Below are 60,948 nucleotides of genomic sequence, written 5' to 3' on the forward strand. Positions count from 1 at the left end.
ACGGCGATACAAAATGTGTATAGGTTTTTTTTTTTTATGTTTTACTACTTTTACAAGGAAAAAAAATGATTGTTAAAAATCTAATTTGAGTTTTGTCGCCATATTCTGAGAGCCATAACTCCCACCCCCCATTCATTGACCGGTATGGGGGCTTATGTTTTGCGGGGCGACCTGTAAATTCTATTGGTACAATTTTGGGGTACATGAGACTTTTTGATCTCTTATTATTCAATTTTTTTGGGGAGATGAAGTGACCAAAAAAATGGCATTTTAATTTTTTACGGCGTTCGTCGCGCAGGCTAAATAATGATATACTGTTTTTTTTTACATTGTGCTTGGGGGAAATGGGAAATTTTTTTTTTTTTTTTTTACTAGTCCCCCTAGGGAACTTGAACCAGCGATCGTTGGATCGCTTGCATGATATACTGCAATACTAATGTATTGCAGTTTATTGTTATACTGAAATTCTCTTATGTAGCCTGCGGGGGGTTGCAACTTTACAGGGAGGCCGCCCCAGTTTCTAACCACTTAGATGCCGCAGTTGCTGTTGACCGTGGCATCTAAGGGGTTACACGAGCGGGATCGCGCTCGTTACACTGAAGTTTCGACTGTAAGATACAGCCAACACACTTGTTTCATGGAGCGGGCTCAGCATGACGTGTGCTCTATATATACATGGCGGATGTCGGAAAGGGGTTCATGCCTTGTCACTACCATCCTGCTTTACTAGTTTGAAGGTGTGTTTTTATTTTTTTATTATTAGTATCATCTATTGCCCCCCTTGCTGTTTTATTTAACCACATTGGTTTCATCCTGTTTCTGGCTTGTTTATTCCCATAAGGTCTATATATATTTTTCACAGGACTTGTTTAAGGGGATTTTTAAAAACGTTCCTATTTAGGCCTAATTCACACGAGCGTATTTCACGTCCGTGATATGCGCGTGAAAATAACGCAAGTCACACGGACCTATGCGGCCGCGAAACGCGGGACATACGCGCGTAAAAAAACCGCAGACATGCACCATACACTGATGTCACACAGAACTGCAATGCAGGAAAAACGCCGAGTTTTTTTACACGTGAAAAACGGACACGTTCGTGTGAATGAGCCCTTAGTTTGTGTGTTTTTATTTTTAAAAAGTTGCCCATGAAAATTGGCCTTTCTGAAGTTTGGGGTTTTTGTAGCTACTGTACCAAATATATTATTAAGGGATACATAAAAACTTATGTTGTGATCACTCTCACCTAGGAGACCCCCCAACCTGCACTTTTGATATCCTATTCGGTCTGTTGGTTAAAATTAGGTTTAGAAATGCCCCCCCCCCCTTGTTGGATCTTGCACCAGTTGTGAAAGGTAAAATTGTCCTTAATTATTGTCAAACCTGTTTCCTTTGTTGGACCTGCAGGTTTCTGCCTCCCAATTTATATCCGGGTAGTTCAAGTCCCCATAATAATGACTTCATTATGATTTGCTGCCTCATCTATTTGCTTTTTTAGTTGATTTTCTGCTTCTTCCATTATGCTTGGGGCCTTATAACAAACTCCTATCAGTATTTTATTATTCTTTCCTCCTCCCCTAATTTTCACCCATAAGGACTCCACATGATCATTTCCCTCATAGATATCATCACGCAGGATGGGTTCTAGGCAGGATTTTTCCTATAAGCAAACCCCTCCCCCTTCTTATTAGTACGATCATTGCTAAATAGACTGTAAGGGCTTATTCACACGAACGAGTGCAAACTCAGCCATTCATCCAACCTTCTACCCATCTTTTCCACTGACTGTAAACTTAGACCGGGCCACGTTTCATTTCGGCTTATTTTACAATAGAAGTTTGTGCCACATTTTTGGTGCATTTTAAGTGTTTAGTAAGGCGCAAACATGGTTTAAAGTGAAACACGCCAAATTGCACGCATTTTTATACACTTTCTAGACACAGTAGTAAATCTCCCCCATTTCTTTATTGGCCTAACTTTGTTTACTGGGGCAGTCATGCTGGACAGTAGCAGGTTAAACCACAACTGTTGCGGTTCTGCCAGAGTTACTGGAGGTGTTCCAGGATAGTTTCGCCAGAGGGCGCTTACCGCAGACGATGTACGAAGCTGCTATAGACGTAATTCCCAAAGATGGGAAGGACCGGAAGCAACCTGATTCTTACAGACCGATATCTCTGTTGACCGCGGACATTAAAATTTTAGCAAAAGTACTGGCTAATAGGTTGTCGCGAGTGGTGACTAAAGTTGTGGGGATGGATCAGTCGGGATTCATGCCATCGTGCTCTACAGCAGTTAACTTACGTAGACTTTTCTTGAATTTGCAGACAGATGCTCCGGATGCTCGGTGTACAGCAGTGCTGTCTTTGGACGCCGCCAAGGCGTTTGATAGTGTGGAATGGGGGTACTTGTGGGCTGTATTGGAGCGGATCGGCTTTGGAAGTAACTTTATAAAATGGGTACAATTACTATATAAGGAACCGGTAGCTAGGATCAGAGCAAATGGAAGGTTGTCGGACTCTTTCAGACTGGAGAGGGGGACGCGACAGGGTTGCCCATTTTCCCCGCTACTATTTGCACTGGCAATTGAACCCCTAGCAAATATGGTAAGACAACATCCAGGGATAGAAGGGTTTCGTTGTGGGGAGATGGAGGAGCGCATAGTACTATATGCGGATGATATCTTGTTGTTCCTGGGGGAGATAGATTATTCATTGCCAGTGATAATGACGGTATTGGAGCGGTTTGGCAGATTTTCAGGGTTAAAAATTAATTGGAACAAGTCAGTGTTGCTGCCACTTCAGCAGGTAGATACACCATTGATGATTGGAGGACTTGAGGTACCGTGTGTACGGAAGTTTAAGTATCCGGGAATTACGGTATGGGCAAGGGTGCAGGACTTTATTGAGTTGAATGTGATACCATTATTGAATAAATTAACAGATAAGACCAAAGTATGGCTTGGGCTACCACTGTCAGCGCTGGGACGAGCAAATCCCATCAAAATGATTCTGATGCCCCATGTTCTTTATGTGGTGCATAATGGCCAAGTGTGGTTGCCTAAATATTGGTTCAGGAGAATACATAATTTGTTTAGGGACTTAGTGTGGAAAAGGGAGATCCCCAGGATTAAAATGGAAAAGCTACAATTACCAGCAGAACAGGGAGGGTTAGCTATTCCGAATGCGTGGATATATTATCTAGCGGCTCAAATACAACACTTTAAAGGCTGGAAGAATAGGGAGGAGTGGAATTCTAGTGGGAAACTGGTGTATTATTTGGGCCAGAGAACAGATGTACTAGAGGCCATGTAGTCTCATAAATTAAGGAGGGAGGCGAGAGGGAAACCGACTTTGCTATTACTACATAGAGTTTGGTGGGAAAGTAAGAAAATATTGGGGGTTACAGGATGCTCCAATTATATGCCCTTATGGGATAATCCATATCTATGGGAATTTAATATTTTGGAAGGATTTCAGGATTGGGAACCAGCAGGGATCAGACATGTGCACCAGTTGTATGAAGGAGGTACTCTTAAGCTCTTTGCACAATTACAGGAGGAGTTTGGACTCCCACATCGGTTGTTCTACCAATATCTTCAGTTAAGGCATGCGGCGCAGGCTCAAGAGAGGCTGGTGGACTTGAGTTGCTTCACTATGGGAGGGATGGAAAGGGTGCTGGGGGCACAAGACACTAAAGGGATTATTTTGGTGCTATATAGTACGCTACTCTCCAAATTCCTAGGAAATCCGCTGGTGGAGATCAGACGTAAATGGGAAGAGGATGTAGGGACTATAGCAGATGAAGAATGGGAGGAAATACTTGGATCGTCCAAAATACTTTCTATTAGTGTAGCGCACAGGAGGTCACAACTCTTTCTATTACATAGGGTGTATAGGACGCCTAAGGCGCTATGGCAAATGCGAATTAGATCAACAAAGGAGTGTCCCAGGTGTTTGTTTGATGGGGCGGACATAAAACATGTTTTGGAGCTGTCCGATGCTAAATGTCTATTGGAAAGAAGTTAAAGGGGTTGTCCAGGAAAAAAAAAATTTCTAAAAAATGTCCTCCAGCCTTGATTTGCCTACCCTAATACCCCCTATTAAACTTCTAACCAGTTTCTGTTTGATTTCCATCGTCACTGCTGCTTTTTCTGTTTGTTTACATCCCTTGCTGTTTGTTTACATCCCTTACTAGCCGTTTCCTGTCTTGTAACCCACCATACCCATGATCACTTGCTGCATCTGAGACAGTTGCATCCTCCCCCTTCCTCCAAAGCACCTCAGCTATTTGCATACTGCCACGCCCCTCTATGGTCACATGGTCCTTCCCTGCTCTAATTACAGATTACAGGCAGACAGCTCCCTCCCTGCACACGGTCTGAGGCCGGATTACACAAGCGTGTGCCTTTTGCTTGCGCAAAAAACACGTCGTTTTGTGCGCGCAAAAGGTACATAACAGCTCCGTGTGTCAGCCCCGTATGACGCGTGGCTGCGTGATTTTCGTGCAGCTGCCATCATTATGACACTCCGTTTGTAAACAGAAAAGCACGTGGTGCTTTTCTGTTTTCATTCATACTTTTTACTGCTGTTGCGCGAATCACGCGCGTCCCACGGAAGTGCTTCCGTGTGCTGCGATTGATTTTCACGCACCCATTGACTTCAATGGGTGCGTGATGCGCGAACAACACACAAATATCGGACATGTCGTGAGTTTTACGCAGCGGACACACGCTGCATGAAACTCACAGACAGTCTGCACGGCCCCATAGACTAATATAGGTCCGTGTGAGGCGCGTGAAAATCACGCGCGTTGCACGGACGTATTACACGTTCGTCTGACTAAGCCCTTACACAGTAATAATCATCATTATCCTTTGTGCCTCCATCTATCCCTGATCTAAGTCCAGGCACCCGTCTCCCTCCCCCGCCCCTTCCACAGCCTGATAAATGTCAGGGTATGTTCACAGGCAAAGACGTCTCAAAATACGGAGCCGTTTTCAAGAGAAAACTGCTCCTGATTTTCAGAAGTTTTTTGTGCAAATCGCGATTTTCACTGCGTTTTTTACGCCCGTTTTTGGAGCTTTTTTCACTACAGTCTATGGAAAACGGCTCCAAAGACGTCTCAAGAGGCTTCCTGCACTTCTTTTTCACAGTCGTTTTTTTATGTGTAAAAAAACACATAAAAAAACGCTTGTTTGGAACAGAACGCCGTTTTCCCATTGAAATCAATGGGCAGATGTTTGGAGGCGTTCTGCTTCTGATTTTTCGGGAGTTTACGGCCCGAAAAACGGACGAAAATAGGCCGTGTGAACATGCCTTAAGTCTGCCCACTCCACCTAAGTCCGACATCTTGGTACACACAATCCAGTCAGCACATTTACCTCACCTGCTGCTGGATCTGTTCCAATAGATCCTGTATTAGGCCCTGTTCACACTGAGTTTTTTTGCTGGCAGAAAATTCTGCATCAAGATTCTGTCTTGAATTTGGAGGCAGATTTTGACCTGCCTGCACGCCGTTTGCCACGTTTTTTTGCCCGCGGCCATTGAGGGAAAAAGAAGCGACATGCCCTATCTTCGGGCGTTTACTCCTCTGACATCTATGGGAGGCAGAGAAAGCGTTTTTCACAGCGTTTTTGCCCGTTGCGCTAAATACCCGCGGGCGAAAATCGTGGCAAACAGCGTGGAGGCAGATCAAAATCTGGCTGAAAATTCAAGCGAAACTTTGAGGCAGAATTTTCTGCCTGCAAATAACTGTGTGAACAGGGCCTTACAGTGAAGCAAACGCCAAACACTACTCCAAACAATGGTAAAACGTTTCTTTTTTTTTTTACATAATTTACTATAAATGTATGTAAGGCCCCATACACACTAACGTGCTTTTGTGGGCGCAATTCCCCCGAAAATCCACAAGAGAATTGCGGCCCCATTAACTACCTTCTATAGATACTGCCACAGCCCCCCTGTAGGTAATGCCACACAGCCCCCCTGTAGGTAATGCCACACAGCCCCCCTGTAGGTAATGCCACACAGCCCCCCTGTACGTAATGCCACACAGCCCCCCTGTACGTAATGCCACACAGCCCCGCTGTAGGTAATGCCACACAGCCCCCTGTAGGTAATGCCACACAGCCCCGCTGTAGGTAATGCCACACAGCCCCGCTGTAGGTAACGCCACACAGCCCCACCTGTAGGTAACGCCACACAGCCCCACCTGTAGGTAACGCCACACAGCCCCACCTGTAGGTAATGCCACACAGCCCCCCCCTGTAGGTAATGCAACATAGCCCCCCCGTAGGTAATGCCACACAGCCCCCTGTAGGTAATGCCACACAGCCCCCCTGTAGGTAATGCCACACAGCCCCCCTGTAGGTAATGCCACACAGCCCCCCTGTAGGTAATGCCACACAGCCCCCCCTGTAGGTAACGTCACACAGCCCCCCCTGTAGGTAACGTCACATAGCCCCCCCTGTAGGGAACGTCACATAGCCCCCCCTGTAGGTAACGTCACATAGCCCCCCCCTGTAGGTAACGCCACATAGCCCCCCCCTGTAGGTAACGCCACATAGCCCCCCCCCCCTGTAGGTAATGCCACATAGCCCCCCCTGTAGGCAATGCCACCCTCCGTACTTTCCTGTAGGGGACGGCTCTGGAGAAATTCCTCACTTCACTGTCCATATATGAACAGTGAAGTGAGGTACTTCTCCTGGAGCGGAATCCCCGGCCACATCGGCGGGGATTCCGTTTCATTAGTCCCTGACGTCACTGTCCATATATGGACACAGTGAAGTCTGTGACTTCTCCTGGAGCGGAATCCCCAATCCCGGGTTTGGGGAATCCGATCCTACGGTGAGCAAATAAAAACCCTCCTCCTCCTCCTCCTCACATGCGCTTCGGACTGTGAGAAGGAGAGAGCGAGCTACGGCAGACACGGCCGTCACAGTGCACACCGACACCACATATTAAGACTTGCGCATGCGCAATGAAACACTGCTGCTGAAGACGCAGCCATATCATTTAACAGAGCATGCGTGGTAGTGTCAACCACGCATGCTCTAAGCAGATGGGGAAAACACGTGGTACAGTTACGTCATTTATGACGTAACCGTACACTGTGAAAACCGGAAGTTAGGCGCGAATGGACGGGTATGCACAGGAAGTGCAAATTTTACATGGATAAGCGGTCACGTGACGGAAGAGGGGATACAACGATACAGCCAGCTAATCAAACGTAAGTACATTACAAAGTTAAATGTTTTTTATTGTTTAGTTTAATTAAAAGTAATTCTTTACTTCCGGAAAACCCCTTTAAAGGAATGGTATCTAGAGTATATGGTAGAGATTTCCCACTGGAACCTAAGATCTTTTTATTGGGCTGTATGGGGGAGGAAGGAGGGGATGGAGTGGAATTACTGGCTATTAAAAAGGTTCTGTATCACGCTAGGAAACTAATTGCAAAATATTGGCTGCAGGCGGATCCCCCGGAAGTGTCTGAGCTGGTTGGATATGTGAACCACACGGTATCACTGGAACATCGGATATATCTGAAAAGAGGGGCAATTCATAAGCATGAGAAACAATGGGGTAAATGGGTACACGCCTATGGTAATGCAGTACACTAGATGAGATTTGGAGGTGGGCTGACACTTATATTGTCAAGGTATGGTGGGATCTCCGTTTGATATGCAGGAAGGATGAAGGAGGGGGAGTGGCTTGATGAATCAGGAGACAGAGGAGGTACTGCGAGGGGGGGGGGGGGTGTTAGGTTGACAGGGGTAGGGACGGGGACGCATGCGAAGATACAACCAAAGATGATGGATACATATTATAATGTAACTGCAGGGATTTTGCATTAATCACGAGATGTTATGTTGTTCGTTTTTTTCCTGTTATTTATTGTCGGAAATGCAAAAGCTGTATAACGAATGTTGTATTCTCAATAAAAACTTGTTTGATTTAAAAAAAAAAAACAAAAACACAACTGTTGCCAAAGTTGGAAGCTGCAATTCTGTAAAATGTCTTTGTACGTTTTAGTATTAACATTACACCTTCACACGAAACAAGGGGCCCAACCCTGAAAAACACCGGACCATTCTCCCTCTTCCACCAAATGTTACCATGAGGGTATGTTCACACGCTCAACCAAAAACACCTGTAAAATACAGAGAGGTTTTCAAGAGAAAACAGCCTCTGATTTTCAGCCGTTTTCTATCGACACAATGAAAAACGGCTCAAGTAGTGACATGCACTTCTTTACGGGGTTTTTTTTACACGCCGTTTTCAAAAATGGCCACGTAAAAAACACCCCGTGGGAACGGAATGCCGTTTTTCCCATTGAAAACAATGGGCAGATGTTTGGAAGAGTTCAGCCCCCGTATTTTCAGCCATTTACAGTCTAAAAAAAAAAAAGGTGAAACTAGGCCGTGTGAACATACCCTTAACATTCTCCTGGCGTTCCCTCAAACCCAGACCATCAGAATGCCAGATAGAGAAGCGTGATTCATCACCCCACAGAACACGTGTCTACTGCTCCAGAGTCCAGTGGCGGCGGCTTTACACCAGTCCATTCAACACCTGGCATGGTGCTTGGCGATGTTCGGCTTGTGCGCCGCTGCTCGGCCATGAAAACTGTTTTCATGAAGCTCCACTTCATATTTCTTGTGGATCTCTGGAGTCAGTGATGCAACAGGATAAGGGATTTTTATGCACTCGACGGCCTCGCTCTGTGAGTTTCTGTGGTCCTCTGCTTTGTGGCTAAGCTGTTATTACTTCTAAACGCTTCTACTTCAATATGATAGTCCCCATCCATATATCCGTGCGCCAGGCGCAAACGAGCACCAATGTCTTGTTGATAGGCACTCGCTGCACCGGCTCATTATTGGCCGGTGTAAAAGAGCCTTAAGGGTACAGGAACACGTTGCATATTTAGCGGAGCAAAACCGCAAGAAATTCTCAGTAAAAAAACGCACCTGATGGTGCGTTTTTTGCTGCATAAAATCGCTCCGTTTACATGCTGGCGGTTTTGCTGCGTATTTCTGTAGAACTACAGGAATAGAATTTGCAAGTGAAATCGCAGGATAAATGGATATGCTGCGGTTTAGAAAATATGCACCGCGGGTCAATTGTCTCGAAAAATACCGGACATGGGATTCCCTGGAATCTCGTCTATGCTGGTACTGTATTGCGCTGCGGATTTGCCGCACGCAAATACGCGTGGCAAAACCGCACGTAATACGCATCGTGTGAATTGACCCTAAGGGTATGTTGACACGCACAATTAAAACCAGCTGAAAATTACGGCGCTGTTTGAGGGTAAACAGACTGATTTTCAGCAGAAAGCTTTTGTTGTTTTTTGGTAGACGTTTTTGCAGCTGTTTTTCAATTGACCCTATGAAAAACAGCTCCAAAAATGGCTCAAGAAGTGACATGTTTCTACTTTCTAAAACTGTCTGTCGGCGTCTCACTGGCGTTTTTCAAGGTGTATTTCGTGGTGTTTATGCCTAAAAATACAGCTGAAAACACTGTGTGTGAACATACCTTAAAGGACCAGTGTCACGAAAAAAAAATGTTTTAGATCAATTTGACTTTAGTGTGTTATTAAACGTTTTTTTTATTTATTTGTGTGTTTGTGTTTTACTTTTTTTTATTTTTACACTTTTTCTTCCCTATGGGGGCTGCCATTTTTTTTTCCATTTCTGTATGTGTCGATTAACGACACATACACACATGGAATACGGCACATACAGTCCCATAGTGAATGCGAACGGGACCCGTTCCATCCACTATGCTGTACGCCGTCTGTGTGGGCATGCGCCGCTCCCACACAGTCCAAGTTGAACTGTGCGACGTCCGGCGCCATTTTCCTGTGGACCGGAAGTCGCTGCCGGACAGCAAGATTACTACTTCCGGTCGCGGCTTCCGGACTTGTGCACTTGGAGCGGCGGTAGCGGACGGACCGGAGGGAGCGGCGGCGGCAGGAGCAGGTAAGTTATGCCTGTGTATGTACGTGTTTTACTGTGTGATTACTACTGTATGTAAACCTACTACACTGTGTGTTAGCTCAAAAAATGGCGACACACAGTGTAGGAGGTTTGACCGTTCAACCCCCTCGTTTCTCCCGGCACTAGCCAGGATAAGGGAGGGGGGGATTCTGTGAGGACACTAGAGCGAGTGAGTTTTCTCAAATTTTGCAGCATAAAGCATTGTGGTTGCTTTACCACATGCAATGCTGCAATTTTGGGAATTGCTCCATCTAGTGACCAGCGCTGGGAAATATTATAAATTAGAATCTAGTTTATAATATTTCCTGACTCGTTAAAAAAATAAAAAATTTAGAACAATGTCTAAACACCTATGCATTAATTGTTTAACTAAAAAAAAAAAAAAAAGTTTTTCTAGCGACACATTCCCTTTAAGCCTCGTGGAGATCTGTAGGGCGAAGAAGTGACATTAGTATATTATACCCAAGAAGGAGCATGGATTTTACATCTACAAGCGTTTGTATACAGACCGGCTGTTTGGGATCCATAAACTGCGTCAGAACACATGTATTTAGTACGTTGCATTTATTATAAACTGGACAAACACTTTAGGACCTACTTGCCTGATCCCAGTCCACATTACAGCAGTGTCAGCCTTGGGGTGAAGATCTCTTACTGGAGACTTTCTGCCGGTTGTGGCAGTGGATTCCTGCCAAGAAGATTAAACTGAACACAAAGCTGGAATGAGAAAACCAGCCCTGTGACAATCAAACCATTTTTAAGCAGAGATATTGATCAGATATATCTAAAAAGAACAGTGAAAACTTTACTTATATCACACTGGGCAGAATGGATCAAGTCCACCTTAAAAAGGTTTTTCCAGGAAAACAGATTAGGATGTGTGACCAGTGGGGTTGGGGGGGGGGGGGGGGTTAGCCCCAATACCCATAACAATCAGAACCAAGTGGCCCCTTTAATGCACCTATGCTTGGTACTATAGCTCCGCCGGTTTAGTTTTGCTCATTGCTAGTGGTCCTGGGGATCGGACCCCCACTAAGCACACATTGATGGCCTATCCTTAGAATAGGCCATTAATGTGGATCTCTGGAAAACCTCTAACGTAGCCTTGATCAAGTACAGCATGCAAGTGAACTCACACAAAATACAAGTTTTGTAGAATAGTTTGAGTTGTCCCGCTAAGCTTGGCAAGGACTTTCCATGAGTATGTATGAGGCACCTAGAAAGTCACTGCTCATTGTGGCCCAGTACGTTGGATCATTATCACAAGAGAAGAAGGAGATTTACCCAAACCTATTAGCAGACTTGTGTTTTTTAATAAAAAGATATCAAAACAGAACTGCCAGGCCATATAAAAGAACACAGGCTGAAAGCGGAATAATGCAACAAAAATATCTCAGATTTACAAAAGGTCATATACTTTTTCCAAGTATTGAATATTTACAGCAATACAAGTGCTTTAACATCATATTATAAAATAACAAAGACCGGAACCTCGCAGGTCTCTTATTTACATACAGATTTGTACAGCTTTACATAGAACAATACTTGCTCTAAAGTACATTGTGCACTTCTATGCCAAATTCACGTTATTCATCATAATGAAGGGACATTAAAAATTTATCCACGTCCATTCCAGCCGGGAAACTGTCCACGCTTCTCTTCCGATGTTTCTAGAAGAGAAAAGAAAAAGAAACTAAAGCTGAAGTAGTTACAGCTCAAATGGAGCGAATAAGTTGGACTTGGTTGTAAACCTTCCCGCACCATTCAGTAGTGAGTAGCGTTGCTGCAAATTGGCTGGACGCAGAATTATATGTTGCTGCCACGAGACACCCATGCTGCCTTTATTCATTTTCTCAGAGAACCCCCAATTTAGACCATATTCATACAGCTGTAGAACACGTTTTCATGCAATAAAAAAAACAAAAAACACAAACCACAGGATCGCAACGCAATTGCGTGTGGGAATTTCGCAGAATTTACAGTAGCAGCAAAGGGGATGAGATGAAAATCTCACGCCCACGCTGCGGAAAAAAACCGCAGCGTAAAAGTTAATAAATTGATCGGCGGTGCGGAATTTAATTCCGCAGCACGTCAATTTATGCTACGTTTTTGTTGCGGGTTTTCCCCATTGAATTCAATGGGGATGCAAAACCCGCGAAAGAAAGCCAATTGTTGCGACTTTTGCGGCAGAATCGCAGTGATTTCGCCACAGAAAAAAAAACAAAAACACAACTTAGGAAAAACAAAATCAATCAATCATACTTCCCCAAAACGCCGCCCTCCTTCCTGCAGTCCGGCCTCCTGGTATAACGTTTCATCCCATGTGACCCCTGCAGCCAATCACAGGCTGCAGAGTCACATGGCCTGCAACGTCATCTTGGGTGGCCGGACTATGCGCAGAAAAGATGGAGGCGGTAATAACACCTAGTGTCCCACAATAAGAAGTGAAAGATGGCAGTTTTTATTCTATTTTATAACAGTGTAAACGTCATAAATTTGTTATTACGGTCGCGACGATACCGAATATGTATATTTTATGTATTGAGACTTATTTTAATGCCTATTGTAAAAAATGGGTGTATTTTTTTAAATTTAATATTACTTTGTTATAACTTTTTTTTATTTTTAAACTTTAATGTACTGGCATATATCTATATGCCAGTACATTAGCCTGTGTACTGATAGTACACAGGCAGTTGTTAGGATATACCCAAGTATGTCCCAACAACAGGAAATATGGTCAGACAGCCCTGGGGTCCTCTAATGGTACGTCCCTTGATCGAGTCAGTCATTCCCGGTGACGCGATCCAAAGGGAATCCCCCTTCATATTTTCCACTTTAATACTGCGCTCAGCTTCGATCGCAGCATTCAAGGGAATAGTGACGGAGATTAGGTTTCTCTGAACTCCGCCGTTAGAGCGGGGCTGCGGCTGTGTAATACAGCCATTGCCCCGCTCCTGACAATAAGGGTATGTTCACACGCACTAATTACGGACGTTTTTGCCCCGAATTACGTCCGAAAATAGCGCCTCAATAGCGCTGACAAACATCTGCCCATTGAAAGCAATGGGCAGACGTTTGTCTGTTCACACGAGGCGTAATGTACGCGCCGCTGTCAAAAGACGGCGCGTAAATAGACGCCCGCGTCAAAGAAGTGATCTGTCACTTCTTTGGCCGTAATTGGAGCCGTTATTCATTGACTCCAATGAATAGCAGCGCTAATTACGCCCGTAATGGACGCGGCGTTCAAGCGCCTGCACATGCCGTTACGGCTGAAATTACGGGGATGTTTTCAGGCTGAAACATCCCCGTAAATTCAGCCGTAACGGACGCCCTCGTGTGAACATACCTTAAGGGTATGTTCACATGCAGTGAGCAAAAACTTCTGAAAATACGGAGCGGTGTTCAAGGGAAAACAGCTCCTGATTTTCAGAAGGTTTTTTTTTTTTTTTTAACAACTCACGTTTTTTGCGGCCGTTTTTGGAGCTGTTTTTCAATGGAGTCAATGAAAAACGCCTCCAAAAATGTCCCAAGAAGTGTTCTGCACTTCTTTTGACGAGCCGTCGTTTTACGCGCCGTATTTTGACAGCGACGTGCAAAATAAAGGCTCGTGGGAACAGAACACCGTAAAACCCATTGCAAGCAATGGTCAGATGTTTGTAGGCGTATTAGGGGCGTTTTTTTCAGGCGTAAAACGCCCGAATTACCTCTGAAAACAATGCGTGCGAACATACCTCAAGTGTGCACGCACGATCAGCATCGAGGCGATGCAGCCAACCCTGTAGAACATGGGGGTGTTTTGTAGCGTGCCCGCCATGTTCTGTCGTCAGTGTCGGCGCTCATTAGTGCATCACATCATGCTGACCACACGCACGGCAATGGCTGTATTACACAGCCGCGGCCCCGCTCTAACAACATCCATGAGAACGGCTTTCTGCAGCTTCCAAGTACTATGATACATGCTGAAGTGAAACTAATTTTTTCAATAAAAGTCAAAATTACAAAAAGTGGCTTCTATCCCTAAATAAATGCATGTCATTGTCATTCAGTATCCCAGGACCCTGATTCGGCGGGGCTGTACAGCGGCTGCACCTCCAGCCAACTGGTTTGACCCTTCAGGGAGTATCTTGTAAAATTGTGACACTGTAGCAGATACTGGATGTTTCACTGTTAAATAGAAAACTAATGAATTTTTTTTTTTTTTTTTTAGACAGACACTTCTACTAATCTAGTATTATACCTGATATATACTAACATTCTAATTTACTTAAAGGAACAGTGTCACCACAATTTTTTTTTTAATATGTTAAAGATGTTAGTGCTTTATTAAAAACATTTGGATTAATTTGTGTGTTTGTGTGTTACTTTTTCTTATTTTTACACTTTTTCTTCCCTATGGGGGCTGCCATTTTTATTTCCATTTCTGTATGTGTCGATTAACGACACATACAGACATGGAATACGGCAGCTCCAGTCCCATAGGGACTGCGAACGGGGCCCGTTCCATCCACTTCAATGTACGCAGTCTGTGTGGAAACGGCGCATGCGCCGCTCCCACACAGTCCAATTTGAAATGCGCGCCGTCCGGCGCCATTTTCTTGTGGACCGGAAGTCGCGGCCGGACAGTAAGATTACTACTTCCGGTCGCGGCTTCCAGACTTGTGCACTTGGACCAGCGGCAGCAGACGGAGCGGACGGGCCGGAGGGAGGCGCGGCGGCAGGAGCAGGTAAGTGATTTCTATGTATGTTCGTGTGTGTTTACTACTGTATGTAAACCTACTACACTGTGTGTTAGCTCAAAAAATGGCGACACACAGTGTAGGAGGTTAGACTGTTCAATCCCCTCGTTTATCCCGGCACTAGCCAGGATAAAGGAGGGGGGGGATGCTGAGAGCTCACTAGAGCGAGGGCTTTTTACCCAATTTTGCAGCATAAAGCAATGTGGTTGCTTTACCACATGCAATGCTGCAATTTTGGGAATGGCTCCATCTAGTGACCAGAAATGGTAAATATTATAAATTTGAATCCAATTGAATCCAATTATGAATATTTCCTGACTCGTGAAAAAAAAATAAAAAATTTGAACAATGTTTAATCACCCACACACTAATTGTTTAAATAAAAAATAAAAAATATTTTTTGCTAACACATTCCCTTTAAAGAGAACCTTTCACCTGCCCATATGTGTGCAGCTGAGTGCAGCATGTAATGGGCAGGGCTGCACAAACCCTGGGGCACTTTAAAAAAAAAAAAAATCTACCCGCCTCCGTTATTTAGATATCGGTGCCGTTATATTTGGCGCCCGATATTTAAATAATCCCCTGAACGGTCAATGGGGCGTGTAATGGTAAGGCGGCGTGTTACTGTGGCTGTAACACTGTCCAATCAGCTACGGACAGTGTCACAAGAGCTGGAGAGCGTGCGCACGCTCTCACTCTTCAGCTGTCAGCAGACAAGACTGATCTCTCGCGAGAGATCAGTCTTGTACTTGTCTGCCGAACTGGAAAGGGGGCGTGTCTCTGCTACGGACAGTGCAAGAGCATGCGCGCGCTCTCCTCTCTCCAGCTCTTAACACTGTCCGTAGCAGAGTCACGCCCCCTCGCCAGTTCGGCAGACAAGTACAAGACTGTGTGATCTCTAGCAAGAGATCAGTCTTGTCCTTGTCTGCCGACAGCTGAAGAGAGCATGTGCGCGCACACGCTCCCCTCTCTCCAGCTCTTCCTGTAACACTGTCCGTAGCGGATTGATCAGTGTCACAGCCATAGTAACACGCCCCCTTGCCATTACACGCCCCATTGATAGTTTAGGGGGATAATCAAATATAACAGCACCGATATCTAAATACCGGAGGGCAGAACACTTTTTTAAAGTGCCCCAGGGTTTGTGCAGCCCTGTCCATTACATGCTGCACATGTATGGGCAGTTGAAAGGTTCTCTATAATGTTAAAATTTAGTTTTATACAAGGAAATTCTGTGACGTGTGACGTTACTGCCACTAGGTGTCTCCCTTCCTATAATCCCCTGTTGTCAAGCAAAATCCATCCCTAGTTACAGAGCAGAGATGGATTGCAGGACAGGAAGTGGGGGGTGGGGTCTCTATACTGCCTGCCTATAGAAGTCTATGGACAGGGAAGGGGAGAGCAGAGAGAAAGACACAGATGTTACCCATAGAAGTCTATGGAGAGGGGAGCAGAGACACAGACGTTGTTGCACATAGAAGTCTATGGAAAGGGGAGAGAAACTGACACGCTGCCAATAGAAGTCTATAGAGAGGGGATGGGGAAGCAGGAGCAGAGTGAAAGAGAGAGACTTGCAACAGCTTCTGGTAAGTGTTACTGTCTCACCCAGGTGCTGGATTCTCCGCTAAACTGTGCCTTACTGCTGTATTATATCCTCCATGCTGCTGCGATCTACCAGAGATCGGAGAGCAGGATTCTCCCCTTATGTGTGTGCTGTGTATAGAAGACATGATAGCAGTTAGGCTCCGCCCACTAGCTCAGAGAAAACCGAGCATTAGATATAGAGCCTGCAGAGGGGAAAACTGCTAAAAATACATGCAGAATACAAGTCATATAATGGCCAGAAATAGTGTCAATCCTCATGTACACACACGAGAGCTTATTCTGAAAAGTCACCTGAAAATTTAGGTAAGCTTTAAGAACGCTTTTATCAGCACACGCACAAACATTTCCGTCACATGGCCTAATAAACAAAATAAAAGATTTATCAAACATGGTGCACAGGAAAAGTGGAGGCGTTGACCATAGCAACCAGATTCTAGCACTCATTTTAGAGGTCCTTAAAAAAATTTAAAAAAAAGTTGTAAGCAGATTGGTTGTTACAGGCAATTGCTCCATTATTCCTATGCACCAGTGTTGATGAATCTCTCCCAATAAATTCAATGTGTTCAATATCTTTATTCACCCTTTTTAAACCCTCAGCCATTCAGCAAGCCGATAAGTAACATGTGTCAGGAAGACCCCTATTGCACCAACTAGATAATCTTTGATAGGGCATCATCATACGGAGGCCTATGAGGTCATAAGAACTGCACTTACAGAAATTACCTTAAGAAAAAAATAAATAAGTAGACAATACCTTTGTTTTCTTTTTTTTGGGCAAAACTGACAGGTTTAGATGGTCCTTATGTGATTGTCTCTCAAAGTCCTCAGTTTCTTCAAGCTTTCTCTTGGAAGATTTTACTTGTTGGGTGTTATCCTTCAGAGGAGTATTACCACTAGGCTTTGCAAGAGAAGCTTGTGATAGTATCATTAGGGTGTGAGCAGCCATATTGACACTGTTCTCACTACCAGCTTCACTGGCCGGGCTACAAGTGGGCAGATCTGGAGTTGCAGGTGGAAACATTGGTTTTGGAGTTCCGCCATCTTCATTAGAACGCTTGCATGTTGGTGTCCGTATCTGGTCTACATGATTATCCAATGGCTTGTCATCCAATCCAGAACCTGGGGTAGGTGGCAGAGACAAATCTTCTAAAGAGGACTGCTTTGAAATTGGACTCTGAAACTGTATGTCCTGTAATAACTGGCTGGCCTGTTTTACCAAAGGACTAGTGGTGTAGACTCTTTTTGATTGCACCTTTTGCGGTGTCCTCCTAAGGATGTTTGGCAGAGAGGTTGGTTTCTTGCTGGCTTCCTGGGGTTGTTGGACAAACTTTTCGCCTTCCTGAGTATTGCTTCTTTTATCTGCTTGTGCTGCTCCCTGATTTCCAGTCTCTACCTGTAAAACATTCTCCTTGTTGCCAAGAGTGCCGCCACTTGGAGCTCCAGGTCTGTTCTCTCCAGCCTGATCCTTTGTAGCAGCAGAAGTCGCACTGGATGCTTTTGGATTCTTGACTACAGAAGTAGCAAGGCTTTCAGTTTTTTTATTTTCTTTTGACACGTTTGATCTGGATGAAGAAACATTTCCTGAAGTGGATCCCACACTCTGGACAGAGTCCTTTTTATCAGATTTTTTACTTTTGGAATTTGTTACCGATGGAGAACCTAATTTTGCAGTTGTTGAAGTTGTTCCGTCAAAGCAGAGCACCCTCCTGTGTGTTTCACACTGTTTGGCAGCAGCATTGGTGATGTTTGGGAGCGCAGTGTCATCTGGTTTAGTATTCAGTGGCTCAGAGTCAGACCTTTTAACTTCATTTCCTAGTCTGTAAAAAAAAAAAAAAATGTATTTAAAAAAAAACGCCGTTAAGAAACGCAAACCTGTCACGGTCATAATCAATCAATGTCATTACCCAAGTACTGCCCTTTGCACAACTGAACTGGGCGAACCACTTGAAGAGCCAGCTGCAGAGTTGGATAATGATTTGCCTAGAGTGGGAGAAAAACAATGTATTTTAGACATTAATTAGTAATACCTGTACTTCCATTTGTTTCTAAAAATGTATTTAAAGTGAAGACCTATGGTATACCTACGGTATATGGCATACACATCTGATGGATGCGGGTCCCAGCTCTGAACACCACCGTATAACAGCCTCATGAACAGCCCTGTATTTACAGTTAGTTGATGTACAAATGCAAAATGCGACACGCAGAGAAGAAAAATAATTGTGGCTGCACCAGCGTGTGCTTTTTTACAGGCGTATGGGAGTTTTGCTTCTAGGGGAGAATAAGCTGCACCATTGGGAGCACATAGCATTAGTACAAATTCGGGATATCGACCTATAGGGACCTGTGTGTTGTTGTACAAGGTCTGTGCACAAGGCTTTGTTCTGTCTACACCCGTCCTCATAAAAGAGATACCCTCCTAGCCTTTAAAGAGTCAGTATGATATCTCATGGGTTATCATTTTGAAAAAGTTACTATACAATGGAGGTGCCACGTAATCAGAATTGGCATAAGACTAACAATGACAAGTCATGTGCCAACATAATCTGGACACATCTACTTGGCAAGTTTTCCATAAGCAGAAATGATATTTCATGGAAGTTGATTATGTAGATACTAAGACTTAGACGTCAGGCCATGTGAGATATCACCTACGGCATGAAAATCCTAAGTAAGCCATAGAATAAGCCAAACAAGCCAAATAAATACCTGTGTTCACACTAGGTTTCAGTGGAGCATGTTTCTGAATCCTTGGAGGTTTCGGGACTACAGGCTTGGAAACCGGAACTTGCAAGATCTACATTAAAAAAACACAACAACATTACAGAAGTTCCAAATCCTGAATTTGACCTACAATACAAGGACAGGCGGCTGTTGTGAAGAGTATGTGTAACACTGCCTGCCAGGGAAGTCACACATGGCTAGCTACAAGCCATTTAAACCAATTTTCTCACTTTCTGGTAGCAGCTTCATTAAAGTTGCAATAACCTGGACATTATTCTTACAGACATCCAGGCCTATTGGTAGAACTGAAACAGAGGACCCTTGGGATTTACTAGACCCGAGAGGCTCGCCTTTGTAAAGTAAACACTGGGTACAACAAAGAACATCCCAGCCGGACACAAACATCATCGCTAATCATGATCGCTAAGTCTAAACCTTGGGGAAAAAGGGTCCATATCATAGATCTAACAGATATTAACATACAAAATTTTAACATTCTAGTCATATTACCTGATGAGATGGTGCTGTGAAAGTGTTACCACTTTGGCCAACGAGAGAGACAGGGAACATGCCTACAACTCCCTGCAAGACAGGCTGGACAGGAGCAGCAAGTAGAATGGTGGAGCCTGAAGGTATATAATAAAGAATAATAATAATAATTAAAAAAAAAATATTTAAGTAGAATTATCCTGACTCCTGATACTTTTATGTAATAGTGAATTATGATACAGGTATTTACATTATATACAAAAGGGGTTGTCTCATCTATATGCATTGTTAGGGCAATATGGAGGACATGTCCTGGTCAGCAGATCCCAAACTTTTTGCTGTGTTGGGAAGTGAAATGAAAGCAAATCTACAGGGAAATAAACGGAGCACAGAGGGGATGCCATCTGCTCATAAGTGCCAGAGATCCAATGCACAGGGGCACACAATATACAGATCCTCTTCCAGCAAATGAGAAATTATGCAAATAAAAGCGGATATCTACTCCTCAATAACCCTCTTGAATAAAGTGCACTAAGAGAACCCATTATACAGACTCAGCTGAGTGGACCTAATGGGGAAAACAATGTGAGAAAAGTTCAGTCTGTGACTCTTGGTAAAATAAGCTCGACATGATCAGGTGTCCTCCGAATGACCAGCGAACAGTCATCATGGTGAGTTTACAAACTTACAGGTGCACCTTTCTCCTGACATACAGAGGGGTTGTCAGAGTTACAAAATAAAAGTAGAATCCGCAAATGTACACACACGTACAAACGCACGCACGCACGCACGCACACTGAAACGTAGGGGGCAGAATTGAAGCCTTTCACTGCCAAGGACATATTCAAAACATCAGAAAGGGCAAGTGACAGCAGGAATAAAGACCGAAGCCTGTTATGTTCATCTCTCCCCCTGTAAAGTCTCCAGTGACCCAGTGAGTTTACACTTTAATGCAAAATTGCAGGAGGCGCCCATGATTTTAAAGTGCTGCAGGCATTTTCACAGTTTAGATCACAAAACCCCCATCTTCGCCGATTTATTTTTATCACTGAAAATCTGACTCAATACTCCAAAGGTAGCATTACATGGGCCGTGAAAACGAGCGCCGATCAACGAGGCAGCCATTTGATTGGCGGTCGTCTGCTCCTTTCACAAAAAGCAATGCTTGGTTATGTATGGGGATGAGCGATTGTTACTACCGTGTTTCCCCGAAAGTAAGACAGTGTCTTACTTTCTTTTTATCCCCAAAAGCCCCACTATGTCTTACTTTCGGGGTATGTCTTATATTGGAAAAAAATTGTCGAATTATTATTATTTTTTTTTTTCACAAACTTTATTTAACTGTTTTACATTTTTTTTTTTAGTCCCACCAGGGGACTTCACTATGCGATGTGCCGATCGCATATATAATGCTTTGGTATACTTAGTATACCGAAGCATTATTGCCTGTCAGTGTAAAACTGACAGGCAATCTATTAGGCCATGCCTCCGGCATCGCCTAACAGGCAGATGCTGAAGGCAGACCTGGGGGTCTTTGTTAGACCCCCGGCTGTCATGGAAACCCGACGGCGACCCGCGATTTGTTTGCGGGGGCGCCGATCGGGTGACAGAGGGAGCTCCTTCCCTCTGTCAAACACATTAAATGCCGCTGTCACTATTGACAGCGGCATTTAATGGGTTAAACTGCCGGAATCGGCGCGCGCTTCGATTCCGGCAGTTGCAGCAGGAGCCAGGCTGTGTATAACAGCCGTGCTCCTGCCGCTGATCGCGTGGGTACAGTCTCAGTACCCGCGCCATCACAGGACGGATATATCCGTCCTCCTGCGCGAACTAGCAGCTGCTGAGGACGGATATATCCGGCGCGGTGACGTATGGAGAGGGGGGCGGCGCGGAAGTGGGCAGGAGGCGGCAATACCCCCGTGTTTCCCCGAAAGTAAGACATATGTCTTACTTTCGGGGTACGGCTTATATTAGCCGACTCCCCTGAAACCCCCGATACGTCTTACAATCGGGGGTGTCTTACTATCGGGGAAACACGGTACGATCGTTCGTCCCCATACATTTCCATCGGCAGCCCATCTCATAGTTTACACAGGGGGATGTGATGCCGACAACAATATCTAATGCTGCATAAACAAGAAGATCAGCCAATGAATGCGTGTTTGCTCATTCATTGGCTGATCGCTGTTTACACATATGAACGCTCGTTTGTCCGATCATTGACTTGTGTAAAAGGGCCTTAAGCAAATAGCCGTTCAATGATACTCTGATATCTCCATCAATAGAAACCTGTGATTAGTGTCAAAGGGGAAGAACGGCCTCGTGCTAGCAATCGAAGTACTTTACAGAGAAGATCCTCTGACAAGGAGACATTCTTAAAGTTTTTATGTATTCAACAGAAAAACGGAACATGACATTAAGGAAAATTCCAACTACATTTGGTGGCACACGTTGGCTAAACGAGAAAACCCCAAACTACAAGATAGAGATGAACGAGTCTGTCTCATGAATAGTGGAGGGGGTTATAAATTGTAGGTGCAGAGAGTGTAGCCAACTCTACCAACACAACATATAATGCACTCAATGTAGAACAGACAATTTGCATTCATACACTCAGACAAAACCCAATCACACTATAGAGAATCGCACTGCGCTGCTTGACCGACCCCAACACAAAACCCTACCGTGGTAAAGTTGAGACACATTTAGCCATCTAGACCAAATTCTGTCACATTTGTATGGGCAATTCCTAAGAACATATGAAACTTTTGATATAGAGGAACATATTTATTAATAAGTTGGAGGCAAAGTACAACGCTCAAAACCTCAGACGTCTTCCATGACATAACTACTACTTTCCTGGGCCAAAATTAAAAAAATTATTATCATAGTAACCTGGTATAACAACATTCAGGATCCCTAGTAAGCATATCTGGGGGGTCAGGAGTTGCAGAAACAGGAAATGGTCGTGAAGGAATTCAATGAGTGACGACCAGTGGGCTGAGACTTTAAATGAATTGGATAAATGTGCCTACCTCAGATAGACATCTAAAGCAAGTATCTGAATCAGCGATACCAATCGGCTTAAGGCGGGAAGGGGTGTAGTAAAACCAGTGCAAGTATCTGATCCGGATTAGAAAATCTCTGACATTTCTACATTTTAACACGATCTTCCCAATTAATATCATTCAATTTTACCATTTAAGAATAGAACTTAAAGGGGTTGTCCACTTTCCACTGGATATGTCATCAGTATATGATCGATGCGTGTCCGACACCCGGACTCCGCACCGATCCGCCACTCCGGCTGCCAGACGATGTTGCAGGAAGCAAATGGCACGTCATAGAATAGCGGCTGTTCGGCGGTATTGCAGCTCTGCTCCTATTCAACTGAATAGGAGCAGAGCTGCAGTTCCGCCGAACAGCCACTATGCAGTGGTCGGAGCCACCTGCTTCCAGCTCCAACTACTGCATCCTGTTCCAAACATCCGGTGCATTGAGGCAGCCAGAGTTGCGAATCGGTGCGGGTCCAGTTGTCGGGCACGCACCGATCATATACTGATTACCTATCCGGTGGATAGGTCATCAATTTTCATCAAGTGGACAACCCCTTTAAAAAACTACAAATTCTACAGAACTAACATGCCGGCGTTTTCAAGATTGATGTTAAAATGTGTATTAAGTAGCACCACACACCTTGAGAAAGCTTTGGCGACAAAGTCTGCCCAATCGTGTAAACGCTGCCAGGCCTGGGAGGAGTTTGAAAAACACTCGGCTGCTTTTGGCTCGAAGCAGAACTATTGGACCACATCACAATATTCGAATTTGTGTTTGGTCCACTGTTTGCCGTACAACTATTGATATAAATGTTACCAGTTGGTGCAAATGTAGAGGTTGTCACTGGAATTAGCTGCACGACGCTGCTTTCTCCGGTGATATTAGAAGTCTCAGAAATAGAATAAATAGTACAGTCTCCACTTAAGGTGTTAACGCTGATGGAGCCATCATTCGATTGAGTCACCAGTTGAGCTTGCTCTCCTACAAGGGACGCGTCTGTAAGATTTAAGATAGAATTTTCCTGGGTTGGAATTGCTCTCTTAATATCTTGACTTTTCACTAGAGGGGATAATATAATAGTGGCATAATTGTCTTCATTTATATTTTTTATAGCATTATGTAATTCTGTATCTTCTTGCAAAACTTCGGTAATTATGTTGAGAGTTACAATACTTGAGTCGTCTAAAACGGTTTGACTGCCACTTGGCACAGAACTACAGATGGTTGGAGTCTCTGGTGCCAAGCTGATCTGTCCAGGACATGCTATCAGTTCAATATTTGCAGCTGCATTTAGCGCCGTTCGTTCCTCTGCAGCAGACGTTACAGTTACGGTTGCATTTTCTTGCTGTTTAGTAGCAACAGAACAGGGTTTATTCAAAGGACCGGGTTTTGTGGTCTCAGTCACATAAATATCCTTTTCCGGAGTCCCCGGCACATTTGGCACTGGTGGAATAACTGGGTCATTCTTATTGGTATCTTGCCAAGTTTCATCTGAAGGGGTTCCAGTGATGGCCACCACCTCTGTGCTCGGTAAGTCTTTTGGCTCCTCATTAACTGTCCTTAAAGACTCAGTACCTACTGATATCGATGTATCAACAACCACTGTGTTTGGCTGTAAAATATCCTCAGCTATGTGGAAACCATATACTTCTCCTACCTTTGAAAGAGATATGTTCTTGATTTCAATATCTTGCATTTGTGAAGAAACCACTACTTCATCACCTGGTATATCCATGCTAGCGTCCATTACTGGGTCACCAATTGTGCTCTCTATTACTATTACAGCAGGATTCTGGTTGTCACAACTTGAAGTTTGATTCTCTGAATTGGACTTTTCATTTGCACATGCTTGTTGGGTAGTCTTTGTAAGTTGGGAAGTCTGGTCCACCAAGGATTTCCCATTATATTGACCAGGTAAGTTGGCATCTGAATTCCCCTTTAAACAGATATCAATTTTCTTAGCACACTCTGTAGAGCCTGGTGTAAAAAAAACAACATTTCAGTTCTCGTTAGATACAGATGAAAAATGCAAGCAACAAAATGCACGTCTGGATTTGCAATCATGTGACAGATGTGGAATTCTATTAGACAGTATCCCCTTTGCAATTCAGACAAATGTAAAAAAAAAAAAAATGACAGTAGTTTTCAACAATGAAAAAAGGGGCTGTTTCAGGAGACATTGGGGAGGAGGTCACCACTAGCAGCACGAATAGTCCTGTCAACTGATATAATTTGCATCACAGCCTCTGTATGAACCGAGTTTTAGGCCTCATGCACACTTTCGTTGGCCGTCGTACGGCCATTAATGACGGATCCGTGAAACACGGACCGCACACGGATGGCTTCCGTGTGAAGTCCGTTGTTTCACGGACCAAATCAATGAAAAAGCCGAGGCTGTTCCGTCAAAAACGGACAGGAGTTGGACATGTCCTATTTTTGACAGAACGGCCACACGGTTCCGTTAAAACAACAGAAGTGTGCATGGCCCCACTGAAATGAATGTGTCAGGGTGCCATCAGTTAAAAAACGGATAGCACCCTGAAGAAAATAGCTGAAGTGGGCATGAGGCCCTACGTTTAATACATATAAATATTTTGCATAACAGTACATTAATACTGTTAGGCCTCATGCACACTTCTATTACCGTTTTCACGCCCGTTCTTGAAGGATCCGTGTGCCAGTTTTAGCGGCCGTGTGATTTCCGTGTGCACTCCGTGTTTCCGTTTTCGAGCATGGTACTGTCTAGGGTGCTCAAAGAGCATGGTTGTTCAGCGATAGTCACTGTACAGGGTGCTGAAAGAGTTAATGGGCTGCACTGATCTGCGGTAACTCTTTCAGCACCCTGGACAGTGACTAGCGCTGAAGAAGGACCATGCTCGGCGCTCGCAAAATACAATTTTAATGAAATAAAAAAATCAGTTCATACTTACTTTCCTCCTGGGATGACGTTTCATCCCATGTCACCCCTTCAGCCAATCACAGGCTGTAGTGGCGGTCACGCAAGTCTGGATGACGTCAGAAGGCCGGCCTCCAGGGATGACGCTTCATCCCACGTGACCGCCTCTGCAGCCAATCACAGGCTACAGCGGCCACATGGACTGCCGCGTCATACAGAAAGGTCGGACTGGAGGAAGAAGAGGGACTCGTCACCAAGACAACGACCGGGGTACTTATGTACTGCTTTTTATTTTGCTTTTATCAGCAGCCTCTTCTATCAGTGATGGATAGAGAAGTGGCTGCCAATCAGTGTAATATTTCTGTAATGTATTTCTGCCCGCCCGGCCGTTGCTAGGCAACGGCTCCGTCACACACGGATGCCTTCAGTTTTTTTGACGGCCCCATTGACTTGCATGGGCCTCACGGTCACGGAATCTCGGACCAAAGTAGGACATGCTCTACTTTTGCTCGGAAAGGAGCAACGGGACAGTCAAAAAAACTGAAGTGTGCATGGCCCCAATTAAATGAATGGGTCAGGGTGCTAGCCGTCAGAAAAACAGCTAGCACCCTGAAGAAAAAGACTGAAGTGGGCATGAGGCCTTAGCATTTTGGTAAGGTGATAAACATACTGCACAGGCACATCAAAAGAAAAAAAACAAACACTGCAGATTTACTTCTCCCATTATCGGCCATGTGTTGCACCTTACATATAGTTACACTTGATTTGGTAACCAGTTATTGGCATTTCTTTTTTCAATGGCTTGGAAGGATCATGAGCATAGGTTAGTTGGCTTGTTTTTAAATGTTCATTCTTATAAACAAAAAAAAAAAAACTGATCCTGAAACCGAATGGATAGTCATTGGTGGGAAATCCTCCAGCGGCACTAAATGAACGATAGCGATCAGATGAGGGGTAGCTAAGGACCCAAAGGGTACCTTGCGGTAATTTGCTGCTATGACGAAAGGTATAATACAAACACAGAGAGTAGGCCAGGGCAGTGAGCTTTTATTAAATTGATTCATTTCACCGTTCCTAAATGATTTTTAAGTTAAAATGTGTGTTATTAGTAGACGGCATTCGACTGGCTGCGAATTCGAAGGACAATTTAAACATAATGGGAGGTTGAAAATATTGAATATTGCTACAAGTTATATGCGCTTATTATTCAAGTGCCTCCTTAGAACACAAAATGTTCCTTTTTTTCTGTGTGACTGAAGTGCAGATGTTGCCATTGTACACTTACAGATAAACTCTTGTATGCACACTTTGTTCGGACGGGGGTTATTTAATATTATTGTAAAATAAAAAAAATACATATAAATGAAAACAATTTAAAAAAAGAAATAGTCAAACCATAATGGAAAAAAAACGAAAACATGCAGATTTGCAGTGGATTTCACCCACGGCATTGCAGCGGGTGAAATAGATGGTTGAAATCTGTTGTATTTCCCTCATAGCATGGGCATGCTACGGATTTAAAAATCTGCAGTGTCCCGGTTCCCGGTGGTGTTTCCAATACATCCACGGCAAAATACGCATGCAATATGTGGATTTTGCTGCAGAATCGCAGTGAAATAAACGGCAGAAAAAATGAAATCATGTGTGGTCTTGGCCTAACTCATGAGTGATTGGCTGGTATAAGAAATTATATTCTTGCACTCCATGATAAACATATGACTGGCAACAGTATCTACAAAACGAAAAAAAAAACCGATACTAAGCGATTCATGCTGCCCAAATTGTGCAAAACAAAGACTCACTGCTTTCCACGTCCAGCAATCTTTCCACAACTTGTCTTTTTACTTCTTCAGTCAGTCTTTTAGGTTCATGATTACTGGTTAAAGCGTCTCGAGGCGTCATCTTTGGAGCTTTGGCTGAAACTAGAAAGCATTTATTAGACAAACTATTCAGTGTTCGATGACAATTGAAAAGATAGAACAATTTTTTCCATAAGTAAAAAAAAAAAAGCTGTATAGTCGCCACAACACGCTGAAAATATGCCATTGTTATGAATGTAAACTATTAAAACTTACCACATGAAAACAAATCATACATCTCCTGAAAGTCGGGGTCCAATTCGGTTTGTGTTAAGATATCATGGATGGCCTCCTCAGACATGTGCATCTCTCCTCCCTGTAAGGAACAGACGCACAGATTAGTAAATCTTCCTATTAAATGGTCATATAGGTTATTGGCAAGGCTTCATACTAGGGGATATCCCTCTATATTTTTTTTTTTTAAACTCATTTTATTGAAAATACATAGTACAAAAGTTATGATAAACATAACATTTTGGGTGACATGCAAGAAACCCATTTTTTCCTATGTAATATATACATACAAACAACAACATCGATCTCCGTTACACAATGAGAATGAGATTTGGTACATCCTTTTCCGGTATGTTACTGAGTATAACCATTACATTTATAGGAACAAAAAACAATGCAAATATATACATCCTTATTATATATAGCTGTACAATCTAAGACTGATCTCGTCCAGCACCCAAACGAAACACCCACCCCAGTTAGGACCCGCTGCCACGTCCCTGCAACTCAATTAAACCCCCAGACTGTTTAGGGAGGACCTGAGGTCACCTACATTAAACGATGCAAGAGGCGATGAGCACCAACTACCCCAAACCTCCAGAAATTTATACAGACATGCCCGATGTTTGTATACTAGATTAGCATAAGGTATTACTGAGTTGAGCAGTGATTTCCATTGTGGAACCGTTGGGTGAAGATCTCCCATCCAACGAAGTGCAATAGCCTTCCTGGCCATGAACAGGGTCTCCCGTAGAAATATACCTTCATATTGTGACCAGGAGTCTGATGGGAGCAGACCCAACAAACACAACCCAGGCTCACAGGGGACTCGTTTGCCTGTTACTGATGAGAGGAAGTCCGTGACCCCTCTCCAGAACTTAGCAATTACCGGACAGTGCCACACCATATGGTCAAAGTCTGCCCGACCATGCTGGCATCTTTTACATCTAGCCGAGGAAGATCTGCCCATATGCAATAGCCTGGTAGGAGTTATATAACATCTATGAATGATATAAAGCTGCGTCATTTTATTATTAGCTGCTGGTAAAGCCGCAAGGTGTGAAGACATTGCATCGAGCCAATCCCCCTCAGTCAGGTTCGGAATCAGCCCCTTCCATCTGATTTCCACCGCACATCCCGCATGTGCTAACCTTTGAGACAGCAGGAACGTGTAGACTACTGATATCAGGCCCCGTGGGCCTTGTGTTCGAAGTACCCCTATAAGGGGTAGGGAAGATATCAAAGTCTGCGCGTGTCTGAATTGGGCCCTGAGAACATGGTGCAGTTGTACACATCTAAATGTATCCCTCTCTGGCACCTGGAATGTATCTTGTATCTCCCTTGCTGACAAAGCGTGTCCATCTTCAGTACTCAAATGTTTCATTTGTGTCACCTCTAACCCCTCCCAGTATGCGTGATCCTGAAATCCCAAAAAGTGAGGTAGCCCATGGTTGGACCACAGCGGCAATTCCGCTACCGTATCTTTAAATTTCAACAGTGACTTTGCATGAGCCCACACCTGCTTCGCTAGTTTAATCAACGGTAACGTATGCTTAAGACTAAAATCATGTGGTTCTAAAACGGGCCATAAATTAGGGACTCTGAGGAAATGTGCTAGATGATGTTCGGCATTGGGTCATCCAACAGCCACAGCCTAATATATCCAAGTTGACCTGCCAAATAGTATAAAAACACATCCGGTAGGGACGCACCCGCCCTCTGTTTAGGCCTCTGCAGAGTGTCTAGTTTGAGCTTATGTCTATCCTTACCCCAGATAAAAGGAGTGAATATAGAGTTAACCAAATTGAAGAACTTTTTAGGAACCAGTGTGTCCGCGTGTTCCAAGACATAACAATTTAGGTAGCACTACCATTTTAATTAGGTTAATTCTACCCGCCACTGATAAGGGGAGTGATTTCCAGACTGCAAATTTATCTTTCAAATATGAAAGTAAGGGGTACACATTTATATCGTATGAGTGTGAACTATCCCTAGATATCCAAACTTCCAGGTATTTAAAACTATGCACCACTTGTAGACCCTCAAAATGTGAGCCCCACCCACAATTGTTAGAATGGAAAGGCATGAGATAGGACTTACTCCAGTTAACATGCAGGCCCGAAAAACTGCTAAACACCTCCATTAATCTCATAGCCCTAGGTAATGAGGCATTCGGGTTGGCCAGGAACAGCAGCATATCGTCAGCGTAAAGTCCTATGCGGTCTTCTCGCGGTCCGATCCGAATGCCCTGAAAGGCCATATCTCCTCGAATCCCTATAGCCAGAGGCTCTATGGCAAGTGCGAACAACAGGGGGGACAATGGGCACCCCTGTCTCGTACCTCTATGAAGCAGAAAGGAGGGGGACAACATCCCATTAACAACTACCGAGGCTCGAGGCTCTTTATATAGGATTGTAATCCATTTGATAAAGGTAGTCCCGAACTCAAATCTCCTGAGCACCTCACACAGGTATGTCCACTCTACAGAGTCAAATGCCTTGGCTGCGTCCAAGGATGCCAGCGCCCAATCCTGCTGCTCCCACCACCCCATCTGAGTAACCACCTGAGCTCTACGAATACTATCCGAGGTAGATTTCCCTGGTATAAATCCGGTCTGATCTGAGTGTATGACCTCTTTGATGACCCGAGCTAGTCTATTGGCCATTAATTTAGTCAGTATCTTATAGTCTATGTTAAGCAGTGATATGGGGCGGTAAGAACCACAATCCTCTGGGTTCTTGCCTGGTTTTAGAATAACTACTATGGTAGCATCTTTCAGAGTCCGCGAGGTCACCCGCCGATAAGCACGCCTCGAATAGAGACAAGAGTAGGGCCGACATGACATCAATGTATTGAATATATACTTTCAGAGGGATCCCATCTGGGCCCGAGGCCTTACCCTTAGTCATATCCAGTATACAGAAATCTCCTCCACTGTGAAGGGGGACTCGAGTAACTCACAACCCTCATCCGACAACTGCGGACACTGCATGCCATCTAAATATTTCACCAAATCTTCCATTGAGTGCCCAGCCCTAGACGTATATAAGTCCCTATAGAAGTCTGCAAATTGAGCCACTATCTCCTGGGAGGTATGAACCAGAACGTTCTGAGTATTTCGAATGTTCAACACTGGAGGAGACATGGTATTCTGTCTCACCACATGAGCCAAGAGTTTGCTGGATTGGTTACCCAATCAAAAAAGGATTGGCCAGTGAAGAAGATTCTACGTTCTGCCTTCTCCTGTAGTACCAGAAGATAATCTCTCCCCACCGAGAGCCAAGCCTCCCTGTTTTGTGGGGAGGGATCACCCACAAACGCGGCCTCCAATTCTCCACACCTTCCCGCCAAATCCCTTTCCCTTTGAGCCGAGGAGCGCTTCACAAATGATATTGATGATTTCAGGCAGCCTCTCAAATACGCTTTCAGCGTATCCCATCGTAGTAACCCATTCTGCTCCTGCCTTTGTGCTTTGAGAAAGACATCTAGCTGATCTGGGATCCTATCGTTTGGCTTGATTAATTGGAGCCAAAACGGGTGGATTTTAATGGCCCCCCTCCTGCCCACCTCCGGCAGTGACAGTTGGAGTATCGGACTGTGATCAGAAATTGCTCTGGGGAGATGTTCAATGCTCTCCATAGAGTTATATACCGAGGGCGTGCCAAAAATATAATCTATACGAGACAATGCATCAAATTGTGGTGTGTGGCATGTGAATTCACGAAGTCCCATATGACTAACTCTCCATAAGTCTATCCAACCTATCTCCTCCATTAGTGAAGCCAACGGGGAGGCACCTTGTCTCGCGTCGCCCTCTACCCTCAACAGGAACCGATCAATAGACTGATCCATTATAAGGTTCAGGTCTCCTAGAAGGAGCACTCTGGCTTCTTGATATGCAGAGGCAAAGGAAACCGCTTCCCTAAGTAGCGCTAGAGACCCTGGCGGTGGGTATATAGATTCTCATTACGACATAAGGTGTGGAATTAATGTTGGCGTGGACGAATACGTATCTCCCCTCAGGATCGATTCTGGTATGCAACACTTCCCACCTAAGAGTTCTATGTATTAGTAGAGATACCCCTCTAGAGGCAGAAGTTCTAACAGAGTGTCTACTCCACTGAATCCAGGGCTTACATAAAAACTGTACTGTGTCTGCTGTCAAATGCGTCTCCTGAAGACAAATTATATGCGGGTTCACTTTCTTAAGCACAGAGAAAATCATATTCCGTTTCCTTGGAGTCCCCATGCCCCTCACATTCCAGGATAAAAACTTAAGTGACGCCATACTTAGGAAACTCTCTATATATCGATATCAGCCCTTTCCTCTTCCCCCTCCCCCTCCCCCCAGGTAGTGCCAGTCCCGGATATGCAGCTCTCAAAATGTAAGGTACTCGTAGTCTGACATATTGTAAAACAGAGATCAAAAACGTAAACCACATAAAAACCCAGTTTGCCATCAGGAGCTCACGAGCAATATACTATATATGAAAGGGGTAGCTTCCACCGCTAAGGAATGTACACAGTGGATTCACAAATCAGCCTGCGTACGCCAGCAGATTCCCCCCCCCTATAATGTGCTTTACTGTGCCACAGAATTAGAGGAACACCACCACGTTGGTCAGAATCCCCCCAATAAAACTTCGGTATCCTATTACAATCACATATCCTTACACGGGTAATATATAATCTGGAACCATTTTAAACTCCGGAAACCACTTATAAGTATATGTCAGCACCAGGAAGATAAAGCATTATGAAAGGAAGCCTTAAGCCTGGTCTCCCCCATGTATAACATCCCCCCACATGTAAAACAGCAAATGTCCGTTCAGGATACATATTCACCATTCCTGTGCTTAAGACCAAGAAAATCTTCATCTTCTAGGCGACCTCTTATTCCTCAGCAACCATTCATCCGCCTCCTCAGGGTTGGCGAAAAATACCGCTCGATCTCCATCGACGACTCTCAGGCGGGCCGGATACGCCATGGAATATGGAATTTGTCGGTCTCGCAGCTTTCGTTTAACCATCACAAACGATGCGCGTTGACGTTGTAGCTCCGGAGAGAAATCCGGGAAAATCGACACCGTGACGTTATCCACTTTAATCGCTCCCTTGCGTCTGGCAGCCTGCAGGACCAGATCCCGGTCCTTACAATTTAACAATCTCGCCAGGAATGGTCGAGGGTTCGCTCCTGGGGGTGGCGGCCTCGCCGGAACCCTATGCGCTCGTTCCACCGCAAAAGCCTGCGAAAACACGGTGTCTGGAAACATATCTCTCAGCCATTTCTCTGTAAACTGGTCTGGGCGATCTCCTTCTGCTCGTTCTGGTAGGCCTATGATGCGAAGGTTGTTCCTCCTCAGCCTGTTCTCCAAATCATCCGCTTTCTGGCGCCATAAATCCACCTTGCCAGAGAGGTATCGAAGTGTGCGGGGTATATTAGCTGTACGGTCCTCCAGATCCGACAACCTGGTTTCAGCATGTGCGACTCGGTCCCTCAAGTTGTGCAAATCCTGCCTCAGAAGACCCACATCGACCTTAACCTCCTCTATTTTTGTTGTGACCGAGGTCTTGGTCTCTAATATCGCCGCCAGCAGCGTCTCCGATACTTGCTGCAATGTCAGTCCAGGCTGAGCTGTTACCTCAGCCGCAAGGAGTGACTCCGCCTGCCCTCCAGAAACTTTTGCCGGCCCCTCTGCTCCATGCTGTGAGGACTCACTGCGGGCGCCATCTTGGACCGCACCCCGGGCAAACTCCTTCAACTTCTCCGCGGCCCCTGTCGCTTTTGACGGTCCCATTTTGCTCCTCGTGAGTCTCTTACCCTTCCTCCGCAAGTGGTAAGGAATGGTGGCCACAGTAATTCTGCCGCAGGATGAATACTAGGGGTCTCTAGTCAGAGCCGAAGTTCCGTGCGACAGCTCACATCAGTGCCTGGCCTGGCCTCGCCCCCCCCCCATATCCCTCTATATTTGGGCAAGATGCCTTTAGCTTTGGTAGATTATCAGTTACCTAACTTGTGCGGCCTCTTTTTATAATCTCCGACTACTTAAAGGAACAGTGTCACCACAATTTTTTTTTTAATATGTTAAAGATGTTAGTGCTTTATTAAAAACGTTTGGATTAATTTGTGTGTTTGTGTGTTACTTTTTTTTATTTTTACACTTTTTCTTCCCTATGGGGGCTGCCATTTTTTTTTCCATTTCTGTATGTGTCGATTAACGACACATACAGACATGGAATACGGCAGCTCCAGTCCCATAGGGACTGCGAACGGGGCCCGTTCCATCCACTATCGTGTACGCCGCTGTGTGGGAACGGCGCATGCGCCGCTCCCACACAGTTCAATTTGAAATGCGCGCCATCCGGCGCCATTTTACTGTGGACCGGAAGTCGCGGCCAGACAGTAAGATTACTACTTCCGGTCGCGGCTTCCGGACTTGTGCACATGGAGCAGCGGCAGCAGACGGAGCGGACGGACCGGAGGGAGCGGCGGCGACTGGAGCAGGTAAGTTATTACTATGTATGTTTGTGTTTCAGTGTGTTTACTACTGTATGTAAACCTTCTACACTGTGTGTTAGATCAAAAAATGGCGACACACAGTATAGGAGGTTAGACCGTTCAAACCCCTCGTTTCTCCCGGCACTAGCCAGGATAAAGGAGGGGGGGATTCTGAGAGCTCACTAGAGCGAGGGATTTTTACCCAATTTTGCAGCATAAAGCAATGTGGTTGCTTTACCACATCCAATGCTGCAATTTTGGGAATGGCTCCATCTAGTGACCAGTGCTGGGAAATATTATAAATTGAATCCAATTTATAATATTTCCTGACTCGTGAAAAAAAATAAAAAAATTAGAACAATGTTTAATCACCTACACACTAACTGTTTAACGAAAAAAAAAAAAAACATGTTTTGCTGACAACACATTCCCTTTAACTGTACGTGTTCATTATTTAACAATGTACTGGATGTTATACTTGATGGTTTATTCTGGTTAGAACACTTAAATCTTATTAAAACTTTTGAAAAATTATTTAAAAACCACAAATCATAGGCAATTTTTTGCAATAGACGGGGACTGACAAGGATAGGTTAATGTTTTGAGGGGAAGAAAACTAATGCATTTCGCTTCAGTCACAACAGTTTCCCAAAGGAAAATCTGAAGTTTGTTTGATTGAATACACACATTTATTTGATTGGATTGAAAACTCTAAAGTGAAGGGTGACTTTTAGGCAGCTCCTGACATGTCAGAAGAGGTCATCAACGGAAGTCAGTATATGATCGGTGGGGGTCAGATACCTGAGCCCCGCACTGATCAGGATGTCCGTGCCAGAAGCAGATGGTTCCTGTCACAGAATAGCTCTGCTCCTATTCAAGTGAACAGGCACAACACAGCCGCTATGCAATGTACAGAGTCTTCTGCTTCCAACCCCGGTTACTGCATAACGTCTGGTGCCTGGAGGCAGCCTGAACAGCTGACCGGTGGGGGGTCCGTGTGACCCCCAACGATCATATATAGATGACCTAACCTGTGGATAGGTCAGCTGTATGAAAAACCGCCCCAAGTCCAGACAACCCCTTTAATTGTCAGGAAACTAAGTGAAGCCGCACTATGATGCGTGCATGGCTCCTGCTTCTTAGTGATCGATGGAGGCACAGAGACCCATTGATGACATCTTTTGACATGTTTATGGTCAGGTTTCCAAAAATGTTCCACGGTATAGTGGTCCTGAAATCCATGGGAAAATGTGCAGGTATTACATGCGGATTTTGTAGTGTATTTGTGATGCTAATTTTGCAGACCTTGCAATGCAATGGGTGAAAACTGCAACAAAATCACCAGAAATCTGCAAGAGATTTGAAAATCCACAGTAGTATGCCCTTGAATTCACACAATCTTGTAAAACCCCATTCAAATACATCGTACTGTACTTTGTTGCAGATATTCGACATAGAATTCACAATAAATGCACTACGTGTAAACGTAGCCTTAAGGTGGGCTTTTGCTAAGTTCAGGTCTACCTTAAAGGCAATGTGTTGCCAGAAAAACTTGTTTGTTTTTTTTAAATTAAACATTTAGTGTGTAGGTGATTAAACATTGTTCAAATTTTTTTTCTTTTTTTCACGAGTCAGGAAATATTATAAATTAGATTCTAATTTATAATATTTCCCATTGCTGGTCACTAGATGGAGCTATTCCCAAAATTGCAGCATTGCATGTGGTAAAGCAACCACATTGCTTTATGCTGCAAAATTGGGTATAAAGCCCTCGCTCTAGTGAGCTCTCAGCATCCCCCCCTCCTTTATCCTGGCTAGTGCCGGGATAAACGAGGGGTTTGAACGGTCTAACCTCCTACACTGTGTGTCGCCATTTTTTGAGCTAACACACAGTGTAGAAGGTTTACATACAGTAGTAAACGTACACAAACACGAACATACATTGAAATCTCTTACCTGCTCCTGCCGCCGCGGCTCCCTCCGGCCCGTCCGCTCCGTCTGCTGCCGCTGGTCCAAGTGCACAAGTCCGGAAGCCGCGACCGGAAGTAGTAATCTTACTGTCCGGCCGCGACTTCCGGTCCACAGGAAAATGGCGCCGGACGGCGCCAATTTCAAATTGGACTGTGTGGGAGCGGCGCATGCGCAGTTCCCACACAGACGGCGTACACAGAAGTGGATGGGACGGGAGCCGTTCGCAGTCCCTATGGGACTGTGGCTGCCGTATTCCATGTCTGTATGTGTCGTTAATCGACACATACAGAAATGGAAAAAAAAATGGCAGCCCCCATAGGGAAGAAAAAGTGTAAAAATAAGAAAAAGTAAAACACAAACACACAAATGAATATAAACGTTTTTAATAAAGCACTAACATCTTTAACATATGAAAAAAAAATTTGTGATGACACTGTTCCTTTAAATCAACAAATGAATTGCAAAAGGGAAAATTAAATAATAATGAAAATCGTTAAAGAGCTGAGACAGTTGTTACAAAGTTACCTGAAGGCCAAGGATCTCGTCAATAGAGGTGTCTTGCTCAGGAGTCGTTCCATCTGCCTGTTTGGAACAGTGTGCAGCCGAGTCACTTTGGAAAGGGAATAAGTGCGAATTACAGGCAACAACAGATGTTTTTATTATATATTTATATTATACTAACCTTTCAGACAATGATTGTATAAGATTTATAAATGCAAAGAAATAAGGACTTTTCCGAGAAACAGTCTCCATAAAGCTTGTTCTAAAAGGTACCCCTTTAAAAGGGAACCTGTCAGCAATATTGAGTCCTCAGACCTGCTGACAGCGCTATATACAGGGAGGGTAGTGCAGCGTAAAGATACCCAAGTTGTTAATCATGTAAGTTGCACGGCCAAGAAATATGTTTTGATGTCCCCAACAATGCTCTTAGTGATAGACCTACCAGTCTCCTGACCGGTCGCTAGAACAGTTACTCAGAGCAGAGGGGAGGGTCTGGCCACATTCAGTGCAGAGACCCCCGGAGTACTGGACATGAAGATATCTACTCGGTGGTACCTGCAATCTCAGCGCCAGAGACATCAAAATAAAGATTGTTTTCAGTCATGCAACTTGCATGAACGACAATATAAGGTATCATTACACTGAACTCCCCACCCTGTATGTAGCGCTGTCAGCACTTTTGAGGACTCGTACTGCTGACAGGTTGACTAACTTTTTCTGACAAAAAAAACACCAAACATTATTAAGCCCAGTTTCAATAAATAAGAGGTCTAGGGGAACACTGCCAAAAAAATTGTTCTTCCCTTACCTTCCAAGAAACTTGTTGATATTCTCTGCCAGCTTCTCTTGAAGACTCTTATTGCTTAAGATCTTTTCCCTGGCATTTTCAATCACCATTTGCTGAAAGGTAAAAAAAGAAATAAAAAAAAGCAGTGTAACACCAATTGTTACATAAAAATGTATGTTTTTGTAGTAACTTTAGTATGTGTCTGTAGGAAGGGTTTGGCCTTAATAAATTAGCTGCATTTTATTACTACTACTGTGGGCTTCATACATAAAACACCAGTCTACGTAAATCTGCCTCACTGTGTCTGGTTCAAAAACGTCAGGGGCCGATTTCCATAAACTAAAGACGCTACCACGATTGAAAATACACAATGCCAAAAGTTGGCATTGCTTCAGATACCTGCTTTCCCACATAGGAGGAAGCAGTAGTCTAAAACCACCATCAGAGACTATGCTGATGTCTAATATCAGACATCAGCACAGCCTCTATGTAGCGGGTGGGTAGGCAGAGAGCTGGGACTTTGCTAGGTTAAGTATAGAAATGTTTTTCTGCATATTTTATAGTAAGTGAAAATGCAAAAATATAGACATTTTGATGAACATTAACCTATTTAAATGTACTTACAGGAAAGTCCTTATCAATAATAGCTTGAAGGGAATCGGCCTCTCTACCCATGTCTCCATCTGATGCTCCGGTAGTGGACTTCAATGGAGCTGCACGTCGTCTCCTCTGAATCTCTCTGCAAAAATAAATTTCAATTACATAGTATTTTAAGCATCTAAGCATATGATATTTTTTTTAAGGGGTCTCCTACTGGGCACTAATGCCACCAGACCGACCACCTGCTCTATGTTTACTAGGTTTGCACTCTCACATTCCAAATTAGTGCACATGGCGCAAATCATTCCTGCAGCATGCTTATTGTTTACAAAAACAAACTGGAAACGTATCACTAATTTACATTACATGAGAGTACCATTCGATACTACTAGACTATGGAACATTCATTTATCTTGCAACACTCCATCCTTAAAGGGAAGGGGGTCATGATTTTTTTTTTTTATCATATTGATTTTAGTATATTAAAAAAATAAAAATTTATTTATTTGTGTTTGTGTGTTCTACTTTTTTTTATTTTTACTTCTCTATGGGGGCTGCCATTTTATTTTCCATCTCTGCATGTGTTGATTAACGACACATACGGAGATGGAATACGGCACATACATCCCCATAGAGAATGCTAACGGGAGCCGTTCCATTCAGTGCAGCGTACGCCGTCTGTGTGGGAACGGCGCATGCACCGCTCCCACACAGACCAAAACTAAGCTAGTTAGCAGAGCGAAATCCGGCGCCATTTTCATGTGGAACGGAAGCTGCTGGCGGACAGTCAGATGACTACTTCCGGCCGAGGCTTCCGGCCATATGTTCAAGGAAGCGAAGACGCAAGGAATAGGAGCGGAAGAGGCAGCGGCGGCAGGAGCAGGTAAGTTTTGTTTGTGTATGTGATGTGTGTATTATCTTTGTGTATGTTCGGGTTATACAGTCTGATTACCACTGTATCTAATCCTCCTACCCTGTGCATTCGCTCAGAAAATGGCGGTACACCGTGTAGGAGGTTTGAAGATTCAACCCCCTCCTTCTCCTGGCACTAGCCAGAATAAGGGAGGGGGGATTGTGTGAGGACACTAGAGCGAGTGTTTAACCCAACCCCAAATTTGCAGCATAAAGCAATGATGTTGCTTTACCACATTGACCATGCTGCAATTCTGGGAACTGCTCCCTCTAGTGACCAGCACATGGAAAGGTTATAAATTAGAATCTAATTTATAATATTTCCTGACTTGTGAAAAAATAAAATTAAAACAAATGTGTAATCACTTAAATAACAATTGTTTAACTAAAGAAAAAAAAAGAAAAAATTCTTGCGACACATTCCATTTAAGGTTTCTTGCAGACTGGTCTCCTTTCTTGCATTTCTGAGTCTATATAGCCCTTTGTATTATTTGCTTACTACGTTTATACAATCTCATTACAGCCATTAAACAGCCTAGTTAGTCTCATACTGACCGCTGCATAAACATTTGTATTTTGCTTCCACTAACAGCTGTATAAGTAATATTGTAACGCACATTTATTGAGCATCTGGCTGACTCCACACTTATACCCCCTATTCTGAATTTTTTTCTGGATGGATAACTGCATATCATTTTTATTTTACCCTAAGGGTATGTTCACACAGAGTTTTTGGACCCGGAAACCGCTCCGAAAAACTCGCCAAAAAAGCCTTGCATTGATTTCAATGGGAGGCGGGGGCGGTTTTCTCCCGCGAGCGGTAAAACCGGCTCGCGGGAGAAAGAAGGGACATGCCTTATCTTTGTGCGATTACGCCTCTGACCTCCCATTGACATCAATAGGAGGCAGAAAAAGCGTATTTCGCGGCTTTTTATGCCCACGGCACTCAATGGCTGGGGGCGAAAAACGCCGCGAAAATCAGCATGCAGCTAGAGGAAAATCTGCCTCAAACTTCCAAACTGAATTTTGAGGCAGATTTTCCGCCTGCAAAAAACTCAGTGTGAACTCGGCCTTAATGCGGTTTCTAATTTTCTTATCTTTTCCTGATTTGTTATTTAAAAATTGTTCAAAGAAAATAAGAGTTTAAATAAACGTAAAAGGTATAATATACAAAAGCAAGATGGTTTAAAACTCACGGTTTACGTCTCATAGGAGCTGCGGTGGCTGCAGGTGGCGGTTTTCTTGGAGTACAGACCGCAGATCTGCCTTGTGCAGGTTCCACAACTAGGCCAGAATGAACAACAGATTACCAATAGGCACTTAATTTACTATTACTACTTTGAGTTCTGTACCTTTATCAATTTGCTAACAGTTTGTACTTTTATCACTGCTAAGCTTGCTAAAAGTTCATCACGTGCTTGTTATACAAATTCAGTACCCAAGTCAAAATCTCAGGGAACGTATCTGTACAGAGGTGCTGCGTCCGCTTACAACAATGTACGTCTATGGATGCACTGGGAATATAACCTCTAATGCAGGGGTCTCAAACTCGGTGGGGGAAGTGGGCCGCACATAGAAAAAATGGGAAGTTGACGGGCCGCATTACTTTCAAATTTGATACATTACAAAATTATTGTTAATCAATTCGTTATTTGAACTATTATAACACTATATTACTATAATACTAACACTACATTACTATAATAATAGCGCTAGGTTTAAAATTTTAGATATTTCTCCACGTGCTTATTTCAACAATCCAGTTTAAGTGTCGCTAAAAGCAGTTTGGTGGCTCAGTTAGCAGCGTTTGGCAGACACACGTCAAGATTGGGCAGCGCCCTGTGGATGCTGCCACAGCGCCCTCTGTGGATGCTGCCACAGCGCCCTCTGTGGATGCTGCCACAGCGCCCTCTGTGGATGCTGCCACAGCGCCCTCTGTGGATGCTGCCACAGCGCCCTCTGTGGATGCTGCCACAGCGCCCTCTGTGGATGCTGCCACAGCGCCCTCTGTGGATGCTGCCACAGCGCCCTCTGTGGATGCTGCCACAGCGCCCTCTGTGGATGCTGCCACAGCGCCCTCTGTGGATGCTGCCACAGCGCCCTCTGTGGATGCTGCCACAGCGCCCTCTGTGGATGCTGCCACAGCGCCCTCTGTGGATGCTGCCACAGCGCCCTCTGTGGATGCTGCCACAGCGCCCTCTGTGGATGCTGCCACAGCGCCCTCTGTGGATGCTGCCACAGCGCCCTCTGTGGATGCTGCCACAGCGCCCTCTGTGGATGCTGCCACAGTGATGTCAGGGGCTTGCCCAGAGCTGGAGTCCCGGAGCCGAGCCGCTTCTAGCACTCTGCCTGGGATTCCAGCTCTGCTCCTGACATCACTGTCCATATACGGACAGAGATGTCAGGGGCAACCCCAGAGCTGGAGTCCCGGGCAGAGTGCTAGTAGGCTCTTCCTGGGACTCCAGCTGTGCTCCTGACATCACTGGGACTCATGCTCTGGGGAAGCCCCTGACATCACTGTCGATGTATGGACAGCGATGTCAGAGGCTTCCCCAGAGTCCCGGAGCAGAGCCGATAATAGCGTTCTGCCCGGGACTCCGCTCTGGGGAAGACCCTGACACACTGTCCATATATGGGCAGCGATGTCAGGGAATTCCACAGAGTACCGGAGGAGAGCCTGTACTAGCGGCTCTGTGTCCCGCGGGCCGCGTGCTTGAGACCCCTGCTCTAATTTGTACAGCACATCTATTGAGTTTACGTATTGATGTGGATGTGTTAATAAAACCTACAAAAGACAGCAGCACAGCCGAGACCGAGATGTCCACGTCATAAAGCAAATACAGTATATTGGGCTCTGCTCACACTCGTATCAATGCTTCTGTTTATCACAGATCTATGAAGGATCATTTTTAAATGGATTAAAGCAAAAAGCATAACACAGCCCAATGAACCCCATGTGATCCATCAGGTTTCTGTTTTAGATGTATTTTTAATTGAGTAATATAATGTAACAGGCGGATATTCTGATAGATATAAATCAATAGAAACCTGCGGGAATGGAAAGCAATTGATGGCATTCGTCATCAGAAAAATCACATGGAAGTCGATTGGGGACTTAAAGGGGTATTCCTATCTTAGACATTTAGGGCAAATCCTGTGGATATGCTATAAACGTCTGATCCCCGCACCTATATCAAGAACAAGGGTCACGTGACCACCACTTAGCCTGGTGCCGCAGCCGCAAGCGGATTATTCCAGGCGGGGATTACTGGAGGGTGGGCTGTGCATGCGTGCGGCTCTCCATTCTGTTGTATGGGAGTTACGGAAACCGCCAAGTTTGGCTGCTTCCATGCCTTTTATTAAAAAGAATGGAGAGAGCCACGCGCTACCTCTTCACTAGTCCTCACCTGGAAACAGCATTTTGTTGCAGCCACACCAGGTGAAACGATGGTCACGGGACCCCTGTTTTGGATATAGGTGAAGGTCCCAGAGCTGGGACCTGCATCTATAAGACACTTATGGTATATCCTGTGGATACGCCATAAATGTGTGAGTTGGGAATACCCCTTTAACTGGAAACATTTCACTGCACTACATATTTATGGACTTTTCGCAGGTTAAGCATTCAGTTATCAACCGTAGAACAAATAAGTCACTTATAATAGAGATATAAACGCACTCACTGCTGATGGAAGTAGAGTTATTGCTTTGTACAGTAGATTCTCCTCCAAATGAAGAGTTGGTGATGGTTTGTAAGGCACTTGGTGTTTGTAGAGGTCGCAAAACATACTGAGTTGCCATTATTGGTGTAGATGTCTGATGTATCACAGGTTGTGGTGCCGGTGAAACGGAAACAGCCAGAGGGGAGGTCAGCATTCTCTGCTGTAGTCGGTCATTTATCCCCTTTCTCGTGCGTGCTGTGGAATAATTAAAAGAAAATTAGAAATAAGTTTAGAAAATCGAAAAATATTTAACATTAAAAAGGAGAGACCAAGTCTGTGTATTTTAGTGAGGAAAGTCAAATTGGTAGGCGTATCTGCAATGGCGGGTTGATGTTCCCACCTTGACAGAGGAGGACTGGCGGGAGGTAGAATCCTCCTTTTTTGATTCGGTGGTCAGTGCACGGGACTTCCTCATACAGTCTCGGTTCCGGCATAGGATTTATTACACTCCAGTTAGGCTTAAGCGGATGGGTGCATTGGCTTCAGATCGTTGTTTTAGATGTCAATCGGAGCTTGGTACCTTTCTGCATTGTGTGTGGATGTGTCCTAGAATTGCCCCCTTTTGGTCGGAGGTGGTGGAGTTTCTTCACACCCATAATGAGTTGCCGCGGCTTCTTACCCCCCAGATGTGCCTCTTGGGCATTATGGATGAAGTTATTCATAATCACTATGATAAGATATTCTTTCGTTTTGTTATTTTTTGTGCCCGGAAGTTTACAATTATGGCTTGGAAAAATACGGATAGTCCGAGTATACTGCACTGGAAACAACTGGTAAATAAATATATACCTATGTATAAAAAGTTGTACCTTAGCAGGAAATGTCCAGATAAATTTGGTCCAGGTAGATAGAAACTATTGACACTGCGGTTTAATGGTCGCTTGAGAGTGACTGAGCTGTCGGGGGGGGGGGGGGGGGGTTCGGAGCACAAGGATGTTTGTGTGCGAGTGATTGTTTTGATTCAGTTAGGCTTTCAGAGGTTATACAGCTGTACAGTTTGTTACTGTTGTAAAATTAATATGATCCGTATTGACATTTGTATGTGATGATAAAGCCTCTCTGAATGTCTTTATTTTGTACTGTTTGTACACCAAAATGTTGAAAATAAAGCCTTTAAAAAAAAAAAAAAAAAAAAAGTCAAATTGGAAAGCCACTAACAAAGAGAAACTTTTCTGGTCTGTCTGGCTTCACCATTACAGCTCAAAGATATTCTTAACATCTAGTAGGTTCCTAAACAAGTCAGTCTCAGCAAATTTAATGGGTTGACCCAAAACACCTTTTCAGTTTACGTGGCTTTAAATCAGACTGTTATTCGAATAGGCCACTTCGGCAAAAGTCTATATTCATCTAGTAAGAGGAAGATAGGATTTGTATTCAACACAGTGCCCATAGAACAGGTTTATCAGTCCAATACTGCCATCCAGGTCTGTGGCCTAAATGGAGAAATTTCACTCATACGTAGAAAAATTATGCCGGCGACTTCCGAACATCAATAAAAGCTGACAATTACACTGCTCACTTACCTCTTTGATGGTGATTAAATGCCGCCGATTCCTGCATGGACCTGACAGGTAGAGACATCAGTTTAATTATATCTCATTGGAATAGGACAACAGTTATTACTGTGAGATGGAAAGGTTATATTTTACAACCAGAACAATATATATATGTATACCTGATCTGGGACAGCGTGAGGTCAAGCTTCTTCCACAGAGACGACACCATGAATGGTACTTCTGTTTGATTCTCTAAGAAAATATTTAAATTAAAATAAAATGCAATTAACTGCTACATAGATCTCTTTCTATACATAGAAGATCAAACCGGAAATACAGGCCCAAATTTCTGAATGTAATTTTTGGAAGCATTTTGCGTAAAAATATTGTCTAATCTACTGTGCGAGCTTAATGCTTGGCCAGGATTTAGACACATTTATGAAATATGACAAATGAAAATGAGAGACGCATCTCTACTACACAGGTCCTGGCCTAGAAAGAGTGCTATAATGTTAGATGTGTAAAAGTTAATGGCAGTCATGTATGTCGTGACAGATTTATCAAAGGGGGTAGATGCAGTCAGAAATTTGTCGCAACATATGGCAATAAAATAGTCTAGCTTTACCTTAGATATTGGCTAAAATGACACCGCTTTGATAAATGTGGGCCATAGCCTAGTGACTCCTCAACCCCTTCCCACACCGAAATGCAAATGTCACATACAGATCGCACCTTGCTGAAAACGACAGACCGGAATTAACTCTGATCCGATTGTTTATCCCAGTAAGGGAATGTTCACACGCACTAATTACGGACGTAATTCTGGCGTTTTTGCCCCGAATTACATCCGAAAAATGCGCCTCGATAGCGTTGACAAACATCTGCCCATTGAAAGCAATGGGCTGACTTTTGTCTGTTCACACGAGGCGTATATTTACGCACCGCTGTCAAGTGACGGCGCGTAAATAGACGCCCGCGTCAAAGAAGTGACCTGTCACTTCTTTGGGTGTAATTGGAGCCGTTATTCATTGACTCCAATGAAAAGAGGCGCCAATTACGTCCGTAATGGACGCGGCGTTCAAGCGCCTGCACATGCCGTTACAGCTGAAATTACGGGGATGTTTCCTCCTGAAAACATCCTCGTAATTTCAGCCGTTACGGACGCTGTCGTGTGAACATACCCTTAGATGTTGTGAGCAATAACAAACACGGCATGTGGCCTGAAACAGTTTACTCATCTTTGAGCAGCATTGTACAGTTTATACATTGCATTTGAGAGTTTAACACACACCGGAGCTGCATTCTCAACTCTGCTGATCGCTATTGAAAATAACGGAAGACACCCCCCTCAATCTCAGCGAGCAGTGGTACAGTTCAATTTTCATATATCAGATTACCGTACAATGAAGGGTGTAAGTAAACATTTCACACAATTTGAATCACCAGAGAAAAGATGAAATGATGGGAAATTTCAGCTCTATACCAGCAGAATTGTGAAAACCACTCAACTATATTACAAGCTGAAAAGAATTCATTTATCTTAAAATAAATCAATGGAATTTCTCAGCTCTTTCAGGTAGATTAACTCTAAATGTAAACTAAAATCTGTGTCCAACTTTGGACACCATTTCATAAATCATACCTAACTTTCCAGAATAATCAGTCAGTGTGTACATGAAGAACAACACTATTTTTGGCCATTAAATGACTTGTATGTGGCATTATTTAGCAGTTTTCACCTCTGCAGGCTCTCTGCTTCTCAGAACTAGTAGGCAGAGCCTAACTGTTATCATGTCTTCTATACACAGCACACATCCTGCTCTCCTATCTCTATCACACATCTGTGTCTATCTTTCCCTGCTCCCCACCCTATAGACTTCTATGGGCAGCCTCTGTGTCGATCACTGCTCCTGCTGCTCCCCTCCCCATAGACTTCCATGGGCAGTCTGTCTACTCTGCTCTGTAACTACGGACGGATTTTGCTTGACAACAGGGTGTGGACAGCAGATTAACGGAAGGGACACACCTAGTGGCAGTAACTTCACACTGAATTTGCATGTATAAAATTATTACATTTTAACAATAAGTAAATTATAAAAGTTGATGAATATCAGGTAAACGGTTATATCAGCATAGTAGTTTGAAAAGTTCCTTTCCATTTAAGCAAGCATTCTAGTGGTATAAATCATCATATACATACATTTTTTCCTTACATCTAAAGTCCTTCTAAGGCTCTGTTCACACAGGTTTTTTTTTTAAGATGTTTTTTGGCACGGAAACCGCTTCGGAAAACGTACCAAAAACGCCTCCCATTGATTTCACTGGGTGGCGGAGGCATTTTTTCCCACGAGCGGTAAAACCGGCTGGCGCAAAAACTATTCCAGACTGAATTTTGAGGCAGAATTTTCTTCCTGCAAAAAACTCAGTGTGAACAGGGCCTAATATTCCTGTACCCTCCAAGCAGTAAAACCTCAATCATAATACACTCACCCTTTGCTTTCATTGATATATATTCATTTAAGATCGTAGCCAGGTTTTTTCCAAACAGGGACTGAAAAGAAAATATTGGATATCTGTAAATGACTACATATAAAATGAGAAACGTCAACCCAGGCTAACAATATGTTCAGAATTAGCTATACAGAAGTAAACTGGCTTATCTTTTAGCTCAAAACCGTAAAAATAGATATAAATATGATATATAAGGGCTGGACAAATTCCAGTCGCCAGGTTAACGTTCTGCCCTGGTGACCAGGTCTTGCTGCCTGCACTTCAAACATTCGGCGGCCGGGTGCTTTCACCTGATGCATGAAGCTGGTTGCGGTCACTGGTCATACAATGACAGCGCTGTGTGGTCATTCGGAATCTGTGTCTGATGTGAACAGAGCCCGACATGCTTTGTCTCCATCTACAACACACAAGGCTCTTCCGGGTCTTTCGTACGATGAATAACAACAGTGCATTGACTTACAATATGGTCCATCATTTTGATCGCAAGAATAGTGCTGCATGCTGCGCTATTCTTAGCATCAAATGTGACAATTACCAACGCAGGCTCCAACGGTATGCACTATGGAATTTTGGAATTCAGCCCGACAGAAAAAGGATATCAACAAGCGTTATAAACCTTTACAAGAATTCTCACCAACAAGCATCCTGGAACGGTGCCATCTTCTGTATGATGCTCGGCATATTCCCTGAGATCTGGACTCTCTGCGATAAAGGATCGGCAGGTAGACGGGAGCTTTTCTTGCTGCAAGTAACCTGAAACCAACACATCACCACATCATTGTAAGCAGAAAGAGCATAAAGAAACTATGACAATGTACTAGCAACGGATGGACAGCCAAACAGGACCAAATATTTCCTTATGCTGAATTGGCAGCAGCATCATCAATACAGAACACACTGAATATAAAGAAACCAATTCACTGTGAGAACAAAAGTTCAATTCAAAAAGGCAAAGAATTATGAATTTGTATTTCATCAAAATAATACGGCCTTCGTTTAATCAGCCAAGACTTCCAGGGAACCTCAGTATTCCCCCCCCCCCCCCCCATGAAATAGTACTGGTCATACGATGTCTGGCAATTCCTCTTTATTGTGGCAGCAAGGAACATCTTTGCAGTCAAGTCTCAACCACAATCCACTTGCTAGGCAAGAATGATAGGGTGCTTCACTATACCAAACTGACCAGAGGTAAGGAAACCCTTACCCGCAGTCCCCCGCCCCATGGTACTAAGTTTGGGTATCTCAGTCCATTAAACACGTAGAATTATTATATTAAAGTATTAACCCCTTAAGGACGCAGCCTAGTTTGGGCCTTAAGGCTCAGAGGCCATTTTTCAAATCTGACATATTTCACTTTATGTGGTAATAACGTCGGAATGCTTAAACCTATCCAAGCGATTCTGAGATTGTTTTCTCGTGACACTTTGGGCTTCATGTTCGTGGTAAAATTTGGTCGATATATTCAGTCTTTATTTGTGAAAAATTGCAAAATTTAGAGAAAATTTACAAAAAATAGCATTTTTCAGAATTTAAATGCATCTGCTTGTAAAACAGACGGTTATACCACCCAAAATAGTTACTAGTTCACATTTCCCATATGTCTACTTTAGATTGGCATCATTTTTTGAACATTATTTTATTTTTCTTGGACGTTACAAGGCTTAGAACATAAACAGCAATTTCTCATATTCTTAAGAAAATTTCAAAAGCCTTTTTTTGAAGGTACCAGTTCAGTTCTGAAGTGGATTTGTGGGGCCTATGTATTAGAAACCCCCATAAAACACCCCATTTTAAAAACTAGACCCCTCAAAGTATTCAAAACAGCATATAGAAAGTTTTTTAACCCTTCAGGCATTTCACAGGAATTAAAGCAAAGTGGAAATGAAATTTGCAAATTTCATTTTTTCTGCTGAATTTCAATTTTATTCAATTTTTTTCGTGTAACACTGAAGGTTTTACCAGAGAAACACTACTAAATATGTATTGTCCAGATTCTGCAGTTTTTAGAAATGTCCCACATGTGGCTCTAGTGCGCTCGTGGACTAAAACACAAGCCCCAGCAGCAAAGAAGCACCTAGTGCATTTTGAGGCCTCTTTTTTATTAGAATATATTTTAGGCAGCATGCCAGGTTTGAAGAGGCGTTGAGGTATCAAAACAATGGAAACCCACCAGAAGTGACCCCATTTTGGAAATTACACCCCTCAAGGAATTCATTTATGGTTTTTGTTATGATTTTGACCGCACAGTTTTTTCACAGCACCTATTTGAATTGGGCTGTGAAATGAAAAAAATTATCTTTTTTCCAATAAGATGTCATTTTTGATCAAAATTTCTTATTTTCACAAGGAACAACATACCCCATTTTGTTGCCCAATTTGTCCTTAGTGCGGCAATACCCCATTTGTGGTGATAAACTGCCGTTTGGGCCCATGGGAGGGCTCAGAAGGAAAGGACCACCATTTGGCCTACTGGAGCTTTTCTGGTGCTAAGTCATGTATGCAGAAGCCCCTGAGGTACCAGTACAGGTGAAACCCCCGAGAAGTGACCCCATTTTAAAAACTACACCCCTTAAGACATTCATCTAGAGGTGTAGTGAGCATTTTGACACCACAGGTACTGTGTAAAAGATAATGCGCAGCAGATGGTGCAGTGTGAGATTTGCAATTTTATATATATATATGCCATTTCAGTGTCCAATATATTGTGCCCAGCATGCGCCACCGGAGATATACACCCCTTAAATTGTAATGTGGGTTCTCCTGGGTACGGCAATACCCTACATGTGGCTGTTATCAGCTGCCTGGGCATACGGCAGGGCTCAGAAGGGAAAGATGAGGGGGGTAAGCTGTGCGGAGTGCATCAGGGTAAATTAAAAATCAAGGGATGTATGATACATTTTAAAACAATCTTTTATACAGAGCCCTGGTTTGTCGGGACACGTGTCACATTGGTATATTGTGACTTTCCTTATCCCCCTCTTATAGCAGACTCTGCACCTCTTTTGACTCTTTCCCTTTCCACCGGTTTGGGGAACTTCTCCTGGAAAGTGTTGCCCTGGTACGATGCTTGTGGCCTCGCTTCCAGAAGTACTGGGTGCCCCCACTTCCTGGTCCCTAAAGATTAGATCTTGAAATTCCAGGAAAGTTCCCGTCTGGCCTGCACATCGACGTAGCACGTACGCATTGTACAAAGCCATCTGTATGATGTGCCCGGCCAGCTTCTTATACCACACCGCATGGCGCTGTAGGGCTTCAGGACTTGATTTGACAAGTCCATCCCTCCCATGTACCTATTGTAGTCCAGGATGCAGTCTGGTTTGGGGGTGGCCTTTCCTTCATATATCCTAAACCTGTAGGTATACCCTGATGCACTCTCACAGCTTATACATCTTCCCGCCATACCTTGGCCTCTTACCCGGCAGGTACTGGCGGAATTGAACCCTCCCTTTAAAATGTACCAGGGACTCATCAATAGAAATACACTTCTCGGGGGTGTATGCTTGGGAAAACCGGGCACTGAAACGGTCTAATAGGGGTCTCCGTTTATACAAACGGTCAAAACTGGGGTCATCTCGGGGTGGGCACGGCTCATTATCAGTATAATGTAAGAAGCGAAGTATTGCCTCATTTATTCATTTTTTTAGGTTCCAGGTCAGTTCTGAAGTTGCTTTGAGGGGCCCATATATTAGAAACCCCTATCAAACACCCTATTTTAGAAACTAGACCCCTCAAAGTATTCACAACAGCATTTAGAAAGTTTATGAACCCTTTAGGTGTTTCACAGAAATTTAGAGCAAAGTAGAGGTGAAATCAACTTTTTTTTTTTGTCAGAAAATCCTCTTTATACCATTTTTTTTCTATAACACAAAAGGATTTATCAGAGAAACGCAACTCAATACTTATTGCCCAGATTCTGCAGTTTAGAGAAATATCCCACATGTGGCCCTAGTGCGGTAATGGACTGAAGCACCGGCCTCCGAAGCAAAGGAGCACCTAGTGGATTTTGAGGCCTCCTTTTTATTAGGCACCATGTCCGGTTTGAAGAGGTCTTGTGGTGCCAAAACATTGGAAACCCCCCAAAAGTGACCCCAATTTGGAAACTAGACCCCTTGAGGAATGCATTGTAGTTTTCATGGGGTGCATGCGGCTTTTTGATCAGTTTTTATTCTATTTTTAGGTGGCGTGGTGAATAAAAAACAGCAATTCTACTATTGTTTTTTTATTCTATTTTTTTTACAGCGTTCACCGTGCGCTATAAATGACATATTCACTTTATTCTGCGGGGCGATACGATTACAGCGATACCAGATGTTTATAGTTTTTTTATGTCTTATGGCATTTACACAATAAAATACGTTTTGTAAACAATCATTCACTTTTTGTATTACCTTATTCTAAGAGCCATAATGTTTTTATTTTTCCATCAATAAAGCCGTGCGAGGACTTATTTTTTGCGTAACGAACTGTAGTTTCTATCAGGACCATTTTTCGGTACATGCGACTTTTTGATCTCTTTTTATTCCATTTTTTGGGAGGTGAAGTGACCAAAGAATTGTTATTGTGGTACGGTTTATTAATTATTTTTTTTACGGCGTTCACCGTGCGGGATACATAACAAAATAATTTTGTAGTTCAGGCCGTTACGGACGCGGCGATACCAATTATGTATAGTTTATTTGTTTGTTTATATATTTTTATTCATAATAAAGGACTGATCAGGGAAAAATGGGGACTTTTACTTTTATTACTTTTAAAACTCTTATTTTCTTATTTTTACACAACTTTTTTTAACTTTTTTTTTACTTTATTACTTTGTCCCACTAGGGGACTTGAGGGCAGGAGGCCCTGATCGCTAATCTAATACACTGCACTACATGCGTAGTGCAGTGTATTAGAGCTGTCAGCTACTCACTGACAGCAAGCATAGTGGGTCCTGACGTTGTCAGGACCCACTAGGCTTCCGTCTATGGCATAGCCGGACGCCATTGCTTGGTGTCCGGTTGCCATAGTCACCATCGCCGGCCGCTATCGCGTAGCAGGCCGGCGATGGCGGATTAACCCCTAAGAAGCCGCGATCGCTATTGAACGCGGCTTCTGAGGGGTTAATCGGCGGGGGAGCTCCGCGATCGGTCCCGGCACATTGAGCAGTGATAGTCTGCTGTCGGAAACAGCAGCTATCACAGCTCATGAACGCGCCCCGCGCGAACGGCGCCGTGTTTACTCCATGACCTACTATTAGGTCACTGAGCGCGAACGCTACAGTTAGCATGACCTAATAGTAGGTCATGGAGCGTTAAGGGGTTAACAGGCAATTCTCGAATAGATAATCATAAATTAAACTGCTCCCATGGCTTTGCTGTTTGTCAACAACCTATAAGGACCCACACACATGGCTGATATGTTGTGTATTTTTCAGCAGCAAATCTGCTACGAATCTGCAGCGAAGTCTGCATGTGTTACGTGTGGAGTCACCATGGTTTTAACCCCTTCATTAGATGTGAACATCCGTTAGAAAATCCACAGAATGCTCCGATTTCCATTTGGAAACTTGAGATTTGTTCAATTTTCATCCACATGTCTGGTGCTGTCAAATTCATAGCATTTCCATCTTGTGTGCAGTAGCCATAGACATCCAAAATAACAGTCTATAATCTCCTGTACAACAATGTCCTCTCCTGCTCCCATCTTCTCAGGATCAGGAGCTATAATAGCATGATCAACTCCAACCTAACTGCAGAAAATGTTATATATAAAAAAACAAGAAACATGAAATCATCATACTCACTATCTTCCTGGACTGATGACATGCCATACATCCACATGAACACTGCAGCCAATCACTGGACTCAGCGGTCCCTTGCGGTACAAGCATCACCCGAGGCCAGTGGTTGTCTTTAGCGGTCACGTAGATGTATGGTATGTCATCAGTCCAGGAAAATAAGGAAACTGGCAGAGACCTCCGGCGCTGGAGTAGCAGGGGATGTAAAGGCTACGTACACCTTTGAAATAAGTTGTTTTCTTAGAAAAATTTCTATTTTTGAGATACAACTGCAAAGTTTACTGCATACAGAGCAGCTGTATCTTGCGCTGAAACTTGTATCGGTCAGGTCCGAAGGACTGACTGGTTCAGTGACAGAGGGTCCTGCATGTCTGACACGCAGGAACGAGCGGTTACCGATCGCATCTAAGTTCATAACTTAGACGTGATCGATTACCGGTGGATCTGACCCGCTTTCACTGGACCCGTCAGCCCGCGGACCTGACGTATTCAGGTTTAGCGTACGAAACAGATGCTCTGTATACAGAATACAGAGCAGCTGTATCTCAAAAAAGTACAAATTTTAAAAAATATATATATATTTCTGAAAGTTGCACCGATCACTGATAGACAATTCTTTGAAAAAAAAAAGCAAAATGATTTCATAGGTGAGTTTTTAACAGGCGAGTAATGTGTGGTTTTTTTTCTTGCAGAGTTTAATTTCTTGAACACCTTTGAAGTTTTAGCAAATAAGGGTAAGGCTCTGTTCACACCTGCATCGCAGATTCCATGATTTTTTCTAGACAAAAATTAACGCCGTATGCAGCACTATTATGTCTGGCAAAATGACGGGACCCATCAAAACCAATGGCTCCCGTCGGATGCTGTTAGTTTCCGTCACGCGGCACCTCTGTTTTTCTCATTCTTCTGCTCCTATGATGGAGCAGAACAATACAAAACAGAACGCAAGTGTGAACAGTCTTATTCTTCGTATAATTAAAAGTTATACATTTTGGATCCGTCACATTGCCGTGAACGGAATGCAGATGTGAATAGAGCTTTATGAATCGTAAAGTTTCTATTGATGACTGCAAGCAGAGATATTGATATTTGTGAGAAATTTATAAGGAAAGTATAACTTTTATCATACAAAAAAATTACCGTTATTTGCTGAAACCGCTAAACTTCTTTAAACCTCTATGAAAGTTAACATTTCTATATAGCCCCATATCTTGTTTTGTTTTAAAGCATAACTAAACGTTTGAAAAACGTCTGACATGTCATAGTAATCAATGTATCGGAGTACAGGCTCAATAGAAAGTCTATAAGCCCATACGCAGATACATCGGCTTACCGGAAAAAGCCGAACGGAAAAGGCTTCTACTGCTTAGTTTTAAGGATTGGTGGGGCTCTCAGTGCTCGGACCCCCACTAACCAAAACTTCTGACATGTCAGAAGTTTGTCAAACGGTAAGTCACCCTTTAAATCCCACTATTCATTTTCAGAATGGAAAACTGCAGCATACCCATCCATTACAACATTTTCTGCTGGTCTTCTATGGATTTCATCCATTTCAATTAAATGAGGAAATTTGCATCTAATTCTGAATAGCCGACGCATGAGTTGTGCACCTGTGATCACATGTAGGTCCTATGCAGACTAAAAGCCTCTGGGTATAAACAAGAATGTTTCCATCCACTGACAGCAAGCAGAAACCTTGAAAACGGCTTTTCATTAGTTATAATTGACATACAAGTCCCTATAACAATGAAGAAATTCACTGCCCACAGTGTAACAGTAGTTCCCATCCACTGCAAAAAAACTAAAAAATAAATAAAATAACTTTTGCTAATGTGATGCACGCACGTCTGCTACAAGTACCGCCCAACACTTCCCACTAGAAGAGCCGGACGGAGTGAGAGGAGCAATTAATGCTGTGCAGCGTAAGACCTTATTTACACGAGCGTTGCGCACCTCGGACAGTTTTTCACGTCCGAGGTGCATCCGTGCTCAGCGCTGCGGGACGCGATGTCTCGCATCCCCCATAGAGGAGAGCCTATGGAGAGATGCGTGAAGCATGAAAAGATAGGACATGTCCTATTTTCCCACGGACCCTTCACACAGTCCGTTGAAACCACGGCTGTGTGAACGGCCACATTGAATTACATAGGTCCGTGGGACGGCCGCTGTTTCAACGGACGTTTAACACGCTCGTGTAAACAAGGCCTAAGTATTACAAGTTTGTCAGCAATTGTGTGAGAACTGGAGCAAGGTGGAAAGCTGGGAGTTGTAGTCCTCTTCTACTCCTCCCTGTAATGTCCTCTGATATTCCATGACAACAGCCTGGACATGCCACGTTCCAGTTCTCTCCTCGTATACCTCATTTATTCCTTCCTCTTTGAGGGTCATTATACTATGAGTGGGGGGCTGATGGTCATTGTACTGTGAGTGGGGGGCTGATGGTCATTGTACTGTGAGTGGGGGGCTGAGGGTCATTGTACTGTGAGTGGGGGGCTGAGGGTCATTGTACTGTGAGTGGGGGGCTGAGGGTCATTGTACTGTGAGTGGGGGGCTGAGGGTCATTGTACTGTGAGTGGGGGGCTGAGGGTCATTGTACTGTGAGTGGGGGGCTGAGGGTCATTGTACTGTGAGTGGGGGGCTGAGGGTCATTGTACTGTGAGTGGGGGGCTGAGGGTCATTGTACTGCGAGTGGGGGGCTGAGGGTCATTGTACTGCGAGTGGGGGGCTGAGGGTCATTGTACTGCGAGTGGGGGGGCTGAGGGTCATTGTACTGCGAGTGGGGGGCCGAGGGTCATTGTACTGCGAGTGGGGGGCCGAGGGTCATTGTACTGCGAGTGGGGGGCCGAGGGTCATTGTACTGCGAGTGGGGGGCCGAGGGTCATTGTACTGCGAGTGGGGGGCCGAGGGTCATTGTACTGCGAGTGGGGGGCCGAGGGTCATTGTACTGCGAGTGGGGGGCCGAGGGTCATTGTACTGCGAGTGGGGGGCCGAGGGTCATTGTACTGCGAGTGGGGGGCCGAGGGTCATTGTACTGCGAGTGGGGGGCCGAGGGTCATTGTACTGCGAGTGGGGGGCCGAGGGTCATTGTACTGCGAGTGGGGGGCCGAGGGTCATTGTACTGCGAGTGGGGGGCCGAGGGTCATTGTACTGCGAGTGGGGGGCCGAGGGTCATTGTACTGCGAGTGGGGGGCCGAGGGTCATTGTACTGCGAGTGGGGGGCCGAGGGTCATTGTACTGCGAGTGGGGGGCCGAGGGTCATTGTACTGCGAGTGGGGGGCCGAGGGTCATTGTACTGCGAGTGGGGGGCCGAGGGTCATTGTACTGCGAGTGGGGGGCCGAGGGTCATTGTACTGCGAGTGGGGGGCCGAGGGTCATTGTACTGCGAGTGGGGGGCCGGGGGTCATTGTACTGCGAGTGGGGGGCCGGGGGTCATTGTACTGCGAGTGGGGGGCCGAGGGTCATTGTACTGCGAGTGGGGGGCCGAGGGTCATTGTACTGCGAGTGGGGGGCCGAGGGTCATTGTACTGCGAGTGGGGGGCCGAGGGTCATTGTACTGCGAGTGGGGGGCCGAGGGTCATTGTACTGCGAGTGGGGGGCCGAGGGTCATTGTACTGCGAGTGGGGGGCCGAGGGTCATTGTACTGCGAGTGGGGGGCTGAGGGTCATTGTACTGCGAGTGGGGGGCTGAGGGTCATTGTACTGTGAGTGGGGGGCTGAGGGTCATTGTACTGTGAGTGGGGGGCTGAGGGTCATTGTACTGTGAGTGGAGGGCTGAGGGTCATTGTACTGTGAGTGGGGGGCTGAGGGTCATTATATTGTGAGCGGGGGGCTGAGGGTCATTGTACTGTGAGCGGGGGGCTGAGGGTCATTATATTGTGAGCGGGGGGCTGAGGGTCATTGTACTGTGAGCGGGGGGCTGAGGGTCATTGTACTGTGAGCGGGGGGCTGAGGGTCATTGTACTGTGAGCGGGGGGCTGAGGGTCATTGTACTGTGAGCGGGGGGCTGAGGGTCATTGTACTGTGAGTGGAGGGCTGAGGGTCATTGTACTGTGAGTGGGGGGCTGAGGGTCATTATATTGTGAGCGGGGGGCTGAGGGTCATTGTACTGTGAGCGGGGGGCTGAGGGTCATTATATTGTGAGCGGGGGGCTGAGGGTCATTGTACTGTGAGCGGGGGGCTGAGGGTCATTGTACTGTGAGCGGGGGGCTGAGGGTCATTGTACTGTGAGCGGGGGGCTGAGGGTCATTGTACTGTGAGCGGGGGGCTGAGGGTCATTGTACTGTGAGCGGGGGGCTGAGGGTCATTGTACTGTGAGCGGGGGGCTGAGGGTCTTTGTACTGTGAGCGGGGGGCTGAGGGTCATTGTACTGTGAGCGGGGGGCTGAGGGTCATTGTACTGTGAGCGGGGGGCTGAGGGTCATTATATTGTGAGCGGGGGGCTGAGGGTCATTGTACTGTGAGCGGGGGGCTGAGGGTCATTGTATTGTGAGCGGGGGGCTGAGGGTCATTGTACTGTGAGCGGGGGGCTGAGGGTCATTGTACTGTGAGCGGGGGGCTGAGGGTCATTGTACTGTGAGCGGGGGGCTGAGGGTCATTATATTGTGAGCGGGGGGCTGAGGGTCATTGTACTGTGAGCGGGGGGCTGAGGGTCATGGTATTGTGAGCGGGGGGCTGAGGGTCATGGTATTGTGAGCGGGGGGCTGAGGGTCATTGTACTGTGAGCGGGGGGCTGAGGGTCATTGTACTGTGAGCGGGGGGCTGAGGGTCATTGTACTGTGAGCGGGGGGCTGAGGGTCATTGTACTGTGAGCGGGGGGCTGAGGGTCTTTGTACTGTGAGCGGGGGGCTGAGGGTCATTGTACTGTGAGCGGGGGGCTGAGGGTCATTGTACTGTGAGCGGGGGGCTGAGGGTCATTATATTGTGAGCGGGGGGCTGAGGGTCATTGTACTGTGAGCGGGGGGCTGAGGGTCATTGTATTGTGAGCGGGGGGCTGAGGGTCATTGTACTGTGAGCGGGGGGCTGAGGGTCATTGTACTGTGAGCGGGGGGCTGAGGGTCATTGTACTGTGAGCGGGGGGCTGAGGGTCATTGTACTGTGAGCGGGGGGCTGAGGGTCATTGTACTGTGAGCGGGGGGCTGAGGGTCATTGTATTGTGAGCGGGGGGCTGAGGGTCATTGTACTGTGAGCGGGGGGCTGAGGGTCATTGTACTGTGAGCGGGGGGCTGAGGGTCATTGTACTGTGAGCGGGGGGCTGAGGGTCATTGTACTGTGAGCGGGGGGCTGAGGGTCATTGTATTGTGAGCGGGGGGCTGAGGGTCATTGTATTGTGAGCGGGGGGCTGAGGGTCATTGTACTGTGAGCGGGGGGCTGAGGGTCATTGTACTGTGAGCGGGGGGCTGAGGGTCATTGTACTGTGAGCGGGGGGCTGAGGGTCATTGTACTGTGAGTGGGGGGCTGCAGTCCACTATGGCATTCATCAAAATGACGGAACCCTTGCACAACAGAGAAGAACTTCAACCCTTGGCACTGGATCCGTCACCATTGAAATGAATGGTGATGGAAACCTCTGGTTTCAGTTTGTGTCAGTCAGGGCTCCGCTCCAACGGAAACCTCAGCCTGAACGGAGCCGACGCAGATGTGGACATAGCCTTACAGCGTCATTTCAAGACGTTTCGGAGGCATATCTGAAGCGTATTATTGAGGTGTATCTTTTTTCGGAGTGTTTCATTTGCCGCGTATTTCCACCCTCCCATTACCTTTATTGAAGAACACCAACTCGTAAAATGCTTAAAAAGCGGCAGGTCACTTTTTTTTTTAGCATTTTTTTTAAATTCAGCGACATAATATGCCTCGTATTAACTACACGGCGTATTTCCCATTGAAATCAATAGGTAGCTGTTTGCAGGCGTATTTCAAGCGTATATTGACACGTAATACAGGCGTTTAACGCGACGAACTACGACTGAAAATAATAAATATCCACACAGCGGTTCCGCAACCTGGAGCTCTCCGGCGGTCAGTGCATGCTGGGAGTTGTAGTAGCCGATCAGCTGGAGAGTCACAGGCTGCTCAACTCTTCCGTGTACATCACATACGGGTCACTATGTATACAGCATAGAGGTGACAGGTGTCCGTATACAAACAGACGTAATGGCGGAAGAGGCCTCTGGGTAATGAGATGTAAACTCCGGCGTGTGTGTGGTCCTCCTCCTGTGAACACTCACCCAGCACCAGCCGGGCCACATCGGACGGAAGCAGCATGGCGACCCCTCCTGAGTGGCATCCGAGACGTCAGTCTCTGCCCGGAGCCCTTCACCAAACTCAGCGCCCGGAGCAGCGTCCCTTCCGTCAGCGCACAGCTTCTCCCGCGCTGTTCTGTGGTGTGACGCTGTAAAACTTCCCCCAGCTGCCACCACACGCAGTTCCGGGTGAGCGTAACACGTTTAGCGTTCCGCTCACAACAAATTATTATTTATTACAATTAGTGTAAAAGGAAGATCCAGCAAATGTACATTAATATATACAGACACACAAATATTATTTTCCCTCAAATATTACTGCTATACTACATCACAGTCCCAAACTAGTCACTGGCTGTGTTGAGGGGGGTCTATAGAAACATTTTGGGAAATGACATGAATAACAATAAAATGTACGAGAATGTAATATAATTCCTTAATATAATGCACTGGAAGCCTCCTACTGAAAAATATATTGGATTAGCATAAGAAATTCACCTGTAGGGTGTGTGTACATGAGGTGTTTTTTGTGGCGGTTTTTGCCACGATCGGTAATTGTGTCAAAACCGAACCGTTTTTAAAAAACAATTACCGTGATTGCGGTAAAAAAAACGCCACCAAAAAATCTACTCATGTAGACATACCCTTAGGTCCATGCTAAATTTTACACATGGCGATAATCGCTCTGTCCGGTCAAGATAGACAGCAGTGAGATATCACTCATTATTGCCACTAGTTCTGGGGGCACATGAAATTGTGTATGGACATGTGTTCATCCTCTGCTTAACATTAGTGGTCTATATCACTGCAATCTACGGTAATCGCTAAGTGCGATAATCGAAGCACATAAAATAATTTCTTCAGACTACCAGCCTCCATAGGACTCTTTCACACTTGTGTATTTTGGTCAGTATTTATAAGCCATAACCAGGAGTTGGTCCATTTAGAAGAGACTTTTTGGTCACGCGGTAAAAAACGCATCAAAATCATGCTGCGGTTTTTCCATGTGCGGTTTTTACAGGTGAAACACACTTATTTTACAAGTCTCACCTGTAAAAAATGCGCAAGCAAAAACTGCTTCGGAAACCACTGTAAATGGCAGTAAAATCGTGTGCCGTCTTGCCGGCCAAAAACGTCTCATCTAAATGCACCCTTAGGCTGGGTTCACACGACCATGTTACGTCCGTAATGTACGGAACGTATTTCGGCCGGAAGACGCGGACCGAACACACTGCAGCGGGCCGGGCTCCTAGCATCCTAGTGATGTACGACGCTAGGAGTCCCTGCCTCTGCGTGGAACTACTGTCCCGTACTGTAATCATGATTACAGTACGGGACAGTTGTCCTGCAGCGAGGCAGGGACTCCTAGCGTCGTACATAAGTATGATGCTAGGAGCCCGGCTCCCTGCACTGTGTTCGGTCCGGGTCTTCCGGCCGAAATACGTTCCGTACTTTACGGACGTAACATGGTCGTGTGAACCCAGCCTTACACGAAAGAGGTAAAAATCTCTGCATTATTATTTATTTCTGTGTAGGATCCAATCCTGGTTTTGGCTTACAAATACTGTTGCAAAATACTGACCAAATACACGCATGAAAGTGGCCTTAGTGTAAATTCACACAGTGCATTTTGGTGCAGTTTTTTTATGCCGTTTTTGAAGCCACAACTTGGAATGAATCGTAAAGGGAGGGTAAAGGTAAAATTCTACTTCTCTTTTTTTTAATCCACTCTTAGTTGTGTCTTTAAAAACTGAACCAAAACTGCCCTGTCTGAATACACCCTTATGCCATAGTAGAGGGATCCTACAATCTGGACTGCCCCCTCTACTAGACAGAGCAGAGCGCTTCTGTAAAGAGTCCGTACATTACATAGCGTTTTTCCTCTGTTGAGGTGTAATTTGAAGCTCCTGGGCCCCAATGCAATATCTGTGATGGGTCCCGCACTTAGCAAGTGCTACTTATAATACTGGTGTCTTATGTGGTGACGCTGATGTGAACAGGCCCTTATCCCTGTGTCCTGCATCTACTATGTTTATATAATATTTTATTGTTACATTAGTATTGTTGAAAATCCACTTAGTGAAAATGATAACAGAACAGATACTGGGTTACAATAGCAGCTGAATGTACTTTGAGGTCATGTTTATTTTCAGGCAAATTTCGGAACGTAAAATACTCATAAGGCTGGATTCACACGAGCATGTTCGGTCCGTAAAGGACGGAACGTATTTCGGCCGCAGGTCCCGGACCGAACACACTGCAGGGAGCCGGGCTCCTAGCATCATAGTTATGTACGACGCTAGGAGTCCCTGCCTCTCCGAGGAACTACTGTC

At 44.7% G+C, this 60,948-nt stretch overlaps 1 protein-coding gene across 1 annotated transcript; it reads right to left on the bottom strand.

Annotated features, from left to right (window-relative positions):
• Positions 1 to 11,288: 11,288 nt before the first annotated feature.
• Positions 11,289 to 58,768, bottom strand: NPAT (nuclear protein, coactivator of histone transcription). The gene is made up of 18 exons (XM_075851592.1): positions 58,601 to 58,768; positions 47,234 to 47,352; positions 46,579 to 46,639; positions 44,268 to 44,340; positions 44,116 to 44,156; positions 42,554 to 42,787; positions 40,067 to 40,154; positions 37,983 to 38,097; positions 37,380 to 37,471; positions 36,596 to 36,680; positions 27,583 to 27,682; positions 27,310 to 27,429; positions 23,251 to 24,588; positions 19,576 to 19,691; positions 19,051 to 19,138; positions 18,246 to 18,321; positions 17,096 to 18,158; positions 11,289 to 11,667 (listed from the first exon to the last, which is right to left on the bottom strand). The coding sequence occupies exons 1-18, from the start codon at positions 58,635 to 58,637 to the stop codon at positions 11,584 to 11,586; spliced, it is 3,930 nt and encodes a 1,309-aa protein (XP_075707707.1). The 5' UTR covers positions 58,638 to 58,768; the 3' UTR covers positions 11,289 to 11,583.
• Positions 58,769 to 60,948: the final 2,180 nt, after the last annotated feature.

The sequence above is a fragment of the Rhinoderma darwinii genome, chromosome 2 (genome assembly GCF_050947455.1).
Source record: "Rhinoderma darwinii isolate aRhiDar2 chromosome 2, aRhiDar2.hap1, whole genome shotgun sequence".
NCBI lineage: Eukaryota > Metazoa > Chordata > Amphibia > Anura > Rhinodermatidae > Rhinoderma > Rhinoderma darwinii.

What these genes read in the sequence shown, in the direction of transcription:
- NPAT (XM_075851592.1), bottom strand. Translation starts at nt 58,637, where the DNA reads ATGCTGCTTCCGTCCGATGTGGCCCGGCTGGTGCTGG. An exon ending in GCTCCTATGAGACGTAAACC is followed by an intron (nt 38,098 to 40,066) that starts GTGAGTTTTAAA and finishes TTATTTTTGCAG; the next exon opens with AGAGATTCAGAGGAGACGAC. An exon ending in TTATTGATAAGGACTTTCCT is followed by an intron (nt 37,472 to 37,982) that starts GTAAGTACATTT and finishes TTTACCTTTCAG; the next exon opens with CAAATGGTGATTGAAAATGC.